This window comes from Rhinatrema bivittatum, chromosome 11, assembly GCF_901001135.1.
Source record: "Rhinatrema bivittatum chromosome 11, aRhiBiv1.1, whole genome shotgun sequence".
Taxonomy (NCBI): Eukaryota; Metazoa; Chordata; class Amphibia; order Gymnophiona; family Rhinatrematidae; genus Rhinatrema; species Rhinatrema bivittatum.
The window spans coordinates 89,728,740-89,799,565 of record NC_042625.1 but is presented as its reverse complement, the minus strand read 5'-3'; the positions used below and the strand labels follow the sequence as shown (position 1 = coordinate 89,799,565).

Here is a 70,826-nt window from a genome sequence, read left to right as displayed (position 1 = left end):
TGTTCTTCCCTATTTTACTCGTTTGGCTCTGTATTCCATTTTTTAAACGATACTTTTCTGGATTTAATGGCCTTTTTCTCACCACCATTTTAACATGCTGGTCTTTCTTCGACCTTTTTTTAATGTATAGAATAAGCTTTATTTGGCTTCCAAAATGGTATTTTTAAACAATCTCCACGGCCAATGCTTTTGCCATGGCTCCTTCTTACTTACCAATGCCCTCATTTTTTATTTATTTATTTATTTATTTAACATCTTTTTTATACCGACATTAAAATACACATCATATCGGTTTACATTGTAACAAAAGATTGAAATTACATGGAACATGGAAATTATCATGGTCTCCTTTTTTAATATTAAATGCAACTGCAGTAGTTATACTTAATATTCTCCTTCTGCTGATTATGTCAATTTGATTGCATTATGATCACTATAGCTAAGTGGCACTGCCACTGTTGTCTCTTGCATCCGATCCTGTCTACTACTAAGGACTAAAGAAGTTCTTCCTCGCCTCGGTTCCAGAACCAGCTGCTCCATGATGAAGTCATTAATGGCTCTAGAAACCTAACCTCCCAAGTATGAGCTTTTGAGACATTTCCTCAGTCAATATTGGGGTAAGTGAATTTATTTTATTCATTTATTACTTGGATTTTTATTCTGCCTTTTTTAATACGAGATTCACTCAAATGAAATCTCCCATTATTATGCTGCCAATTTTACTAGCCTGACTAATCTCTGTTTCATTATCCTGGTCGGGTGGATGGCAGTAAACCCCCACTACTATACTCTTCCCATCACACATGGAATTTCTATCCAAGAGTTTCCAGAGTTCTGCATGCTTGCTGCAAAAGTTTTATCCCACCTGATGCTATGCTATCCTTACCATATAGTGCCACTTGAACACCAATTCAATCTCCTCTATCAGGTAGGTACATTTTGTATCTTAGTACCAGAGTCCCAATGGTTATCCGCTTTCCTCTGATACATGTGAACTCTCTAATGCTATTTTATAGACTTCTGACATTTGCATAAGACAACTAAATCTGTGGTGTTTTTTTATTTCTATTCACAACCTGCTTATCCTCAGCATTTGATTCGGGTAATTTGGAATCATTCATATGGTCTGCTCTTCATTTAAATCCACCTGAGCTACATTAACTTTTACCATACCTCACTTCACATCACCTGCTCCTGAGCGATTGTCGGCTTACCCCTATGATCTAATGTAAAAATGCCTCCTCTCGCTCCTCTTCACTTGTTAGCACTGGCAATAGAGTTCCATCCTAGATAAGGAGGAACTCATCCCATCACAATAGGCCTCCCCCTTGCTCAAAATGTTCCCCACATCCTTACATACCTCACTGAAATTCCAGGGAAGCAGGGCTTCCCATCCTGCCCCGGAAAAGGGAGCCCATGCCATGATCTTACCTGCCCGGTGCCAGCCAAAGTTCATGGTCTTAGTAGCTGGGCGTGATGATACCCACAGGGCAAACAAACCGATCATCATGCTAGCAAAGTCTGTTAGTAAGTGAGCTGCGTCTGTCATGATAGCCAGACTGTGAGCCAGGTAGCCACCTAAGGGATTGGAACAGAAAGAACAGAAGGCCTGTAGTAAACTGTAGATGCGTCTGCAAAAGCGTGCTGGCACATGCAACATGACCAATGCATGTTGGAGGGGACAACCTGGCAAGTTTGAACCTACATATGCTCAAGTGTGTCCATGTGTCCAATGCACCCGGGTTTCTTTCAGGCTGTATCTGGAAGAGAATGAATTCACCCTCTCTTCTCACTAAAGCAGAAAACTCGTGCTCAGAATTCAAGAGGACTTATTACCCATAGGCAGATGATTGTGCTCTCCTGGGTGGCCAATGAGTTTTCAATCCAGGCAGCTTAAGGTGAAGAGAGTTCCCTGCTGCTGGGAGCAGTCGTGCTTGTGCTGCACTGGGGGAGAGCAGTGAGGTCAGCGTGCCCTGCCTCAACATGTGTAAAAGGGAGGGGGCTGGAGGAACATGCTGACATCACACACTGGCCTGGGGCTAACAGCACAGATATGCCCACGAGGAGCAGCCAAGAGCTCTCTTTCCAGGCTGGTCAGTGCAAGATCTGTCCAACTAGGGCCTACCTTGACTTTATCCTCCTACAAATAAAATGTAGCTGATCAAAACAAATGAATCTGTACCAATTAAGTAGGTGGCCTACACTTTTGTAAGTTACGTGGGAGATCAATTGGTGGCAGAATGAGGCGAGCATGCTGAGGGACATTATTAATCCAGGGAATCGAGGTGACACACAATGCAAGTCACTGCCAAAGAGAGAGCGTGCACAGAGCACGTTAACGATCACTGCTTGAGGGCGCTCATTCACGTACAATTTAGCGATAAGAAACTCCCCCGTGCTCATTATACGCCCTGGTACCCTTTACCCTTCCGTTTTCTTACCAATAATTTCACCCGTCATAAAGACCAAGCAGACCACTGATGCCACATACAGCTTGCGCCGGGCCCTGGTTTTGTCCAAATCGTAACCATCTCCCGAGGTCCGGTTGGAGTGACAGTGCTGGTTCCCCTGGCGGCCCAGCTCAATGGAATTCAGATCAGGCATGAAGGTGAACATCTGGCCGTGAAAGTCCTTGCTGGGCATTCCTGAGTAAGAACTACACCGAAACGGGGAAACGTCTTAATTAATCCGCACTCCTCAGAATATAATCTTCTGTTTCCTTGGCTCAATGGCTTTCTCTTTTGGTCTTCCTCCTCAATCTCCTTTCTTTATTGTAATGTTTTATTATACTGATAAACACTTTTTTTTGGGGGGGGGGGGGGTACTGTGCCTTGTCTTGTAGCCTTACTCCTACTTGTATTTTGATTTATAAATCATCTCCTGTACCAAAAAATCAAACCAATCTACAGCATTTCAAAACTCTCTCTTCTTGGGAGCAGTTTTAGTTATTTGTGCTGTAGTCCTGCTTTCCATCAGGCAGTCTGACTGATGCATTGGGGTGGGGGGGGGGGGGGTGCACTAATGGTGATCAGCACAGCAGCACCCTGATTTACTTACATTTGGTAATGTTGGACTTGGGTTCAATTGAAGCTTTCAAAAATTTGTAATCAACATTTCCTAATGAATGAAATAAAAATGTGAAAAAAGTGGGATCCAGGAGGATCTTAACACTTATTTTTTAACCACCAGTTCAAATCATCTAAATGTGTTTTTGCTGGTACTTCTGCCTCATTTATTGCTATACTATGCTCTGTTCTCTGCAGAGAGTTGGTAAATATTTTGTACACATTTTCTTTAAGTAAGCATACAGCCTTTACCTTATTTTAAAACCCAGCTCACTTTTCAGCTGTCCAGGGTTTACACATATGCAGAGGTGACTGCAGCAAGTGCTGATGACAAAGAGCACGGCAGCATCCCCAGGTTATTTAGATAACTAAGTGCGGGCCTGGCTGATTAGGAAGTGTTTAAGAACACCGACGATACCGTCTGCCTCAGCAATGAAATGAAACTCGGAAGCCCATGCGGGTGAGCTTAAGCCTCAAATGACTTCACTAAAAACATTTTGCTGGCGTTCTGCCACACGAGAGCAGAATCCGCGCATTTCATGTAAAAAAGTTAGGTGAAAATGCCACCAAACACGCAAAGCAGGCGACAACGGATTCTGGACTTTGTTTCACGGGCTGCTCACCCCGACCCGCCATGGGGACTTTCTTCTTTTGTGGGGGAGGGGACGGTGGGGAGACGGACAGCACGGGATGGGAAGGAGGGCGACGCCTAGATTTAGGAGGCAGGGGAGAGGAGCGCGGAGAGGGCGGCAGGGGTGGATCTGAGCCCCGCTACTCACCGGCTTCGAGACTCCAGCAGGCGCCGCTTCTCGTCTTCTCCCTCCATCGCTCTCCCGCCCTGGGCCGGGCCAGACATCCTTCGATCGGATCGGTTCCGTCCGAGACCGCCCTGCGCCGCTGCCGCGCTCTGTTGCCCACGGCCGCCTCGTGCTAAGCTCTTTTATCCCCTCCCGGGGCCCGTGTGTAGCGCTGCCCGAGTCGTGTGCAAACGCCCCGAGCAAGTCCAGCAAACCCGGCTGCAAACTGCGCTGCAGACCCCACCTGGGCTCCCCCCTCCCCGCTCCTGCAGCCGGGAACGAAGAGCGACCCGGAGCCCCATCGGCCGCAGCTTTCGGGGGGGCAATAAGAGTGGCTTAGATGTTAAAGGGGCCCTGCTGCACCGACTCCTTCACCCTGAGCCCCCCCCCCCCAGCAGGATCAGCCCCCAAGCCTGCACCTCCTCCTCCTCCTTCCATTGGACTTAAGTTCAAACTCCGGGCCCCGAGCGGTATTTCCGAGCTCCCTGCCAATGGCGCCTTCCCGGGCAGCCCCCTCTGCTCCCTCCCGCCAGCGGTGGTTTTAGGGGAAGACAAACATTGCCGGAGCCCCAACTTTTCTCCAACACATTCTCGGGGGGTGCTTATGAAATGTTTGCAAGGAAGTGGCTGCATGTGCCTGTTACTACTTTGCTATTCGTTTAAGTCCTCCAGTGAGTATTAAAAAGATCCCCAGTACAAGGGAGCTGGGTCCAGGTTTGCCCGCGTGCCTCCGCCATGCTTGTTGGGTGTCCTCTCCGGACAGTGAATGGAATATCTTGTAAAACTCTGCCACTGCTGCTGACATCCACACTGATGTCCCGGCCAGAAAGACCATCGCTAGAACACGTCCTGCCTGCCAGGGTTTAGGTAGATTTGCGCGCGCATGTCAGGTACGCGGGTAAATGTTTATCTTGTGGGGTTTGCTGTTCTTTGTAATTTATACCGTATGCCCATAGTTACTCCCTGCAGCTTAGCGGATGAAGCTGCTTCAATACAATTTTATTGTTACGTTTTATTATTTATTGTAATTTGGATGTAATTTTATTGTAAAATGTTTTGATTAATTGTAACGAAAGGCGATTCATTAAATCAAATCAATCTAAATTGAACCCTAGAGCCAGCACTGCTCTGAAGCTGTGAGGAGGGGGGGGGGGGCACTTCCTTAGATCTGGTTTTTCTCAACATTCAGAAGTGGACTACCAGCCCCTTCTCATTTAAGGGCGGGCAGGTTCTAGCTGACCACTCCCCTCTCTTAAAGGCACAGAGGTTCATGGGCTGTCGCAAGGACAGTGACATTCAGGGCACTGGCACCCATCATTGAGTCGTCCCCCCCCCCCCCAGTCCTATGCAACAGCCCTGACCCTCCCCTCCACTTTTTGACCCTTCTTCCTAGTCCTCTTCCACTCTTAACCCTTCCCAGCTTTTCTCCCTCTTACTCTGCCCTGCATGGCTCCTTTCTTGTTCCTGTATCTCCTCTTCCCCTGTTTCTTGTGGCTACTTCCAGCACTGGAGGCAGCAGCAGGAGTAGGAAGGAAAAATCAGCAAGGGGGGTGGTGGTGGTGGCTTTGGCTCCACCCCTTCCACAGGTATTCATGGTAACAGGAAAGGTGTGGGAGAAGGGGGCGGAGCTGCAGTCCCTGTTTAAGAGTGGGAGTTCTGGAGTCAGAGGCTCTGTGCTGGCTTTCCTGCTGCCACCTGAGGATTCTAGGGTTCGGGTTACTGGGATCCTTTTTTTTTTGAGCCTCCTTGCATTTTGGGGGCTGCTTGAGTGGAATGTATACCCCTACTCCAGTGGCTGGGTCTGTCCCATCCTCCTCTGGCAGCTGGGATCCTCCACATCTTCCCTCTCCTCCTCTCCCTGCTTCAGCAGCAGAGATCTTTCATACCTCCCCTTCCTGCATCCTCTCCCTTCTCCTCCCCCACCTTATTCCAGCAGCTGGGATCATACACAGTCTCATCCTCACCCCTGCAATCAAGATCTTCCACACCTTCAGGAAGCCAGGATCCTACCCACCCTCCCTCCCCTCTGCAGCTGGGATCCTCCACACCCTCATCCTTTCCCTTCTGCAATCAGGATTCTGCACACCCTTCCTCCCCTCTGCAGCTGGGATCCTATACACCCTCATTCTCTTCCCCCTGCAACTACTACTAAAATGATCACTTCTATAGTGCTACTGTGATCACTTCTATAGTGCTATTTGATGTATGCAGCACTGTACACAAACACATGAGAGACAGTACCCCACTGTAAAGCCTGCAATCTGATCAAGACAAATATACAAGGCAAAAGAAGAGACTAAGAATTTTGACTGTTAAGAAAATGGTTAAAATCAATACGACTGTAAGCAGGAGAAGCAGGGGTTAAGATTTAAAAGCCTCAAAAAGGTGGGTTTTAGACTAGATTTGGAGCATGAAGCACCACACTCAGGAAGACCAAACAAGATCTTCCACAGCCTCCTGGTTCTGCAGCAAGAATCAGGCCTGGATTTTGGCTGAGGCAACACAGACAATTACCTAGGGAGCCAAATTCTGAAGATCGCCAAATACCCAGGCCAACGAGGAGTCTGCTCCAGCAATCCCACTTCAAAGGGGCACTGCACTGCCATGCAACTGGGTCCTCCAACCAGTGACCCAGCAGCCTGGATCCTCCGCACGTTCCTTTTCCTCCAGCTGGGGTCCTTTACTCCCTCCTTCTCCTGCCAGTGCTGCTGCCACCAGGATCCATCCTTTCTCTATCCCCATTCCACTTCTTCCCTCAGTAGGGAATCTGTGCAGTCCCACCCCTAATCCTCCGGCAACTGGGATTCTACATCCCTCCTTCCACTCTTCCTGTAGATTTCAAAAACTTCCCATAGACCAGTTTGCAAATTATATAAAGAAGAAAGATGCAGCGACCTCAGGGCCCTTGCGAGAGAATTAGGCTTCCTAGGCGGATCTTCGGTCATGCATCCCTGCCCCCAACCCATCTACTGGCAGCAGCACAGCTCTCCTTCCTATCACTGGCAGTGGCTCCAGCACCGCGATCCCTTCTCTGCCAGTATTGACTCCCCTCTCTATCTTGGGCTGTTGAGATTCTGCCACCCCCAACATTTTGCCACTTTAGGCGGCCGTCTAGTTTTTCTAATAGAAGCGCCAGCCCTGAGAAAGCTTAAAACTTTTTACAAAGTTTAGACAAATGTATAGGCTTTTTGTTGTTGTTGTTGTTGTGTTTATTGTAACAATGAGCAATACAGTACATCGTCAATAAATAATTATCGTGTGGCTTAAAAATCTGAGCAGCAATAATGCACAGTGCCTTAGTCTTCTAGAGCTGCAAAGCATCAGCTGGTGCTATGTGCGTAGCACTACCTCAGTTATAAGCAGCACACCAGCCGGCATCCACTCCACAGCATGACTCCTGCAGGCTGCTAAGGACCTGATCATTACCAGCACCATCAGTTCAGCAGTGGCCGCCAGTTACCAAAAAACACAAAATATTTCTTTACAAAATACACCTTCTCTTACAATTATATACATACAAAAGAAATACCATACAAAAAAGTTGCGTTTTGCACCAGTGTAGAAAAAAAAAATTGTTCATTGTAGTTGCTTCAAGCAAGTTCTCCTTCAAGGTTTGTGGCTCATGTGACTCTCATGTGCTTGCATCTTCAGCCCGGAGCTCCCTGCAGATGCGTGCAGCTGCCACCCTAATCAATCACATTGAATTTGGGCCGGGGAGGGCTTTCTCCTTCTTGGCTCTCCATCCACCGAGTTACAGCTGCCCTGCAATGAAGAAGAGCATGACGTGAGGCATGGGGGCTGGCTCAGGAGAGAGATGGTTTCCTTCTAATAAGTATATACGAAAGGAAAATCTCTGAAAAGAGGAGAGGGGGTTTGTGCCAAGAAACTGTTTTTGTGTGCTGTGTTTAGGGGCGGGGCAATTATTGTTATAGTTTTATGGAGAGAACACATAGCAGCAAATTTGACTTTCAGAAAATTGATACGAGAATGCTTTGCATGGTTTAGGTGTTTGTGAAGTCCTGCTGTAAGTGAATCAGAGCATATCGACCAGATGTGCTAAGGGGGACGTTTTCCCATTTTGTGTCTCTGTAGGATAAATGCTTCGGATGCCTGGGTCATCCTTTGCACTTATGAGCGGTGCCCTCCTAGAATCTGGGGGGGTGAATTAGACTCTTTTTTTTCCTGGGTATACAGGTATAGGAGAATGACAATGGACGAAAATCAGACACTGTCCTGGAGGAGGAGAGGATGAGCCCCGCACTGTATTCTAGCACTTACACCGTTTAATAACGACGCACTGTATGATGTCATTGCACTGGATAACACTTGTACAAGGGCAGGGGGCTTGTTTTTCCTCCAAGAGAAATGTGTCCTATTTAGAGATGTGAATCGTTTTTTGTGTTCATATCGTTCTTCGTTTTTCGGCCACCACTGGAAATGCCATTTTTTGTGGTTCGGGGTTTTTTTTTCGCAAAAAATCATTTTTTGAGTTAGTGCACGCTAACTCCCCATTAGATTTTGTTATTTTTTTGTTACTTTTTGTTAGCGTGCACTAATCCGAAAAATGAATTTTTGTGAAAAAACGGGAAAATCCTGATAATTTTTCGGGCTCCCCGAATGCACATCTCTAGTCTTGTTAGTTTTATGAGACTACAGCATTGAGTTAAAGAGGAAGGAAATGAAGCCACCTAGCTGTAAGGACACAAAAGTGAAATCAGTTTGGCAATCCCTGTCCAGAGAAACCCTGCCATACTATCTCACATGCATCTATCATAGTAAAATGCCTCTTCCAGGATAACTTCTATTTTTACATTTCTGCGCCCTATGAAACTTTCTAATTTCTTAGTTATAGGAGCGTGTGTGACTGTACAGGACACTGTTTTTTCCTTCTGAAGAGTTAGCATGTTCCTTCTGAAGAGTTAGCATGTTCCTTATTTGATCTGCCTTATTTGATCTGCCTTTAACTTGCCTCAGGCTTCTCATGGTCATTTTAGTCAACCTGGACAAGAACTCTGAGAGAAGGGAAGTCTTTGTTTACCCGTGCAAAAGACCTGCAGGGAATCAATCCGAGCTCCAGCCCCCACCCTCCACAGATGCTGAGCCAGCAGAATCCAGTTTCCCAGCTTACGCTCCAAAGCAAGCTCCCTGCATGTTTACTTACCCTCCGACCTCCCTTCTGGAGACTCCTCTTCTCCCGAATCATCATCCTCTTCGTTTCCTCCCTCCTCTTCCTCTTCTTCTTCCTCCTCTCCTTCAGGAAGAGAAAATGCTTCAGAAAACACAGCCTTCCCCATGGCCTCCATAATATACCCCCATGTCCTGCCCATTTCCCTGAGGGGCACACAGTGGGTTAGAGCAGAGAAATAAAGCAATGTGATGGGCTGCATGCAGACCTGTGACTCCGTCCTGCCTGCCGCAACCGGAGCTGGGACAAGGGACAGGTGAGTAAGGTCCGGCCTAGGGTGCAATATGCTTAATGTGCAACCAGTAACAAGTTGGCACAAAGATTCCTTGTCCTGACTCTGCACTCAAACTTGGCAAATACCAGACAAGAAACCTAACTCCTCACCCCCCATACTCATTTTATCTTATACGGTAATAACAAAGTATGAGGGTGTTATACAACAATATAGCTGGCAGGGGATTATTATTCATATTGAAATAAGGGGGAGAAGTGGCAGAAAGAAGCCTTAATTCCCCAAATGTTCAGGCTGCACCCCCTAACTCTAACACAAGGCTCCAAGTCTGTTCTTTTGCACGGAGATGCACTGAAAGAAGACAAACACCAGCACAGACCATATAAAAAAGTGCTCCGGCCTAAATAAGGTTCAGTCCCCTAGCCTACTGACCGTGGTTCCTCCCAGCTGCCTAGGGATTACCTCAGTTACACAATCCTAGTGCTTCAACAAACAAAGAGGCTGGGACTGACTGACCTGGCAAGCCGTAGAAATGTGTAACATTCAATTTCAGGCTTGCCTGACGTTAGCGTTTTACTTAATATCCATACAAATGTTGCTGAGCTCGGGCTTCATAGCGCAGGGCTGACAGTGTCACCGAGGAGGGAATGCACAAACCTGCAAATCCTCACTGCTCCAATTTACAATCCCATCGTTAAGCTTTATGTCAACCTTAGCAACTCAAGACTTGGCGTCTTGGTCAAGGTTTTCCTGCGTGAAGCAATGTTCTTGCTTTGGGGTTAGCCATGGCCATGGTTGGTTCCTAGTTGATAAACTTTTAATTGTGATAAATTGCTGTTGTATAATATTCTGTGTTTTATATTGTTGTGAGTCGCCTTGAGCGTTCACATGGGAAAGCGTCTGTTAAATAAAGTTAATGATGATGATGATGAAATTGAATGATTTCCTCTCTGGATTTAACCACGCGCTTTCTTTCCTAAATTGATTTCTAACCCCCTTCCCTCACTGCGATACAATAAATTCATGCATGAAATAATGAACGTCACGATTCCACTCCAGAGGGGGCTGCTGTTTTCTTTCCTCCCCGTAGAAAGGAGCACGAGTTTATCTCGTTTTTCACCCTCTGATAGGCATTTGGATTTTGCATTCTGTGGTTTTCCTTATTAAAGGCGCAGTTTTACGTTTCACGGCTGCATGGACACACAGGCCATTCATGGTGCTCTTTATACAGTTTGGCATCAGGTTATACGCAGCAGCCCCTAGCTAACTGAACATTGGCATTGGCATTAATGTGGGAGTAAAGACTGGTCTGAACAGTCCCAAAAACACCAGGGTCTCTGTTACCAGAAATAAGGAGGGCGCGACCCATAATTGTTTTATCTGTGGATGCTCTTTGTGAGTCGCTTAGAATGGTGGGATAATAGGGCATATAAATATTTAAATAAACAAGGTCCTAAAAGCAATTAGTCCTAAATATTGGGACTAGGCAATGAGAAATAGCAAGGAAACCTTACCAGATACATTACCAGTCTGAATTATTATTATTTTGTTTTTAACATGGATTAGCTCCCCACCACTGCCATCCAGTTCTATAGTTGGGTACCTGTTCCAAAATCTATGGTTTTCAGAGCTGCAATGATGTAGTCGACATTCAAAGTGAAGTAATCCATGTTCTCAAAGCCTGGCTCAGTCTTCTCCAGCTGGCAGCCTTTTGAGGCATCCAGGATCCTGCAAGATGTGAAAACGCTAAGCATTGACGTCTCTCCACCTCCAAAGCATTGCAATATCATTTCTGTTGGTAGTTAAGGCCGCTTAGCCCAATCTGTCTGCCCAGTTGCCCTGACTCTTGAGGTCCCTCCATTGCCCTTATCACCACTCTGAAGAAGCAGCACTATATAATACGCTGGCAGGTTTAAATATTTTTTAACAAGAATAAGCCAGATCTTAGGTTTCCCCCAAACCCTAGACAGAAAACCTTGAGGGCAGATAAGGGCCTGCCCAGAAGATTCCTTAGCTTCTCCCACCTCCTCCTCTTCCCTTCCCATCGTAAAGTCTAAATCCTAACAGCAGTTCGAAACCTTGGACTGGTGATGCTGCCATCCCAGTGTCAACAGCCTGGGACACAATACTCTTGGGAGCAGAAAAGCCACCAGCTTGGCTCCCTTTGCTCCTGAGCATAGTAAGGGCATCAGTAGGTGAATGTCCTGTGCAGCTGGGCCACAGCCTGTGTCACCAGCAGTGCACCTTGCTCCGAGGAACCTGCAGTTGGGCTCGGAGGGCACAATATACAGTGAATACCTTCTCTTTAACCCTTTCCCCCCTGCCAGACGCAGAAGCTTACTAAGGGTCTAAGTGTCCTCTGCCTCAAAGGTCAATTTCTAAAGAATGTCAGCTTGTGTGGCTGCAACCCAAATCCACGTCAAACAAGCAGGACTGGATTAACACATGAGGAAGCCCTAGACGGTGTCAAGGTTTGAGGCCCCAGAGCATTTCCAAGACACATAAAACTTGAAATGTAGTAATACTTTTGTATTTAGAGGCCCCCTTGCCGTTGCTTGGGTAGTTTGGGCCTAAATCTGGCACTGCACACGTCAAACTGATTCAGTCCCAGATTTACTCCATGGCATGGACACTTTTTACATTTTTGGGGGGAAATCAGAACTACCTCTATCTACAAGCCATGGGGTAAATCCAGGACAGGATCAACCTATCTCTTTTGATGTGGATTTATGTGGCCAGTACAGAGCACTGCATCCTCCCCTACAATATACAGCATACAGTCTGTATCAGTGGTTCTCTACCCAGTCCTCGGGACCCACCTAACCAATCAGGTTTTCCGGATATCCACAATGAATATGCATGAGATGGATGTACCTGCCCTGTGCAAACGTATCTCATGCATATTCACTACGAATATCCTGAAAACTTGACTCACTAGGAGGACTGGGTTGACAATTCCTGGTCTATAGGATACACAGCTTTTTAGATGGGTTTCTGTGGGTCCAGGACAGGACAACTCCATAATCAATAATCACTGTTTGAGAGTCCCACCGTACCTCCTCTCTTCCTGATAGTCATGGTCTTATTGGCCACATTCTCTACAAGGACTAAAGAGTGGGGAGACCGTTTGTAGGAAGCATCCCATATTTATAGGTAGGAAGTGGACTACTTTACCACTGCATTTGTACTCTGCATTTCAGACGAGTTTCCCCCATGAATCAGTACTAACTGGCGAACAGAATCTAATGGATACATCCAAACAATTGGAGGCAGGGAATGAATAGTTTCAACACACACAGACTTACGTTTTAATTAGTTGTTTTGCATTCTATAAATGGAGACGGCCCAAGGAAGAGTTGAAGTACCAAGAGAGAGAGAGAGAAAGAAAGAACTTGAAGTTGAAAACAGAAAGAAGAAAAAGCAATAACGTGATTTTTGTTCGTTTTACACTACTTCAGTTTAACATTCTGATTGTATTTTTGCGTGAAAGAACTCACCACAGTTCTTGGCTACAAGAAGATCTAAACTAGTATGGGGAAAACATGGCTGCCTGGAGGGAGGAGGGCCAAAGGGGACCACAAAGCTTTCACACAAAGAATGGCCTCCCCACAAGAGGTAGAAAATGATGGAATAAGGAAGTCCCATGTGGCATTCGGGCCTGGGCCTCTGGAAAACTTTGGATGACCCCAAGGGAAGATTCAACAAAGATTCATTTCCAGGAAAAACACAGGGAGCTCACTTCTCTATGAGTAACAGAGGTGACTTCAGCACCTGAAAATGAGTGCCAAGGCTTCAGGTGCCGAGGACAGGATTTTTCTCCTAATGGTCCAGGGAAAATGTCACAGCAATTTTTTTATAAAGCAGCAGTCACTCACCAGGAGGAAAGCAGCTGTCCCAGTCTCATCCATGGCCTGAATGGCCTTCTCCACCAGCTTGGAAGATGTTTCTAACTGTTCCTTGTACTGCTGTATCAAGGTCTGGACAAATCTCGTCTTGTCTTCCTGCTCCTTGCTGATTCTCAGGAATAGCTCGTTTTTCTTCTCCACCAGGACTTCAGAGAGTGCTTCAAACATCGTTTGCAACACCTCCTTCTTTTCCCGGCTGTTCTCCTGCAGAGGAAATTGGGAAATCCAGCAGATGGGTTTGAAAATGGTGTTCTGGTTTATTTAGGAAGCTAGAGCCAGTGCCGCCAGTAAAAACTCATCAGTATGGGGAATGGAGCATGGGCCACCAGTGGTGGCTGATCCCTATTTATCTTCCTGCTCATTTGTGTCAGTCGTACTGCCTTTTTGGGGGGGCATCTGATCTTTTTCTGATGAACATATTGTGAGCCCCTACAGAGGAAAACATTTATTTGTAAACCACCCAGACACAAAGCATATTTCATAAACTCAATGAACTAAGAGTGGGTTTTGGGTCCCAGTGACTAAAGGCAGAGGCTCCTGGTGCAGGAGACACTTGGCTCAGCCATTTCAAGGCTCTGTGTTTTATCGCGGTCACTCTTGGCTATTTTTCCCATTCCTCACCTCAATGGCTTTAGAGGACTCCTCCAGCTGGCTAATGATAGTCTGAAGTCTGTCATTCCCGGCCACCAGCATGGAAATGCAACCACTCAGCTCTGTCTGTGAGAGGAGGAGACAAAAGTGGCATTAACCCTTGCACTGCCTGATAAGGGGCAAAAAGAGAAAGAAAGCAATGTCGTCTTCGCAGCATGAAGCTGAGAGGGATGGGGGCAGAAGATGTAAGGAAATTTAAGACAGGTTTACTGCACCATTGTAGCAGGATGAAAATGCACTTTTCACTACGTAAGGAATAGAAAGTGCAACAGAGCAAAGTGAAAAAAACAAATCCCAAATGGCAGAAACAATTGTTAACCTCAGCCAGTGATAGTACTGCTAAACAGACTTCCTGGCCACCGCTACTTCATTTAATTATGATAAAATAGCACAAGAATAATCTGAAAAGCAGCAACTCCCTGGTGCTACCTTCCAAGCTAACCCCAGCACTACCTTCTTTTCAGGCTTCTACTTGGTCTGGAGCACATTAGAGCCTCAGAGGGAGCTACATAACTCGGTGTCTCAGCTTGAAATTCCCTTTAATAAAACTGGAGCCTTTAATGGGCAGCAAGGTCATGGGAACCTTGCAAGAGAAATCAGCAAGTTGCCACTGGCTGTTGGAGCCCTCCCAGGGCTTGATGGAGGCCCCTGGCACTGCCGCAGTGCAGCTCGGCTGATCCTAAATATACATCCATGACCTAAAGTTCTGCTTCTTCGAGGCTGTGGTCACCTCCTTCTATTTATACTGGATGATCTCCTTGCTCTGCAACTTCTTCTGAAAGCCCACAGCTCAGCAGCAAAATGCAGGTCTCCCCATCCTCTCCCCATCAGAGTGCAAGTTCTCTGAGATCCTACTACATCTGTTGCAAGCTCCCCAAACTCGTCCTCAGCATTTTGCTCCCTTTTTACTCCTCAGGTCTATCAATTCCTCCAACAGCCGGTCATGTGCTGCAGCGCTAGCTCTGCTATTGCTCACATCACCCCTCCTACCCCATATCTCTTAACAGCAGAAACCCTCCAAATGTCTAACATCTTGCAATTTTTTGCCTTTCAAGCTTTGACCACCAATTCTGCTCAGGACTAGGACTAGGGAACCAGTGAGCGGGTGGAATAGGAATAACTCGTACCTTCTGCCCCTGATAGACATTCTGAAGTGGGGCAACTTCGCAGTCCTTGTGAGCCCCAAATACTTTGCACATAGAACACGTGGGGGTCGCACAAGTCATACAATAGATGTTAATCTTTTCATCTTCGTGCTCCTTGCACATTGGGTGGTTTCCTTTCTTCAGAGGTCTACTAAACAAAGCAAACCAAGAAGTTCAACGACGCTGAGAGCAGATATACAGCCCAGACTCCACAGAAAGAAAAAGGTTCAATAATACTATAGCCAATGGCTTATCCATCTAGACAAGTTACAAATACTAGATACTCGATTGATTCATTCTAATTGCCTGTCTATAAGATTGTTATTTATTTATTTGTAGTATTATTATGCCTTATTTGTTGTATTATTATGCCTTATTTTTAATTCAATTTTTTCCAAGTTCACTCCCCTGTTCTATGTAAGACTCATATGTTCAGTCATCCTAATGTTATATGTAAACCGAAGTGATTGGTAACATTGTTCCCAGAACCTCGGTATATAAGAAATGTTAAATAAATAAATAAATAAAAAAAGATACAGGTGTGGCTGTGTCAATACAGAATGAAGCATGCGCCAAGTCTCGTCTACAGAAAAGGAAGCAATGTCTACGGAGGGACATGTTACAGAGACTGGCCATTACCTAGACCAGATGTGCCTGCACAGAGAGAAATACAGACTAGGATGCTTTATAAAATAAGTTAGTTCATAGACTAGGCTGTGGCCCTCCCAGAAGAGAATGCAGACCAGGTTGTGCTTATTCAAAAGAAAATATAAATCAGGTTTTATGACAGATTTTTTTTTTTGTGCTCTAATAGAACTTTACATAATGTGCTCTGAATCTTTAGAATATAGAACCAGTTCCATTTTGATATGGCTCCTGAACTTGGGACACATTTTTTTCCTTAAATGAAAATAGCAGGATTTCAAACCTTGAGTAATCCTGTTTATAGATGTCAATGATGTTTTCAACTAGAAGGTTCCTCTGGAGTCCGTATACACCATGACGGTCAAGAATTACTTCGTGACGACACGATGGACAACGGAAGCGCCCACCTGCGATGGAGCTGGTTCTGGTCTGCCAGTATGGGTTACCAGCCTACAAGAACCATCAACAGAATGACACAATCAATGGGCATCCATGACCCATGGCCAATCCATAACCTACTCCCAACAGCACACAATCATATTCATGTCTTTCCTATATTTTGTCTTTCATTACCAACCTCCTCTGGTCCTACTTACTCCTTGGTTTCTGCCAGGAGCATTTCCTGAATATGACACAGCCCCATATACTTCCGACTGCTTTTTTATTTCCTTGCTTGTAACATGGCCTTTCCCTGACATAACCCAAGAATACTTACTGGTTCTAAGACTAGAAGAAGCATCAAAGAAAAGGAAAGGCATCAAGAGCGATACTAGCTAGGAGAGGAGGCTGGTGCCATTGGGATAAAGGGAATAAAGGAAATGAGTGAGGAAGAACAGCAAAGGACAGGGAAGGAGACTGGAAAGGCCCAGCTATAGAGGGCAGCTGCTCTTCTTTTGTCTGATGCCTGGAGATACTGACCTGGAAGACGTCGTTGGCACACTTCCTACACAGGTTGTGTTGACATGGAAGAATCACCACTGGTTTGGTAAACATTTCCAGGCAGATGGGGCAAATCAGTTGTTTCTCCAAATTGTCCATTGGGTTTGTGTCCCCGATAATGCTTGACTGGTAATCCATGGCCCTGTCCAGTGCCACCAAGTTAGATCCTGGGAATGGTTTCTTCTCTGGATATGTTAATGATGTGCCTGGAAGTAAACCTGCCTGGCTCCCTATGGCTCTCGTTTCACTTACAGGAAGGGACTGTTTCTCTGCCCAGCAAACTCCTGCTCTGCCGAGCTCTCAGTTTGGTGTCTGTCTTTATTTCCAGATCCTGTTACTTGTCTATTTATAGCCTGTCTCAGGATCACATGTGCTTGGGATGGAGAGGACCGGGCACACATTCCTTTGCCCAAATCTGATGGACAGGGTTGGATTTCTCCAGTCTCTGAAACACGGCCTCGGTGTCACATGCAGGAGTGAGCAATCGTCCGTCCCAGGGACACCCAGCTCTGTAAACAAGGCAGGAAATGAGAACAGCCTGTCCAGAGCTGGGGAGGGAAACAAGACGACAATTTCTAGGGATCCCTGGTGAGTTTCAGTGCAAGAAACTGGAGAATTAGAAGTAAATAAACATAATGTCCTTTCTTATCACCCCCTAATCCTCTGACCAGACATGAAATCTGCAGTCTGTCTGTATCCCTTTAATATAAGAAATTTAAGCTCACAAATAAGCATCTCTCTTTCACTCCATGGAGGGTTAACATCACCTTCAGCTCACCAACCTTAACCTTATTTACTCCCTAAACAGAAGTGTATATAGGAAGAGGAGGGGGCATCGCGGTAGGATCTCTGGCAACGTGTGATACTTACTAAACTTTGGGGATTTTTAACCGCTCCCCAAGTCAGCTTCCTAGCTATTTTTTAAAAAGAGTATTTTTCCCCTAACTCCCATCCCCCCTCCCCAGATAATAATCTTTCCCTGGAAACCTCCCTTCCCTATGTATATTTACATTTTCGAGTGCAGCCTGTAAAAGGCTCAGAATGAGCAGGCCCAGCCCTCCTTGGTGATCCAGCCAGGAGGTGAGTGAATGAAGTATTTACTTTCAATGTTTTTTAAGGTAATTGAGTTATGAGCACTCACACTGTACAGTAGGCAGCCTGGGGTCAGAGCCTTGAGGATCAATGCCGCTGCTCACCATTTCAGATATGGGATATGTGTGCTTCACTTACTGGTCATATCTAGAGCCTGTGAGAAGATACTGCCTGTCCCAGGGTCGTGGACCTTCAAGCTGGCCATCGCGTGCATCAGCATTGGCTGTTATATAGCACATCTCCCAACCCCAGCAGCCTGGCACTCTGCATCTGGGCACTGTTACACTCTGTACAGGCTGCACCTGCACAACATCCGCTCTGGGGTCTCGAAGCCCCAGCGTGTCTCTCGGTGCCAGCATCCCCGTGTTAACCAATTGTGTTACTGGAAGCTACCTCAGGCCTTCAAATTACCCATCCCTGAGCCTGGAAGTTACAGCGCATGCCGCCTGTGGCCATGCCTGGGCCCAGAACTTACAGCACCTCCAGCTCCTCTTTACATCCCTGGGCACTGAAAGATCAACTTTATCCATTCATTCTAGATGAGGGGGTCCTGAGCACTTTGCTTTCAGAGGATGGAGATTATGAGTAGCAATAGATATGGACAGGAATCTCAGACTCCAGATTATGGTCCTTGAGGTGCACCCCTCACCCCCCCTGACCCTGCTTTCTCTGACCACAGTATCCTGTTTACAGTAAAAACACCGCCTGACATGTCAACTGAGCACTGGGAGCTGGGGAGGGGGCAGGAACCAGGTGGACTCCTCTGTGTTTCAGTGAGAGGAGCAAAACCCCCTCCTGGGACAGCTGGACCATCACATGATGTGTGACATCACGGTGGAGGGTAAAGAAAAACAAGAGGAAAATAAAAGAGATGGAAGAGGGAGAGAGAGAAGAGACTGGGAGCTGCAGGCTAAGGTGGAAAGTTTCCTGTCTTTCTCCCTAGTGCCTCCAGAGCACTATACTTTGCTCTCAGCAGTAGGCGCAATAACCCCCTCTGCTTTGCAGCCCCTTTCTCCTAAGAGTTGGCACTTGATACTCTGCGGTAAGCTGTAACTTTATTGTGCTAAAACTTTGAATGGGTATTTTTTCCATCTAGATACCAGATCGGAAGCTTGTTTCATTAAAAAAAAAAAAAATTAAACATTTGAGAGCTATCACGCTGCTTAGCAATCTTGAAAAAGAGACCCACAATTGACAAAGTATGGTACGTGAGCTAACTACCCTCGCTCTGATGATCTCTTCACTAAGACCCACGGGCAGCTGGACAGTAAGCTGTGTTCCTCTCCTTTCAGTGGTCTCGAGCCCAGGCACCAAGCTTCACAAAACAGAGTTGATGGAGATGCTGAGATGTGAGATGCCCTGGTACCTAATCAGCACCAGTGCCAGTACAGAAGTGTGTCGTGGGGTCATGGGTCACCCAATAATGTCAAGGTCCTTGGGACAGCAGCAGGAGCACTCTGCTGTGCCTCTCGGAGATTTCATGAAATTCATTAGTGTGCTAGGTTTGTTTTGTTCTTATCAATAACTGTAGAAAACTAGTATCTGTTTTTGATACAATGCCAGCCTCCCAAGCAAGATCACAGAGTGTTAGAAGAACACATGCAGCCACCTCTGGGGTGGATGCCTCAGCTTCATGAAGCGGAAGGATAGACGGTAACCTGCCCAAGATCACAGTGACATTCAGTAAGAGTGCACTCAGCCTTTGCACCTGAGCAATCTGTAATCTGTGTTTCCTTTATAACTAAGAAAACAAAAACATATTCAGAGGCTGCCAAACAGAAGATTCCAGGGTAACAACCTCGAGCTGGAAGTTTCCCTTCTTGTGAAAGACAGAGTGAGAGTTAAGTGACCATCAGGTGACACGTCAGCTGCTGAGGCCTGGGAAGGACAAGCAAGGGGTCCTGGGCAGAAACACAGCCGATAGCTGGGGGAGGGAACGGGGAAGAGCTTTTGTCCAACTTTTCTCCCTCCTGAGTCTATTCTTGGCAGTGCCACAAGCTCCCACTGCTCAGGAAGCTAGGGTGAATGGAAGTCTGAAAAAGCAATCCCGGTGCCAGAGGCTTCATTCTTGCAGGTCACAAAACCTGTACAGTTTTTGGGGGATGTAACAATATGGACAATATCACAACAGCAAGAGACAGACTAGGAGAATAAGAAAGAGGCAAAAAAGAGAGAGTGAGAGAGAGGTAGCAAAAGGAGAGCACAAGGGAAATCCTCAGATGTCCTGCTGGATCCCAAAAAAGCAAATATATAACATAGAATCTCCCCGCCTGCTATTCCAGTGAGTGCTTATGCTATCTCGTGCCCGATCTCATCTGTAAGGACTGTATATGTAATGACCCGCTCCCTTACCCTGTGCACTGTACGTACAGAACCAGTGGTCTTACCCTAGCTCACCTGGATATGCTATTCTTGTACTAACTCTTCCTCCACCTGTACAGAGTTACACGACTTCTTACCTTGCCTTACCTATGAATATTGCACCTTAAGTTACCCCTCTCCCTGCTTTTTAACTGTGCACGTGCCATCTCTCTGTGCAGGTCCACACCACTTTTCTCCCTGCTGGAATGACATCTGTGCTCACATTATCTCTCTCCGCCTTTCCGATGCGTGTACAGTATCCTTTGCCCTGACTTCCCCACGAGTGCTTAGAGCAGTAAAGTCCGCAGTCACACTGAATAGGAGCAGAGTGCTATTGCTGATGAATAAGTCGGAATGCCAAAGCAATGTCAGCGAAGCAAGTAAGCATCAAGTATACTTGGGAGAATGAAAAGGGGAGGCAGGTGAGGTGGGCATCGTACTCCTAATCTCTAAATGTGAATAATGCCCTGGTGGGACCCTGCCCAGAGTCTGGGGCACAGCCGTGGGCTCCGTATCGTAACAAGGCTAAAGCAGAGCAGTACAGCAAAAGCACCTAAGAAACATTTACCCTAAGAGAAATGGCCAGAAATGTGATAGTGTTACCATTTATAAATGCCAGAAAAAGTAATAAGTAAGTACATCAATAGGTTGATTATAGGGCCTGGGGTTCAGTTGCTGGAACCTTCTTCCTAGCCTAGGGAATTTTTTGAGAGAGAGACTGGATAATTTAATGCCGCCTTATTCCTGTGTCACGTTGCATTGCCTCGCCTGGGTGCGACTGCATTCCTTCACGCTTGACTTGTGTTTTCTGTCAGCATCTTAACCTGTGCCCTCCCTGCTGCCTCATGCAGGTCAAGACTCCCTGGGCTGAGTCTTTGAAAGGGGGCAGCAGGATCCGGCATTAACAGTGCCATCCCCGGTCAGTGTCGCACACCAGGATCAGCAGCCTAGGGACAAAGGGGAGGTAGGCAAAGGAACAGGGCCCAAGAATAGAGACACGGCACCTGCTGAAGGCACAGGAGCTGATTTTTGCAGATCAGCTCCTGTCCTTGGATTGAGGGGGATCACTCTGCCTTGTACCATGCAAGTTCCTGGATACACAATCACAGTAACTAGGAAAAGGCCAATTTCATCTGCACACATTTCAGATGTCTGCCAGTAGAATATACTGTGGAAGCGTGCACATTTATTATTTTTTTTAACATGCAGGGGGTGCGAAACTAATGCAATGCACTGTGGCCCCTGGATTTACCAGGAGCAGGAACCCTTAATGCCTATTCAGACTTTACAAGTGTTGCAAGGGGCTATGATGAACGTGTGCTTTAAAGATGAGAGGGTGCCTTATGTCATATACTGAAGCCTCATATATTCTACTTCCATTGTACACAAGAACAATTCATTGCAAAGACAACAAAATTCAAGATTCCAGTGCCTTAAATAGCATCCACACCACTCCACTCTGTTTGTGGAGTATTTATATAGCTACTTTCTCCCTTTGTAATCATGAGCAAAGTATTGTGGTTGCCATGTTAGCCCACTTGAATATGTACAAAGAAGGGTCAAGAAACAAGCTGAAGGTGAGACCTGTTTATTGAACTAGCTGACCATAGAAGTACTGAGTTAGTGCAATATAAAGCTCTCACTTACAACGTATTTATTGATCCTTATTTCCCATTGCAATCAGAAATTTCTCACCTCTTTCTCCCTTCATTCAATTTTCACTGGGAGGAAGAGGACTGTGAGCAAGATTTCTTGCAATAAATTCCAGGTATGACAAATGATACTTTTGAAATTAGCAAATGTGCTATTAACAATCATGGGCCTTTTGAGGGCAGCTGCTCTGGGAGCCTGTTCATGGGCTCCTTGTCTCCAGGGCAGAAGTGTTAATAAAAGAAAGCCCTCCCCTTCTCCTCTCCCGCAGGGAGCAGGGAGTTCAGATGGAGGGAAGCTGCTAATCTTGGCTCAGCTGCTCCTTGCACTGGAAAGCTTCTCTGCAAATGCCGGCAAGGCCAACATGGAGAGGCTTTCAACAGGCTCGAGAGCTCAGCAAGATTCCAGAGCAGACTGTGACCTTCACTGCTTCCCACACTGGGGGCCGGCCAGTGGCTCTGTGGACAGAGTTGCCAGCGAGTGAGACTTGGGGCTCCATTCCAGAGCCCGGTCTCTGCTCCTTGGTCCAGCTGGCGGTGGGAGTGGGGGGATGGAGTCTCAGCCAGAGGCCTAACTCAGACTGCACACGTGCTGATTTCTTTTCTTTTTTTTTTTTTTAATTCTATTTTTAAATATTACAGCAAGTCAACTAACTTACTTACAGAAAATGAAAATGCAGTATGTATACAATAATTAAGAACATTAACTAAGTATATATCTAACAGAATTCAAAACATAATGCATTCCCCTTTAAAGAAACTTATGCAAAGAGGGGCAGAAAATAGGAAGAATGTAAAAATGAAACAATAATGCAAGTAATTGGCAATAGCGTAGATTAAAGACCGTCATTTATAATAAGATCCTTCTTTCTAAGGTTTTAATCCCGGGGTAACAATTACCCTCCTAGCATTTAGGAAAGATTTTAACTGCTCGGGGTAATAAAAGATAAAACATTCCTTTGGAGATTTTACAACACATTTGCAAGGATATTTTAATCACGTATGAGAACCCTAAAGCAAGAACTTGTGGCCTCATGGCAAGAAATTCACGTCTCCTGTCTTGAGTAACAGGAGCGAAATCTGGAAATGCACGTATCTGCGATCCCCGAAATCGGAGATCTACATTTCTAAAGTATCTTTTCATAATTTCAGTTATATCTTTTTCAATTATAAAAGATACCATAAGCGTAGCGCACTCACAATATTCACTGGCTGAGTCCTCCAAGAACTTAAGTCAAATTCCCTTTATTCATATCAACTTGTTGCATTTCTCTATTTCTTGTGGACACAGGCAGATAATATAATTTATTTACTGAAGGAATTTCTTCCTCCTGAAATTTCAACACGTCTATGAAATACTTCTTAAGAGTAATATAAGGAAGTTCTTCAACAATTTTTGGGAAATCTAAAAATCTCAGATTCAGATGTCGTGAATAGTTTTCTAGATGTTCCAATCTTCTAGATACCACATTTAAGTCTTTTATCATTTTAACATTGCATTCTCGAGATTTCCCCGTTTCAGCCTCCACTGTTTCCAGTCTTGGCTTAAATTCTTGTAGCTGAGTGTTGAAAATGTCCAATTTATGTTCCACACCTTCCAAGTTATCCTGAAACTCCCCGATCGATTTCACTAATGCTGCCATTATATCCCAAATCGCTTCCAGAGTTATTCTTTCTGGCTTACCGGGCATCTGAAAACGGGGTCTGAATTTTGACTCACCCACTTTCGCCACCGGAGATAGTCCAGCCAGTAAAACCTCCTGTCCTGGGACAGTCGTCGCTCCTTCAAACTCCGCAGTTACCCTCTCCCGGGTCGGAGTAGACGCTGGAGGCACAGGATTCAGATAGTCAACTCCTGAGATTTCCAGGCGTTCTGAGGGTTGTAACGGAGCTTCAGCGTCCTCCGCCCTCTGGCCTCCTCCTGCTAGAGTCGCACTTGCCGCGTCATGGGTCTGCGACTCCGCTGCCTGGGGGCTCTCGGGAAGTGGAGTGATTTCGGGTCTTCGAGGATCCGGGGGAGTAAGTGTGATTTCTCCAGGTAGGGCCAACGCTTCCTTGGTGGACCCCACAGCGGAGCTCTCTCCTCCCGTCTCAGCGGTCTTTCCAGGTACATACGAAGTTATTAAACGCTGGGTAGCCATAACCTCCGAATCCGAAGGAAAGATTCGGAGTTTGCCTTTCCTTTTAGCGGGCACTGTAAAGAAATATTCTGCAAGAATCGGAGCTCAGCGCGTCCGTACCTGGCTACGCCGCCATCTTGCCCCTGATCCTGACACGTGGCTGATTTCTGCAAGAAGCTTCCATCTGCAAGCCCTGGGCCAAGGACTGTTGCTGTGACGCAGGCTGACCCTGGTGCGGTGGGGAGCCCATGGTGATCCACGGGTGGAGGAGGAGAGGGGAAAGTGTAACTCCTGTCCCAGGGCTGATATCTCAGCTGCGTGTGCCGCTGCTGGTCCTCTCGAGTGATGTCAGGGCTAACCTGGAGCCCCTGGGACTGCAAGGCCTGAGGCCATTGTCCTAATTTCCACCCCATCCTACCCCACAGACTGGGCTCGACGGAGGATAAAAAATGGGAATAAACCCTAGGTAGTTGCAAATTAAAATTTCTGGCAACGTATCCCAATAGAGACCTGTTCTGATTGAAGAGGAGGCCCAAAAGAGGAGGAATCTGCTGGGCAAAAATCAAAAGAAAACCTGAATGCATAATTAGTAAAATCACTTGGAACCTTTTTTTTTTTGGTATAAATTTCTTTATTGGCAGGTAACATGCAACACAATAAGACAGCTATGACTGACAAGCCCAAGTTTTCATTATTACAAACAATAATGTAATATCATATATATATATATATATTCATCTACATATACATACACATTTACATATATATATATAGAGAGAGAGAGAGAGAGAGAGATAATACACACACATAAGATCACAAGCAGTAAACATTAATAATCTCCTATTCCTCGGGGCGACATATCAATTACATCCTTTATACTCTTGATTTACTCTGAATCTCACGTGGCAGCCTCCTAAGGAAAGCACCCACACCTTCAGAAATGATTTAGTAGACCTGAGGCCTGAGTAACCAGGATTCATAATCCAAGGGGAGCAGGTCTACCAAGTCTGCATGCCACAAACATCCTATACATTTCTTTGCAATCGCCAGGCCTTTATTGATAAATCTCAATCTCCTGGCTCCCCACAAATTTACGTTAGCTCCAGACCCAACAGACACAATGACGCCCTGCATGGGAGCTGGACCTTCAATCCTCTAAGCACTGCTTCCCAAAACGGATTTGCCGGAGGACATTCCCACACGCTATGGATAAGCGAGGCATTCGGGCCTGAACATTTTAAACAATCTGTATTTAACAGTCAGATAACCAGGTCATTCCTCGGAATATACGTTTTCATTACACAAATATGACAAAGAAGGAAATGGAGATTTAAAGACAAAAAAAAAACCAAACCCCGAATAAATTGAAATACATAACTTTGTGCACACCCTCTGAGCTTTGAACCAATAGGGAGGTGGCTGCGGCAATGCTCGCTGAGCGATGACATCACAGCGCCAGATTGCTGCGTTCAAAACTGTAACAAGCTGAGCCTGAGCCAAACTGAACCGGCTGAGCACCTCTGAAACTGTGGCAGCCTGGGCTTCCCTTTTGCTTTCCTGGAACGGGAAACCAGAGACGGCACATAGAGGACAGAGTAGATGATGCGTTTCTTCACCGCAAGAGCGGTGGATGCGTGGAAGGGCAAAGGCGCCATCAGAATTCAGGAAGGCGAGGGCCGAGCGGAGAAAATCCTGAGTGGAGGGTGAACAAGCGTAAAGCCAGAGATGGGGCAGGGGGTCTCTGGCACTGAGGTCAGTCGGGGGAGGAATGGTCGGATGAGCACTGGAATGAGCGGGCAACAAATATTTAAAATATAAATGAACACAAATTAGAAGGGCCTGGAGGTCTTGGTTTTCTGTCACTTTCTGGGTTTCTATCAGGAGTGGGTACTTAACGATTCAGTGCTAATTATGCATGTTTTGTGCGTATGGAGGGCCATTTTCAAATGACTTGCAGAGAGGTGAAGTCTGCTTCTACATCGAACGCGCAGACTTCGCTGTGCATTTTCAAAGTGAACTTGCGCTCCTGCGCGCGCATTGAAAGTAGTCGGGTAAATGGCCGGGCACGTGCACACATTCGCTCGCGTAAAAGTTACACTTCCTCTTCGTAGGGTGCAAATTACTCGCGTACTTTTCAAAATCAGAAAAGTATGAGGTAATTTTCAAAAGGATTTACAAGCGTAAAGCTGGATTTTACGCCTGTGTAAGCGGGCTTTTGAAAATTGCTACAATATAGGCCATTGAATTGTCCATAGGATATTCACGTGTACATGAACTTTTCTCAAGTAAATCGCTTTTGAAATTTCTACGATAATATCTTACATTTACGCGTTTATCTCCTTTGAAAATTACCTCCTAAGTGCGCAGGCGCTATCTCCACCTGCTCAATTTGTGTAAACGTTTGCGCAGAACCAGGCACTCAGCCCCGGGCTATTTTAGTACGGCCATTTATGTGCAATAAACCAGGTTTTATTTGTGTAAATGGCTTTGAAAGTTACCCCCCTGACCACACACGCACACAAACACTATAGGTGTGCAATTAAGTGCAAAGTCAGTTTGCACAGTCGCATTTCCATCTGCATATTAACCCTGCACCAGGCCGACTTCTGACTCTGGGACTGACAGAGAGTCCCGAGCAGGGGGTAAATGGCACTGCGGCAATTCTCTTCCTGGAGGAGGAAAAGCCCCGCGGAGCAGATTTAGTTACATCCAGCTGCCCATTTCACAAAGTTCCCAGAAAGCCAAGGCCGGACAGGTCTAGGGAAGAAGGGATGGGTTTCATTTGGGGAGCTCTGAAGGTGCTCAGATAACACAACAACAACAGCAGAAACAGCAACAGACTCACATGGTCCAACTCTGCTTCCAAATTCTTCCTGGGACCCGAGTCACAAACAGCGCTCCTTACCCAATTCCAGCGGACTCATCTAGGCTCGCCCTTGTAACCGCTGGCAACAAGAGGGGAGGGGGAGGCCTGGCAAAGAGGCAGGTTAATTATAGCTGCCTGTTCAAGTCATGGGTTACTGATAACAGACAGATGCACAATTCCCACAGACACTGCTCCAACTTTATGTAAGAGTGAACCCAGGTAACAAAATCAGAAGGTCCTAACTGCAGGGCGCACACACGAAAACCCAACTCAAGGGCAATGTGGTCAAGGTGACGTTGGAAGGAGGGAAGCTGAGAGGAAATTTGAGGCAATACTTCTTTAACGAGAGGGCAGTGGGTGCCTGGTACTGCCCATCAGCAGAGGTGGTGACAAACAGGCAGAATTCAAGCAAGCCTGTGACAGAGACAGAGGGTGGAGGTAAGGACACGGAAGGCAGGAGACGAGGCAGGGTCTGTGGTGATGCAATAGGCAGATCAGATGAACCAAAAGGTCACCAGGTGGAAAGTAGCTGGAAACGGACCTGAATTTGAAAGCATTTCCTGAGGACAATAACCAGACTGGGGAGCCTCCACATCGAAGCCACAAGGCCTTGGGCCTGGCTAGCAGAGGCATCCTGAAGATCCCAACGTTGGCCTCTCTTCCTCCTTCCAGGCCTGGATTTATGCGCAGGCCTACTAGGCTGTGCCTGGGGCAACAAATGTTTTGCCTCACCCTGCAGACTACCAATCCTGCCCCGGGCCTCCGAAACCACCACTCCCACCCTTTTCCCTTGGACCATTCCAGCAATGCAATCCTCAGACTGCAGTAAGTGTAGGGGCTAACCCTATGGTCTCAGGCCCCTTCCCCTCTCCAATCTGAGCATCGTGTTACTGCAGGTCGGGTGGAGTTGGGAGGGAGGGGGAGGGCAAAGTGTATGGCAAGGAGAGGGTGGGGCTGAGTGGTTCATGGCAGCACCAACAGTGCCTAGGGATGGCATCTGTTTACATCTGTCACTGCCATCTTCTAGCTTTATTAATAGGAGACTGATGGGGGAGGGGCAGGGTAAAAAGTCTGCACTGGGGGGGAGGGGGGGCACTATACTGGCATGAACCAAGATTGCCGCTTAATTTGGGAGCTCCTCACCTCTCATTTCTACAACCAACACGACACAGCGTTTTTTGCTACTATTTTTCCTAATTTTGGAAGGTGATCTTGTATATAATTCTCTTGCATGGCGTCTAAGAGGAAAATGGCAGATTTGAAACACTTTTCTTACAGCAAACACGCGCCCAAGCTAATCAGCAGTGACACTGATCAGGCCGCAGCTTTGGCTGAGAATCCTGTTGACTGCGATCTAGCGGGTATGCCCTCCTCCATTTCCCCTGACATACAACAGCCGGATTTTCTGTCGAGGCCGGAATTACTGGAGTGGTTCCTGGAACTTCGTGAAGACATGCAACAATATAAAGCAGATTTGTGGGCCTCAATAACAGAGGTCCAAGAAAACAAAGAGGTAGGTGATCTATGATAGCCGTAAGGATAAACACAAACAATAGATGCCTGATCTTTTTCCAAATGTTTATTAAGCAGAGACGTGTTCAAAAATCGCCCGACTCAGGCCGAGTTTCGCGGTTCAAAAACCGCTGCCTCAGGGGCTACAAACAAACCAAACATAAATTAACAATAATATCTAAAAACAACACTCAAATTAGCAACATCTTTAAGATCTTATAAATATTAAAAAGTCATTATCACAAAATAAAAACTTTTTTAATCCTTAATTAAGATCTCAGATATTGATAAAAAATATTGATTATTTAAAATTAAATTAATAAATTCTTAAAATGATGACAAAAATCTAACAGTATATCAAACATACCCACAAGAATACTTTATCAATTCCTGCTTAAGAATTAAATATTTAACAATATATATACTTCTCTATCTATAGCTTTTAACACTAGAGTATAATTGAGATTAAAGAGTTCAGAAGTGCGAGCCCCAGTGTGTACCCCCAAATATTTAAGGCACAATTTGGCCCAGTGAAATGGGAATTGCTGTTTTATGATGGACACATCTGAATCTGCTAAATTAACATTTAATAGTTCAGACTTGTCTAGATTTACTTTAAAGCCCGAAACCTTGCTGAAAATATCCAGTTATGAAAAAATCTCATAATCAAAATGAATATTCTTCTTCGATTATTATATTTATCTATTATCCTCTCTATTTTCATTACCGCTGCACTTCTTCACTCCTGGCAGAAGAAAGCCTTTGACTTCATTTGGAGGTGATGTACTCTGAAGATATCCCATCTGGTTCATTCCCAGCCCAAAGGTAGAGGGGGCCTTGGGGTTCCCAATCTGTCCTGCTACTATGCTGCTTCACAGGTGAGGGTGCTTATAGATTTTTATAAGCTTAAATATGTAAAATAATGAGTGACCATTGAACAAGCAATGTTGGGAGTGATGCCCATTCGAGCCTTCCCTTGGCAACCCTGCTCCTCATGGCTTCCATCGAAGTGCTTATCTCTGAACCACTTTGCAGGCTTGGGCCCAGTGGAAGAATAAATCAGTGGGTCCCTATAGCTATTTTTTTCAGTCCTCGCTTTTTCATAATATTCACTTTCCAATGGGTTACCACTCACCCCTTTTTAATGCTTGGAAGGAAGCTGGGATTATCACCATTGGGCATGTATTTGTACAGGGAAGTTTAGTCACAATGACTGCACTTGGGCAGTTGTACCCTTTGGGCTCTGTAGATTTCTTAACCTATGCTCAGGTTAACCATTTCCTGGGCCTTCAGCAAAGACTTAATACTTTGCGAGGGAGTCAGTCTATGTTTGAAAATGTTTGTGTCCAAGCCGACACCATCCGTGGCCAAGTGTCTAAAATATATATGCTCCTTAATGGCCTGGTGTCAGACCCTTTTTTTACATATAAGAAAGTGGGATATAGATCTTGGGGCATCTCTCTTGATGAATGGGACATTGTCTTTATGCTCGGAAGTGTTCTATCTCTGCTCAATTGCAGGAGAATTGCTTTAAGCTTTTGTACTGTTGGCATATCACGCCAGTAAAGTTGCATAGATTATACCCACAACACCAGGGACGGATGGCCTATCGGGGGATCGGACATCCCCCGGTGGGCCGGTCGCGCTAGTCACGTGGTCTGCCGAGCGCGGCCGTGACAGAGCTGCACTCGGCAGACCACGTGGTAACTCCTGGGCCGGCCTGGGCGGTGAATCCCCGGGCCGGTCTTCATCGGGAATCCGCCGCTGCACAACTCTGACTTATGTTGGCGAGACTTTGGCTCCGTAGGCTTGTTTTTTCATCTTTGGTGGCCACGTGCTAAAATATTTCCTTTCTGGCTGGAGGTTACTGAATGGCTGACACTGATAGTTCCTAGGGCAGAAAATATTTTATTAAATCTGCCTTCCCCTGAGTTAAATAACCATCAACATCGTTTTTGTTTACAAGTTTTTATTGCAGCATGTTGCTGGATTGCTAAGGTGAATCCTCCCTCGTTTTCTCAGGTCCATGACCGATTGCTTCTTTCTTGCCGTTTAGCCTCACTATCGGCAGTTTGGAACAATCGCATGGCATCCTTTAAAGCAGTGTGGGGGCCTTTCATGAATACATTTGCCTGCAATAATGTTCATTTCCTTGGCGATCCTTGAACTGTACGTCTTGTTTACAATCTTTTCTTTTTTTCTATTCTTTTGCTTTTCTTGTCTTTTAACCAAGTTCCAAGTCTTGTTTTGCAGCCGTTGGATCTGGGTAATGGATCCTTTTGATTTGCCTATTACCATGGGGATAACATGATGTAAGCTATGATATATCTGATGGTGAGGGACTCGGGGGGGGGGGGAGGTTTTTGAGTTTTATGGGAGTGCTTTTCATATTTTATTATGTATTTATATCAGACTTATTCTCTGTTGTTGTACGCTCTCATTTATTGAAATCGTCAATAAAAATGTTCAATTAAAAAAAAAAGAAGTCTGCACTGACGTTGTCTTGCAGCAGTGGATAGGGTGAAGCAGGGGCAGGTTCCATTCTATTTTGCAGTCTGGTTTATTTTGTAACGGAGCCAGGGGGTGGCAGGAACATGTGTTGCTGACTGTGAGAGGAGCAGTTGTTATTTAAAGGTGCGGGGTAGCTTTTCAGTTTGATTCCTATATGCTCAGTCAGTGAATGAATTAAGGAACTGCAGTTGGCAAGGGGCGGATCCCTGTATAAGGAACGAGTCTTATGCTCCGGCACCCTCTCTCCGCCCCCACATGCAGTAACTTTCTCACTGGACTGGGACCCAGCCATAAAACAGAAAACACTGCATCCCGGGGGGAGTAAAAAAAAGTGAAAACCCTGCATTTTCCTGGATTTTCTTGGACTTCCCCAAAACTACCATACTGAAAATGATCTGAACCTCTTCAGGTTCTTGCCATTTTCAACAGAATATCATGTACGACTCCTCCCCGCACTCCCTTCCTCCATAAGAAGAAAGAAAAGAAGAAACATAAGAAAATGCCATACTGGGTCAGACCAAGGGTCCATCAAGCCCAGCATCCTGTTTCCAACAGTGGCCAATCCAGGCCATAAGAACCTGGCAAGTACCCAAAAACTAAGTCTATTCCATGTAACCATTGCTAATGGCAGTGGCTATTCTCTAAGTGAACCTAATAGCAGGTAATGGACTTCTCCTCCAAGAACTTATCCAATCCTTTTTTAAACACAGCTATACTACCTGCACGAACCACATTCTCTGGCAACAAATTCCAGAGTTTAATTGTGCGTTGAGTAAAAAAGAACTTTCTCCGATTAGTTTTAAATGTGCCCCATGCTAACTTCATGGAGTGTCCCCTAGTCCTTCTACTATCTGAAAGAGTAAATAACCGATTCACATCTACCCGTTCTAGACCTCTCATGATTTTAAACACCTCTATCATATCCCCCCTCAGTCGTCTCTTCTCCAAGCTGAAAAGTCCTAATCTCTTTAGTCTTTCCTCATAGGGGAGTTGTTCCATTCCCCTTATCATTTTGGTAGCCCTTCTCTGTACCTTCTCCATCGCAATTATATCTTTTTTGAGATGCGGCGACCAGAATTGTACACAGTATTCAAGGTGCGGTCTCACCATGGAGCGATACAGAGGCATTATGACATTTTCCGTTTTATTCATCATTCCTTTTCTAATAATTCCCAACATTCTGTTTGCTTTTTTGACTGCCGCAGCACACTGAACCGACGATTTCAATGTGTTATCCACTATGACACCTAGATCTCTTTCTTGGGTTGTAGCACCTAATATGGAACCCAACATCGTGTAATTATAGCATGGGTTATTTTTCCCTATATGCATCACCTTGCACTTTTCCACATTAAATTTCATCTGCCATTTGGATGCCCAATTTTCCAGTCTCACAAGGTCTTCCTGCAATTTATCACAATCTGCTTGTGATTTAACTACTCTGCACAATTTTGTGTCATCTGCAAATTTGATTATCTCACTCGTCGTATTTCTTTCCAGATCATTTATAAATATATTGAACAGTAAGGGTCCCAATACAGATCCCTGAGGCACTCCACTGTCCACTCCCTTCCACTGAGAAAATTGCCCATTTAATCCTACTCTCTGTTTCCTGTCTTTTAGCCAGTTTGCAATCCACGAAAGGACATCGCCACCTATCCCATGACTTTTTACTTTTCCTAGAAGCCTCTCATGAGGAACTTTGTCAAACGCCTTCTGAAAATCCAAGTATACTATATCTACCGGTTCACCTTTATCCACATGTTTATTAACTCCTTCAAAAAAGTGAAGCAGATTTGTGAGGCAAGACTTGCCCTGGGTAAAGCCATGCTGACTTTGTTCCATTAAACCATGTCTTTCTATATGTTCTGTGATTTTGATGTTTAGAACACTTTCCACTATTTTTCCTGGCACTGAAGTCAGGCTAACCGGTCTGTAGTTTCCCGGATCGCCCCTGGAGCCCTTTTTAAATATTGGGGTTACATTTGCTATCCTCCAGTCTTCAGGTACAATGGATGAATTTAATGATAAGTTACAAATTTTTACTAATAGGTCTGATTGTTGCAATACTAGAGGAAGGTATTCAGCCTCCGCATGAATGAATACATTGAACCAACCCCTATAAACTTTTTCCATGTTGAAATGCACTAAAAAATCCGAAGGCTTGGGAATATTCATTGCTATGATGGCGTGGTCTTAGTGGTTAGAGCAATAGGCTGAGAACTAGGGCTCAAATCCCAGTTCTCTAAGTAACACTCCTTGTGACCTTGGATAAGTCACTAGCTCCTGATGCCTCAGGTACCCAGTTAGGGCCTGATTTTCAAAAGAATTTACATGTTTAAAACTGGGTTTTACAGGTGTATATGCACTTTACACATGTAAGTGTAAATTGCTACAATAAATGCCATTGAATAGTCTATAGAATTTACCCACGTAAGTGCACTTTAAATGCATATATGACTTTTCAAAATTGCTATGATAGTATGTTACATTATCACGTGTAACTCCATTGAAAAGTCACCTGTTAGTAAGATCTTTGGGGCATGGACTTATCATACCTGAATATTTATCACTATTGTACAGTGCTATGTAAGCCTGGTAGTGCTATAGAAATGTTAAGCATTATGACAGAAGGCAGTTAAGGGGGGAAAATAGATAACACTAAATCATTGCTTAAGGCGACCAGACATTGACTTCCTCGGGACATTGGGACCAAAAGAGGAACACATTTTACAGTCTCCCTTATAAGGCTTTGGTAGGGTCTGCCAGAGGGTCTTATAAAGGCATTTTCCATTGAGATTTTAAAGCACAAAGAAGATATAAAACACTAGGAATTGACAATATAAGAAAATGTTGCAAAGAACTTCTATTCTGATGTTTTTCACCCTAAGTATACCTGAGTTCCAGGCTGTGTTGATCGACCACTCAGTTTAGAGTCATGTGGCAAATGTTGACGAGTCTGGAATAAATGTTCCCAGCCATCAGGCGCTGTCTGTCACTTCCACAAGGTCTGCAGCTGCAGCTCCTAGCACAGATGAAGACTGATTAACAGTTGACGGAAAAAGTCCTGTTCAAGATCTAAGATACAGCCTTATGACTCCCTCTTATTAAGAGTTCGCTCCTCTTGTCCATTGCTGTAGGAAATCGAGAAAGGGGGAAAAAAAGCCAAAGAGATGGAAGAAAGTAAAGATAGGGCAGTTTAGTTCAAATAAGCATCGATCACACAGTCCATTAAAAAATAATTTTTATTACAGCAGTTTATACAGAAAACCACAAAGCACTTGACACTGCTCTTCACTACATAAGAGGCTCCGATTATTAAGCACTTTAATGATGCTATACGTGGTTAGGGAAGTTAGTGTAGCTGGGTTTAAAAAACAGTTGGATAAGTACCTGGAGGAGAAGTCCATAAACTGCTATTAATCAAGTTAACTTAAGAAATAGCCATTGCTATTACTGGCATTAGTAGCATGGGATATATTTAATGTTTGCCATGTCACCCCAAGCAATACAGGAACGGGGAGAAGAAAATATCAATATCAATCAGCTCAAAATAGCAGAAAAGATGACTAGGAAGAACAGCCAGTCTTAGAGAGAAAAGCTGGAAAGCTATGACCACAAATGCTCATAGTCTGGGCATTAAAATCCCAGACCTGCAGGCCTTAATGGTGGAAATGGACTTGAACATAATTGCTGTTACAGAGATCTGCTTCAGAGCCTCATGATTTGGATATGGACATCCTGGGCTATAACTTGATAAGGACAGAAAAGGGGGAGGAGTAGCTCTTTATGTCAAAAGCAATATCCAAGCAAGTAAAAAGTCATGGGATAGGTGGCGATGTCCTTTCGTGGATTACAAACTGGCTAAAAGACAGGAAACAGAGAGTAGGATTAAATGGACAATTTTCTCAGTGGAAGGGAGTGGGCAGTGGAGTGCCTCAGGGATCTGTACTGGGACCCTTACTTTTCAATATATTTATAAATGATATGGAAAGAAATATGACGAGTGAGGTAATCAAATTTGCAGATGATACAAAATTGTTCAGAGTAGTTAAATCACAAGCAGATTGTGATAAATTGCAGGAAGACCTTGTGAGACTGGAAAATTGGGCATCTAAATGGCAGATGAAATTTAATGTGGATAAGTGCAAGGTGATGCATATAGGGAAAAATAACCTATGCTATAGTTACACAATGTTAGGTTCCATATTAGGAGCTAGCACCCAAGAAAGAGATCTAGGCATCATAGTGGATAACACATTGAAATCGTCGGTTCAGTGTGCTGCGGCAGTCAAAAAAGCAAACAATGTTGGGAATTATTAGAAAGGGAATGGTGAATAAAACGGAAAATGTCATAATGCCTCTGTATCGCTCCATGGTGAGACCACACCTTGAATACTGTGTACAATTCTGGTTGCGACATCTCAAAAAAGATATAATTGCGATGGAGAAGGTACAGAGAAGGGCACCCAAAATGATAAGGGGAATGGAACAGCTCCCCTATGAGGAAAGACTAAAGAGGTTAGGACTTTTCAGCTTGGAGAAGAGACGGCTGAGGGGGGATATGATAGAGGTGTTTAAAATCATGAGAGGTCTAGAACGGGTAGATGTGAATCGGTTATTTACTCTTTCGGATAATAGAAAGACTAGGGGGCACTCCATGAAGTTAGCATGTGGCACATTTAAAACTAATCGGAGAAAGTTCTTTTTTACTCAACACACAATTAAACTTTGGAATTTGTTGCCAGAGGATGTGGTTAGTGCAGTTAATATAGCTGTGTTTAAAAAAGGATTGGATAAGTTCTTGGAGGAGAAGTCCATTACCTGCTATTAAGTTCGCTTAGAGAATAGCCACTGCCATTAGCAATGGTTACATGGAATAGATTTAGTCTTTGGGTACTTGCCAGGTTCTTATGGCCTGGATTGGCCACTGTTGGAAACAGGATGCTGGGCTTGATGGACCCTTGATCTGACCCAGTATGGCATTTTCTTATGTTCTTATGTTCCTTTAAGTGACCTGATTAGTAGAACTTGTATCCTTCTCCCCCGGACTCCCTCTCTTTTAACCCCAAGCACCGGGTGCTTGTCTTTTGTAACCTACACACCCTTTTCCAGTGCACGCTCCATCTTCCTGCTCCCGAAGGCATCTCTACTGCTACTCGGCCTTGTTACCCCTTTAGTTGATCACCTGGAATTTCATCTGCCCCTACCACTCTCTACGCCCATCCTGAAATTTTCCTTTTACGCTTAGTATAATCATAAATGTCAATGTATAAGAATTCTATTATAAACTGATTGTAATCCACCTCGAGACCAGCTTGGTTCAGGCAGATTATCAAATCTTTATAAATAAATCAATGAGGGTAAACAGAAGTCTGTTTGTGGAAAAAGTAGACTACAGGAGACAAAGGATTGGAAGAGGTAATCATGCCAAAGGAACTTGGTTGATAAAGTTAAATATTTTTAAATTAATCGATATGATATTGTAATTCAAAGCTACTGAACAGAAGAAGCATTATCCTAATTAACCATTAGATGTCACCTTTGTTCCACTATTGCATCACTCCGACATCCACCGAACTCCATTCTCTAAATTCTTCTGTTGCATGATCCTTGTTTTCTGCCAAAGCTTTTGCAATCTGCATCCTTGCGTTCAACAGTTTCCAGCCTGTGAAAGGACATTAGCCTGTCTGATGTGGCAAAAGGCAAAAAAAAAGGCTATGAACCCAGGAACTGAAAAGGAGGGGAGACAAGACTTAGAGAAAGGAAAAAACACTGAAAGGGCACAGCCCTGCAAACAAAAAAAGCCCCCAGTGTTGAACGTTTTGAAAATAGCCAATTTGAGATTTTTGCTACCTAAATAAATCCAAATGTATATTCATTTTTTATAGGAGATTTAATCCTCCCTGTTTAGTCAGGGTCCAAATAGTTTCATGTCCCCAGTGGGGCTGCTTGGTGAGGCTTTAAGCCCTCCCTCACTGCAAATTCTCAGTCTCATCCAAACGGCCAAGCAAGGGTTGCCTCAGCTCATGACTCTGACACTTTATTTGAACTTAGCCATAAGCAGATTGAGAAAAGATGAACGACTATAAAAGCTAGGTGTGCGCAGCCTTCATAGTGCCTGTCTCTTGGACATGTACCAATGTCTTTGAGTTTGGATAGGTGTGCGCAGCCTTCATAGTGCCTGTCTCCTGGACATGTACCAATGTCTTTGAGTTTGGATAGGTGTGCGCAGCCTTTTACATCTAAGCACGGCCTTCATAGTGCCTGTCTCCTGGACATGTACCAATGTCTTTGAGTTTGGATAGGTGTGCGCAGCCTTTTACATCTAAGCACGGCCTTCATAGTGCCTGTCTCCTGGACATGTACCAATGTCTTTGAGTTTGGATAGGTGTGCGCAGCCTTTTACATCTAAGCACGGCCTTCATAGTGCCTGTCTCCTGGACATGTACCAATGTCTTTGAGTTTGGAAAGGTTTGCGCAGCCTTTTACATCTAAACGCAGCCTTCATAGTGCCTGTCTCTTGGACATGTACCAATGTCTTTGAGTTTGGATAGGTGTGCGCAGCCTTTTACATCTAAGCACGGCCTTCATAGTGCCTGTCTCCTGGACATGTACCAATGTCTTTGAGTTTGGATAGGTGTGCGCAGCCTTTTACATCTAAGCGCAGCCTTCATAGTGCCTGTCTCCTGGACATGTACCAATGTCTTTGAGTTTGGATAGGTGTGCGCAGCCTTCATAGTGCCTGTCTCCTGGACATGTACCAATGTCTTTGAGTTTGGATAGGTGTGCGCAGCCTTCATAGTGCCTGTCTCCTGGACATGTACCAATGTCTTTGAGTTTGGATAGGTGTGCGCAGCCTTTTACATCTAAGCACAGCCTTCATAGTGCCTGTCTCCTGGACATGTACCAATGTCTTTGAGTTTGGATAGGTGTGCGCAGCCTTCATAGTGCCTGTCTCCTGGACATGTACCAATGTCTTTGAGTTTGGATAGGTGTGCGCAGCCTTCATAGTGCCTGTCTCCTGGACATGTACCAATGTCTTTGAGTTTGGATAGGTGTGCGCAGCCTTCATAGTGCCTGTCTCCTGGACATGTACCAATGTCTTTGAGTTTGGATAGGTGTGCGCAGCCTTTTACATCTAAGCACAGCCTTCATAGTGCCTGTCTCCTGGACATGTACCAATGTCTTTGAGTTTGGATAGGTGTGCGCAGCCTTTTACATCTAAGCGCGGCCTTCATAGTGCCTGTCTCCTGGACATGTACCAATGTCTTTGAGTTTGGATAGGTGTGCGCAGCCTTTTACATCTAAGCACGGCCTTCATAGTGCCTGTCTCCTGGACATGTACCAATGTCTGAGTTTGGATAGGTGTGCGCAGCCTTTTACATCTAAGCACAGCCTTCATAGTGCCTGTCTCCTGGACATGTACCAATGTCTTTGAGTTTGGATAGGTGTGCGCAGCCTTTTACATCTAAGCGCGGCCTTCATAGTGCCTGTCTCCTGGACATGTACCAATGTCTTTGAGTTTGGATAGGTGTGCGCAGCCTTTTACATCTAAGCACGGCCTTCATAGTGCCTGTCTCCTGGACATGTACCAATGTCTGAGTTTGGATAGGTGTGCGCAGCCTTTTACATCTAAGCACAGCCTTCATAGTGCCTGTCTCCTGGACATGTACCAATGTCTTTGAGTTTGGATAGGTGTGCGCAGCCTTCATAGTGCCTGTCTCCTGGACATGTACCAATGTCTTTGAGTTTGGATAGGTGTGCGCAGCCTATTACATCTAAGCACGGCCTTCATAGTGCCTGTCTCCTGGACATGTACCAATGTCTGAGTTTGGATAGGTGTGCGCAGCCTTTTACATCTAAGCGCAGCCTTCATAGTGCCTGTCTCCTGGACATGTACCAATGTCTTTGAGTTTGGATAGGTGTGCGCAGCCTTTTACATCTAAGCACGGCCTTCATAGTGCCTGTCTCCTGGACATGTTCCAATGTCTGAGTTTGGATAGGTGTGTGCAGCCTTTTACATCTAAGCACAGCCTTCATAGTGCCTGTCTCCTGGACATGTACCAATGTCTTTGAGTTTGGAAGCAGCTTGCTTTGACTTGTGTCTCAACATTCCAGTGCATCACATATCGTGCACATCCCTGCCAGCTGCTATGGACATACCAGACGGTCTAGGGCAAAAGGGTTTGGAGTGAGCACAACAGTATTTACACACATTTCCTTCCCCCTAAGTAAAAGAAGTTGAAATAACATGGATATGCAGGCAAAGCTCATCCTTTCTTGCATGTGATCAATAAAATGCCACCATTGTCTCCTATGCTCTGTGTCCAACATGAAGGTCTATGTATCAGCATACAGTTACTATGGTCTGGAAAAAGCATGTGGAGGGATAGTGAAAACAGGTGTAGGGATTTTAAAACAAAACTGGGTCAGACCAAAGGTCATCAAGCCCAGCGTCCTTTTACCGACAGTGGTCAATCCAGGACACAAGTAACAGGCAGGATCCCAAAGACCTATCAGATGCCAAGGAAAGACATGAAAGTGGGGAAACTGGAGGACTTGCTCATAGCTCAAATGAATACCAGCTAATGAACAATAAATCCCATTCAAAGACATCATAAAGCCTATTTTGTTAAATTGTGCACCTGATTATTGCTGAGAATATGGTCTATCCTCTCTCGCAATATTTACCCACTGTCCCTCATTTGACAAACAATTTTTCCCACTTTTACTTAAAAATCTATTTTCCTCCACAACTGTATTCAGTTTGGGAGTTCCTTCATTTTTTTCTAAATCCCCCTAGGTAACAAGACTGCTATTTGATAGTGTGATACCATTTTTTTATGTTTCATTCATTATGTATGTTTTTAATCTGTAAACCGTCTAGCTCACTGCTTTGTGTATAAGCCGACAGTACACAAAAACATCTAGTCTGCCCATTATTCTTCCCTACTGTAATATCACAGACTCTACTTGATCTCTGGCTTTATCTTAATTTCCTCTCAACTAAGGATCCTCTTCATATCCTAGGCTTTCCTGAATACTATTACTCTAGACCTCTGCTTGCCCTTGACTACATCTGACCTCCGGTATCTGCCCTTGCTTTGGTGACCACTCCTCGGACTGATCTTTGGACATTGACCTTTCGCCTGCCTGACCACGCTTCCAGATTCTGGCTCTGTTCCTCGCCTTGTCATCACCAACTCTGTTCTGGTTCTCCTTGCTCCAACTCGAACCTGACCGCGCTCCTTCTGTGACTGTGGGCACGCCGGACTATCCTTCTCCCAGGAGACCCTGTGAGGCCCACCTAAGTCCAAGCGGCCCGGGTCCCTATGGGCTCCTCCTGGGGTGACCTTGGGCTTCCAGTGGTGAAGCTCTACCTAGCCTATGTCTCCTTCAGTGCTCCGCCCCCTGGGGGCAGTTACCTCCTCTTTCCTTTCAGGAGCCATTCCACCCTTGCCCCAGGCCATGGGTCCACCCCCGAGCGCAACAGAAGGCTGGTCCTTTGCCTTGCTTCTTTGGATGGGGGAAGCCCCTGTTTTCCCTCTCCCCTCATGCAGGATCCCACCTGATTTGGATATTTTTACAACAGACAGTGAGTGAGGGAAATGTCTCTTTTATTTGGAGTTTATTTTGTGCTTATTTTGTTTTGTAGTTGGTTTACTGGTGGCACTTGCCACCACATATTTAGTATGGTTTTCCATGGTATTTAGGACATAAGGTGGAGTGCAGTCCAGTGGGCAGGCTTTCCTTGGTAGTTGAATGGGACAACAGTTAACTGTTTAATTGAGTGAGCCTAGGCCAATCTTTCTTTTATTTGGAAGGTTGGTGTTCCATTGCAGTAGCAATCAGTGGTACAATCCACATCTGAGGATACTGAGCAGGCTTTCCTGGTAGGTAGTCAGGACTAGTGGGATTGATCTATTGTTGTATGAGAAATCTCCTTAGCCACAGGATGGCAGTCCCTGGGAGGTACCTCGTTGTCATTTGTTTAGCCTCTGGATGGCAGTCCCTGGGATTTGTGAGATTGATCTCTTTATTGATAGTAAGAACATCCTGAGTGTGCATGTTTTGCCTGTAAGAGAGGGTATGTTTACAATAACTTTAAATACATTTTTTGGGGGGGAGGGGGTATAATACATTTATGATGAAAGCCTGGATTTTCTTCCCATAAACTCTGGGAAACCATAAATCTTGTTGCACAGAAAGAAGCAATCTCCTGTCTAGTGATAAACTGTTATCTGATTGTTTGCTCTTGTCTGTGGCCAGCACTGGCAAACCTCTTTCCTTCTCTACACTGGCCATGCTTAATAGGAAAACAGTGATGTCTGTAAATATGATAGCTCTGTTCAAAATGCCTATTCCTAATTACAAAATGTCCAAATGCATTCCGTGTTTTCTAGTAACCCCATTTCTCTTCCCAGGCTCCAGGTGTTTGCAGTTTTGTTTGTCTCTCATTTCTCTGCAATAACATTTCTTTCCTCCATCTCATGAAAATATTTCTACTTTGAAGATATTGTTTTTGAATGTAAAATGCATGTAATAATGTGCTAGACTCCTGGAAAGTGATGATTAGTTGCTTCAAAGAATGGAGAGTCGTTACTGCTATGTTATTGAAAACTAATTAGTTCATTGGCCTTCACAGTGCTTAGTAATTTCCTTATCTTATACTTACTTTTGGTAAGAAGTGAGAACTAAAATCGTTTTTTTCTCTTACAAAGTAAACATGTGAAAAATAGAATAGTGTTATGCATTGTTTAAGATAACTTCTTTATACAGAAGGCAAATGTTATGAAAAAAAAATGAAATATTTTGAGACATACCGCCAGGTCCAGTACACATTAGGCGTTTACCTTGTTTTTCATTATTCTGCTTCCAATTAGTTAACGTAATGTGTGCGTGTGTGTGAAACTCAAGTTTTAGGTTGATAAGAATAATTAAATCTATTTAAGTGACACATTTTAGAAACAATCCCCCTTATCTATTTGGATTCTCCATATAAACACCTGCACCCTCCCTCACCTCTGCTTATATGAATACACACAGGGGTTCAAGACTGAAACACTGCCTTTAAAAATTCATAAGAATGAATCCTCTTTCATCTGAAAGTGTTTCCTCTCTTCTCTTATACAAAAAATGTAGTTTGTACAGAAATATATTGAAATCTAGTTAGTTAAGATGGCACCCAAACAACAATGGCCCCCCCACACCCCAGGAATTTGGTTTCTTGTAACTCACAGTGAAAAAATATAAATAAATAAAAGACATACCACTTTGCTTCCAACTTATTTATATTAAGCCTACCTCATAAAAATCTTTCGCATTATATGCAAATGTTATCTATATCAATACATTAGGCAAAATGGCACCTGAAAGTTGGAATGTCTTCCCCTCCCCAGCAAGGAATGTCACTTTCCTTTTCTAAGTCTGTGTCTACATCTGAGAGAGCGTCTTCTTAAAGAAATGTCTTTATTCACAAAGGGGTAGATTTTAAAACATAAGGGCCAGATTTTCAAAGGGGTACGCGCGTACCCCCCGAAAACCTGACCCAAACTCCCCCTGCGTGCGCCGAGCCTATGTTGAGTAGGCTCGGCGGCGCGTGCAAACCCCGGGACGCGCGTAAGTCCCGGGGATTTCCTGGGGGGCGTTCCGGGGGGCATGATGCGGCCGGCGCGTCATCGGGGGCGTTCCGGGGGCGTGGCCGCGGCCTCCGAACCAGCCCCCGGACCTGACCCTGACGCGCCGGCGGCCGGTCCAACGCACGCAAGTTACGCCTGCTTCGAGCAGGCGTAACTTGTACAACAAAGGTAGTGGGGGTTTAGATAGGGCCGGGGGGGGGGTGGGTTAGGTAGGGGAAGGGAGGGGAAGGTGGGGGGAGGCTGAAGGAAAGTTCCCTCCGAGGCCACTCCGATTTCGGAGCGGCCTCGGAGGGAACGGAGGCAGGCTACGCAGCTCGGTGTGCGCAGGTTGCCGATTTTGTACAGCCTTGCACGCGCCGACCCCTGATTTTAATGGCTACGCGCGTATCTATTGAAATCCCGCGTACTCTTGTTCGCGCCTGGTGCGCAAACAAAAGTACACGTGTGCTCAAATTTATAAAAATCTACCCCTGTGCGCGCAGTTCCCAGTGCGCACACATGGACGCGCCAATTTTATAACATGTGTGCGTCCCGGTCAGCCCTGTCCTACCCAGACCCCCCCGCAGCCCATCCTTTTCAAGGATCCCCACACTTTGGTGCATTTCGGCAGAAACACACATGGCCGGCTTGGTGTGCGCAAAGCCCGGCCACACGTGTATACCCTGGTTTTTGTGCGCGCCAGGCTTTGAAATTTTGCAATAAAAGCCCTAAATATCTTTTGCATTATAAGAACAGGAATTCAGCTATGTTTTTTAATTCTATTTTGAACATCTGAGCTTTTCTCTTGGTTATTTAATTGCCTGCTTTACACTTACTGTGCCAATTGGCTAGAAAGGTTCTGAAATTAAGTTACAGCTGTGATCTGGAAAAATACTTATCTAGATCCTTAGCCTACTCTGATCTGTGCCTGAACACAGAAAGGAAATATATATATATATATAGAAGCTAATTTGTCTCCTACTTTATCTAAGCAGTCTCCTTTCTTGCTGTATTATAAAGTTGCAATGACGGATTCCATAAATGTATAGTTTATTTCACAACTTTAATTGTTCATCTTATACATAATTATACTAACATCATTTAAGTTGTTTTTCAACCAAAGAGACAGAGAAACAGAATTATAAGAACATAAGAACATGCCATACTGGGTCAGACCAAGGGTCCATCAAGCTCAGCATCCTGTTTCCAACAGTGGCCAATCCAGGCCATAATTATATTCAACTATGATTCGACTCTGTTCTTGAATTAACTGGAGTTAGTTGCAAACAATTAAATGAAAGCCCTATGGAAAACTTTCATGGGTTTAAGTATGCCAGAGGCGGAAAAAAAAGAAATGAATTCTCTGTACTCTGAATCCAATACATATAATTTACTCTTACTGTAGTTTGGTAACTAGGTTCTAATTATATTTTACATACTAGCACTTAATCAAAAGATGTATAAATATTACATCAATTCGGATCAATATGCTTTTACATACAAAGTACTTTTGAACAGATCTGCATTGCGTTGCCAAGACCACAAACTGACATCGAGTATTAACTGCCCACGCCTGCTGCTGCAAGAGATAAAGAATGAATCCACGCCTCATCCACTAAAGCTTGCACCCCCATTGCTAAGCCAAGAAGCAGATGACTGAATTGACTCCAGATGCACAGAATACTGAATTGTACAAACTGTTTCCACCATGGTGCTACAATAATGATACTACAACCACACCCTTCCATTCAGTTTTACAACTGCAAAGACTTAACCACTGGGTCCATGCCAGGGACATTTACTCTGCTTACCGCAATTACAGATGAAGCCCATAAGTGAGCCATCAACCCTGATTCTTCTTGCTTGCAACCTCAGAGCAATAAACCTGGCCGTCTTCCTTTCAACCTGCAACAGTGAACACAGATGAGGCACGTCAGAACCCCACTGAATGGGCTCCTCAAGGTCCGGTGGTGAAAAGACCTTGAAATCCCTCATCTGCTCAGTTCTACTGGAAGGGTCCAATATATACAGGTAGGCCCAGAAGGCTGCAGTGCAAAGCAGGAGGCCAAAGTGGACTACAGACCAAGTCAAGAGGCCCGGATATGATAACGAAGCAATGCAGAAGGTCCATGTAAGTCACAAGGCAAGGCAGAAGGCCTAGATAGGCTAAAAGGCAAAGTAGAGTATCAAGACAAGGCTAGCCAGTTCAAAGAGCAGAAGTAACTCCATGAAGAGGCAACGAGGCTCTGGACAAGCTGAGTTAAGTAGACCTGGGGCTGAAGCATCAGGTGATCAGAGAACAGGTAACTTGTGCAGCTGGGAGCGGGGCTCGCTGAGGACCCCTGGTGAAGAGGAGTCTGCACAGCAGACAGAACCTTAACACAGATGAGATCTAGACAATATAGGTGGGTGGTGGACAATTTAGAATTGTCCACCACCCACCTATGTAAACAAATTTTCAATTTTCTCATGCATAGTATCTATTAAAGAGGTTGGCTCCTTGCCCCCTCTTCTGTATATAGTATTTATTTTATTTATTTACTTTCCGTTCACCCCTTCTTTATTTCTTATTCCAAGTTAAGGCATCCTTGTTATAATGTAACTGTATGCTCCGTACCTCTTGTTGATTGGTTAATTATATTTTTTTTGCTTAGTTCATTGTAAACCGAGTTGATTTGATTTGTATCAAGAAAGTCGGTATATAAAAGCCTTTAATAATAAATAAATAAATAAATAAATAAATCTCATCAATGATTCTATAGATGCATTATCACCTTTTTTCTACCTCTCCCAATGTCTCTGCTTCTTGTCACTGACTTGTCATATTATTTTGCAAACTTGAGATCATCCGATAGAAGCACACCATGATTATTCTCCAGTTTGGTGCACATCAGTCCTCAGTCTCCTGCCAGGAATTGCCCTTTTGGATTTCTGGACTCAAAATGCTGGATGCTACATTTGTTTATGCATTACTTGCAATACTCTTGAGCACTCTTCAGGCTTTCTTAGATTATTCTTCATTTTTTCAATTCCATGTGGAGTGTTCACCCTGTAGTGGATCTTAGTATCATCTGAACAAAGACAAACTTTTCCTTTTAATGTCTTCGCAATATCACTTATGAAAATATTGAACAATACTGGACTGATCCTTGCGGCACTCCACTGACAACCTCCCTTGCCTGTCACTCCATTAGTTTCTAACCCAGGTCACCATCTAGAATGCTCACCTTATTTATTCTCTCCTATCCTTGATTTCTGCAATAGCTTCTACACTGGTCTTCCTCACTCAACATTACGTCCTTTACAGTTATTATAACTCAGCTGCCTGCCTCATCGCTGCTTTGAAACATTTTGAGCATATAAACCCGGCCCTATTGAACTACACTGGCTTTCTATTCATGAAAGAGTCAAATTAAAATTGAGTATGACCATATTCAAATTAATCAACGATCAATCCTGCCCTTGGACAAATGCAATATTCAAATTTTACCAGCCTACAAGAACCTTGCGTTCGTCTCAGCTAGGACTATTGGATGTTCCTTCTCCACGAGTTGTATGCTTGCACACCACCAGAGAATGCTCCTTTTCGGTGGCCGGCCCAGAACTCCCTACCAATAGAAATTCACCAGTGTGATTCAGTCAAGACTCTTAAGGGACTCCTTAAGACCTTTGTTTTTTAAGCTCAGTTATTTTTATCGTTTACTCTTTTTGCCTATTTTCCCCCTCTCTTACAATTGCATTATATTTTACTCAGCTTTGTCTTATTTTTTGAAATGTTTTAAGCTTTTGTCATATTCTTTTAATATTTATGTTTTAATATGTTCATCGCCTAGACCTTTTTGTGTTAGGAGAATCACCGTGAAAGGTGCTGCTATTGGCCGCGTTACTGATGGCGATAAGGCTCCTTACCTTTTCGCCGTCAGCAATGTCTTCGCGGCGTCCGCCCCGATGCCTCCCCTTCCGGTGCGGATGCCGCCCAGAACCTGCCCCGATCTAGGTATCGCACGCGAAAAGGGACTTTTCGCGTGCGATACCTTTGGAAAATGACCCCCTTACTGACTTATCCACCTTATACTAAGTTTTATCATGACAGGGTGGTTTTGCGCACGCACCATAACTAAGATCATGTGGATTATCATCTTAACCAGTTAATTGTCCTGCTAACCTTTTTTCCCATGCCCCATTTGCACCAAGGCAAATGAGCACTGCATCATTTGGACTTAAGGAATAGCCACTGCTATTAATTGCATCAGTAGCATGGGATCTTCTTGGTGTTTGGGTACTTGCCAGGTTCTTGTGGCCTGGTTTGGCATCTGCTGGAAACAGGATGCTGGGCTTGATGGATCCTTGGTCTGACCCAGCATGGCAATTTCTTAAGATGCACTACATATAATACGCATATACAATTTTTTAAAATAAAAAATATTAACGTAAACACAGTTTGTGGTCCTTTTTAAGTTAAACATTTTTTCTTAAACTTAAAATGGGAGAAAATCTTTCTAGAAAGTAGGCCTATACACAGGAATACTAATCATTTGTGAACAATGTTCCTTAAAAATGTTTCAGTTTTTTTTAAATTCTTCACAATTTAGACAATTATTTTAGTTTCAGTCCCTGCTATGCAAATTCCTGCCATCTCTTTTCATAACCGCTGCTGACATTTTTGTACTGTTGTTTTCAGAAAGGAGGCAATTAAAAAAAATATATGTGTGACTTGCAGCCCACATTTACTTTGTATATATTTTATTCCCTTTGCCCACCTTACTTTCTTTCCAATACTCGTAATACCAGACAGTATAATAAAGCAGCAGGAAAATGGTTTGAATGTATAAACAAGAGGTAATCAGCAGCAGGCAAAAACAGGTAATATCCATGTACAAGGATTTCAAATGAAGAGGTGCAGATGATGTAGGGTACATGAGCCTGACAGATCTGGTTTGCTGGTCATGTGTTCAGGAGGCTCTTGTGACACATGTATTTATTGTGTATTTAACTCAAGCCATTATGTGGCTTTCCAGTCATAACTCTGAAATAAAAAATTAAATTTAGTTTCAGAGAGCAAGGCAGAGGGAATCGGAGGTAGTTATTGGTCATTATGTATAAACCAGTCTTAGCTGCCTTCAAATTATGCACTGGCTTCTTGAGTGTTGTAGTATACGGTGTTTGTATTTTGCTTGATTGCCTTTTAAAAATATTTTTTTTGTTTTTTTTTAAATGATCAAGATATGGAAAAATGGGCAAACCAATAAGGAAGACTGCGCATACAGGGCACAGGCACATCACGGTTGCCAGCTCTAATGACCCTTGAGGAGAATGAATGTCAGAAAATAAGCAAATAGGGCGGCTGCCTAGCGAGTCCACGGACAGAACCAACAATACAACCTATCCATTTCCCATCTCTAACTCTCAGAGACTGAGAGCTCACCCCGCGCTCCCGCCATAAAATAGGGTCATTAAATGGGAAACTACCAACCAGGAGGGGGGAATGTTCGCAGCTCTTCAATGAGCATCGAAAGCTCTCCTTACTGTCATATTATACAGGAGCAATACTATATCGTCAAAAGATTTTCATTACACAAACAGAAAAAAATAATTCACTTACATCCAATAAAATGTGTAGTACGAAAACACAGCTGATCGTATCACCCCGCCCTATTAATTTCATAGACTCGTCCGTCGCGTTTGTCTCCCTTTCTCACAGAACGGCGTGAGGAGGCGGGCTGGATCGTACCAACTATACATATTGTGAGAGGGGAGGACGGAAGTTTAATCAGGCCCCAATTTTGTTGCGCAGCGAGTTCATCAAGCCAACCACGCTTCACGTTTAACATTATTAACTATTTAAGAAAATTTTAGTCTTCTTTAATGAATAGAACGTGCAAAGCTTTTCCTTACGCTTTCTTCCTTCCACCTATCACAGTAACTCCCCCCATTAACTGGATAGATGCGAGTGAGCCATTCCCAGCGCGTGCACCGAATTTAAACCTTTTCTTTTTGCTATGGCTGGGGATTTTGGCACGCGCCCTGGCTGGAAAGCGCTTGGAGTTATGAGGGGGAGGGGAAAGGGCAGAGGAGGGAGATGGAATGACATGTCACCGCAGTTGTAAACAGAGGCACGCACCGCTGCGCACGACCGAACTAACAAGCGCAAGAGAGGGAGGAGAAAAAAGTGGACAATATATAAATAATTAAAAAAAACACCCTTTAATTTCCCGCGCGCATGCCGGAAGTCGTTTCCCGCAGAGGAGCGAGCGAGGGGGAGGGAGGAGGAGTGTCCGCGAGACCGGCGGGGAGAGCGTGAGAGAGGCGCGCGCCGAGGGGAGGGAGGGAGGCAGGGCGCGAGCCGGCGGATAATGGCGGCGAGAAAATCGAAAGAGAGAGAAAAGGAAGGAAGAAGCCCGCGGTGCTGAGGTACCGAGCCGCCCCACCTCAACCCACTCTTCCTACCTAACCTGGCATCGTCCAGCGGAGACAGTGAGCGCCGAGAGAGAGAGAGCGAGAGAAGGGGGCGGGGCGGCCGGGCCTGTGGACCCCGCTGGCCGAAGGAAGCCTAGGCCCCAGGCCTGCCCGCCCGCCTCTCTGTCTGGGGCCTAGCGCGGCCGAGGCCTGTGGCCCTGCTGTCATACGCAGCCGCCAATAAACAACAAACGGCCAGCAGGATGGGGTGGCAGACGGCATTTCCCGGATAGTGTCAACCCTCCCCTATGGCCGGATAAATTCCGGGGCAGGAGGAGGACATTCTCTCGCTCCCCGCCTGCCCCCATCTCTTCTTCGTTATATTGATACATAACGGGGGCTTCTCGGGCAGCTCTACGTGCGGCCACCGCGTTTTGTAACTTCTTCACGTTGTCTGCCTTGTAGCTGCCTGTCCTCCCTTGCGCTGCTCATTGTCCTGCCCCCTCTCCTAGCCCAGGCCCTCCCTGGCTGTCACATTGACTCACCTGCACGCTGTAGATCGCTTCACCTCACTCGAAAATAATCCCGATGAAGTTTTATTTCGGGGGCAGAGGAAAGTAGGCCTTCATGCCAGCGGTGCTACTTTGTTCCAGTCCGGATAGTTCCTTTGTTATTGTGATCGTGTACTGAGTGAATTGTCGCGCTTAAAGTCGGTAGCTGTTGGACCCTACTTCCAATTAATTGAACGACTTAACTGTACCCTTTGACATTCAAGTATTGAAATACACACCGATACTCCTACGACCTAGTTTGCTGTCGTAGTAATGAGATGCAGCATTCGGTTGTTCTTGCGGTGTATTGTTTTGGTAACGGTTTTCTCTTTAAAGCAAATTAATTAGCGATTTGGGGTTTATACAGGCCATAGCTACAAAACTCGTATGCATATTGGAGCAAGTTGGATAAAACTAATAGTGTGTGCACTTACACTGTTCTGCAGTGTTATTTATTTAAAACATTTTTAGACTGCTTATCAAAATTTACATCAGAAAACATTCATAAATAATAAAGTTAAAATCGTATACCTGCTTTCTACCCTGCCCACCCCTCTTCTTGCCCCAGTTATCAACATACTGTCTAGAAACACATTTCTTAAACACTTCTAATTTCTGGGATAGTTTCTCTAATAGTTCCACAGTGCAAAGGTGTGTCAAAGAGACTGAAAATAAATGACCTAATGAGAGATGCTGGGTGTCTGACAACATTCCTGAGTTTGTGTGCTATTTTTTCAGAGACTTGGACATTGAAGATGGTGAGTAGTCAGCCAAAGTACGACCTAATTCGGGAGGTTGGTCGTGGTAGTTACGGCGTGGTATATGAAGCAATCATTAGGAAGACTTCTGCGCGGGTGGCAGTAAAAAAGATCCGGTGCCATGCTCCAGAGAATGTGGAGCTGGCATTACGCGAGTTCTGGGCACTCAGCAGCATTCAGAGTCAGCATCCAAATGTGATCCATCTGGAGGAGTGCATCTTGCAGAAGGATGGCATGGTGCAGAGGATGTCCCACGGTTCCAGTTCCTCCCTTTATCTGCAGGTACACAAATCTGAGCAGAGATGTCGCCCTGAAAGTTCACACTAGTATTTCCTTATATTTTTAAATGCTGTACATTCCTTAAATATACTTGTAGCAAGTAAAAGAAAAGGCCAAACCAGATGTGAGAATTGTTGCATTTCAGGATCAAAGGTTTGCAGCAACACTGGTATGACTGCTTCTCTGCAGAGAGAAGAGACCATAATGCAGACGCTAGTTGTGGTCAAAAGTGGAATTAACAATCACTGTGCTGGCAGGGAGCTGGAGTGCTGTCTATAACATATTATTCAAGGCTAGGTGGTAAAGTATGAATCCCTTTGGAGACATTTCTAAAGTCTCTTGCGGGAGGTCCTTTCACTTCATTGAGAGGCATATTGTGTGTTTCTAGTTGGATCTGCAATCTGAAGAGGTAGTCTTATACAGCCTGAAAATTGGAGGGTAAAGAAGAGTCCCGTTTTGGGATCTGTAGTGGGGAGAACGGAAAGGAAGCTTCCTGTAGGACCTGTCCAAAGAGAAGGTGCCTTGTAATTACTGCAGAATTACATCCTAATTAGTTGTAGCAGGATAGTTGTAGTGGTTCATAATAACATTGTAATGATGATAGAAAAATATTAAATGGTCCATCCGGTCTGCCTAGCAAGTATCTTATCTTATAGTAGTAACTGCCACTTTGTGCCAGTTACCCCCAAGCCTTATGCTAAGGGTAGCAATATTTACAATCAAAACAAAGCAACTGTCAAACCTATATAAAAATACTAGCAGCATTTGTACAGGGTGGGCAGCCTTCTTGATAATTGACATTGCTGCTTGAACATGCTTTGCTTTTGGGCTTGGCTGTGGAAAGATTCCTGTGCTTTTTCCCTAATGTTTATATATCAGTACTCTGGAACATAAGTCAGAGCCCAGTGTGGGCTGTTGTCTAAATCCAAGTCCCCTTTTTGCCCTGTGGTCAAAGCAGAGAGCAATATTACTGTTGTATCAAAAGCATCAAGGCTAATTGATTAAGGGTGGTAATCCCCATGCTTTCTGTTAAGGGTATTAACTGTTGCTCCGTGCAGGTTACTGCCTGCATCCTTTTATTTATTTAAAAAATGTCTTAACCACCTATCACCATTTCTAGGTGGTTTACAATAAGAACGTACATAATCATAAAAAAATACAAACATACATAAAATTACAAAAACATAAAAACAACCAAACATTCCCTTTAAATAGATTAAAGGAGCAAATGCACCCAGTTTAAAATTTATAATATCCTCATTATTATTTGCACTCCTTGCCACACAATTTTCTTCATTTCCAACCTCTAGCCTTTAGGGATCCATGTTATTTATCCCATGCCCTTTTGATTCCTTTACTCTTGTCAGTCTAGAGTTCTTTTTATAATACTTAGTCTGCAGAGAGCAGCTACAGCGTCCCTTGGCAGATAGCCAACCCTTCTTGCTGAAGTAGATTTTTATTTATCTGGAATGGGTAGGATCTGCATTTGGTGATGCTGCATTTTTCAAATGTAAGTACTGTGCATTATTTTAAGTCCTGGATTAGAGCAAGTGAATCCAGTGGGTAAAATGGAATGACAGCTGTGCAAGGTGGGATTCGATAGTTTGAAAATGGAAGAAAACATTCCACCCTATTCTGCACGTGGATCATAGGGAGGTTTATTGATTGTTTTTTAAATGTTAGGGGTTTGCCCAGTTGTATCTGAATGTATGAAAAACACACGCAGTATAGTAAAGATCATACACAGGTACTTTGGTCACCCTTGATAAAATGGTCATTTACAATTTGTATAATATGAAACTGATAATGTTTGTATATAATAAAATAACCAGTGTAGTTCATTATAACAGGATGGCATTTGCTTCTCTATTTAAAGCTGGAGAAGTAAATGGTGGCCTCTGCTACATGACCACAGTAGCCCCTTCCTCCTGAAGGGACTGCACAAGAACCAGCTATAACTGGAGTTGGGTAAAGCTATGTCCAACAGATGAAAAATGCATTTTGGAGGGTACAAGGATATAAGTAATTTAAAATAAATAGGGAAAAGAAAAGGGGGAGGGCAAGGTTGTAGGAGTGTAAAGGGGGGGGGGTGTGGTTTGGGATGCTCCCACTTATTTAAGATGTGACCTTGAGACTGATGGAGGGTGGAGACATTACATTACATCACATCCCAGTAGGCCTGCTTCACTTTTCAAAACAGCATTTCTTTCACTGACATGTACTAAAAGGAAAGAACAGCAGAGGAAATGTTTGTCATCAAGAAGATATTAGCCTGGTTTTACTGTATATTTGCAGTGAAAAGGGTATTACATGTTCAGATTTAGCTATCCTGGCATAGTACATTGTACATGGGGGTAAGATAGTTCAAACAGTCAATTATGTGAGTTTTTGCCTGTTTAGTCTTTATTTAAAACACATCACTTTTGATATTAGCGTTGTCTTCACTGTATAGCTTCTGTTCCTCATAACTAAATTATATTTGTGCTCTGATATGGAAGATATGTGACATCTGTTTTTTTTTGTTTTTTTTTAAGCTTGTAGAGACTTCATTAAAAGGGGAAATTGTTTTCGACCCCCGGAGTGCATATTACTTGTGGTTTGTAATGGATTTCTGTGATGGAGGGGACATGAATGAGTACCTGCTGTCTCGGAAGCCTAGCCGGAAGACCAACACCAGCTTCATGCTGCAACTAGGCAGTGCCCTAGCTTTCCTGCACAAGAATCAGATTATCCATAGAGACCTGAAGCCAGACAACATTCTGATCTCTAAAACGAGAATGGATGCCAGCAATTTGGAACCTACACTGAAAGTGGCTGATTTTGGGTTGAGTAAAGTATGTTCTACCTCTGGGCTGAACCCCGAAGAGCCTGTGAATGTGAACAAATGCTTCTTGTCCACTGCCTGTGGAACAGATTTCTACATGGCCCCAGAGGTGTGGGAAGGCCATTACACTGCCAAAGCAGACATCTTCGCACTAGGGATTATAATTTGGGCCATGTTAGAACGGATCACAATTGTGGACACAGAGACAAAGAAAGAACTATTGGGAAGCTATGTAAAACAAGGGACTGAGATTGTGCCTGTAGGGGAGGCTCTCTTGGAAAACCCTAAAATGGAGCTGCCAATTCCTGTCAAGAAAAAGTCTATGAATGCTCGCATGAAACAGTTGATCAAGGAAATGCTGGCAGCCAACCCTCAAGATAGGCCGGATGCCTTTGAACTCGAGCTACGGCTTGTTCAAATTGCTTTCAAAGATACCAATTGGGACACGTGACGTTTGCAGTATATGCAAACCTCTTGTTGGGTGTGGCATGGGCTTGGATGGTAGTGTAAAGCATTTTTTTTTTTGAGCAGGGCAAAAATTTCTTGGCCAAGCTCAAAACCGCAAGACATAACTTTTCCCCATTATATTTCTGTAACAAGCTAAACTTTTTGATTGTATGGACCTAGTGTTGCAGGTATAACATTAATGCCATGCCCGAGCTGAGAGCATAAAACAGGAAGTGTCCAAGTCCTGATGTCCAGCCATCTAACCCAGTGTTTGAAACATTCCAGTTCCCTGCCAGGAGTATTATAAAACCTGCTGGAGCAAGAGGTTTGCATGCTGGCAGTGCAAATCGGGGAGAGAGGGTGTAAAATTTATAAATATTTATGTATATATGTGTTTCTCTGGGCATGTGACTTTTTCATTCCAGACTTTGAAAATTGCCTCTCTTCTTAAATTATTTACTTCAGGTCAGGGTGCTTGTGGTTGTTGATGAGCAGGGTGAGAAAATGAGACATGGGTTATTGCCCCTCCCCTTTCCTCACCAGAAAACAATTCTAAAATGTGTTGTCATCTTGGGTTTTTTTTCCCCCCTTCCAGTTCATACTTATCTAGGTACATATGCCCCGCACAAAAGAGATTTTATGTGCTTTAAAAATCTTAGTTGGTCAGGTTTTTGGCATTTCTACCACATACAGCTTTCTTCTTACAGGGAAGGAACATGCCTGGATAAGTTATGAATTTAGTTGATTTTTATATGCTATTGCTTCAAAGGCAATGAGAGCATTTTAGAGAAGGCTTGAAGTTAACTAGTCACTTTTTTGCACAGACACACGGAGTATAATGAGGAACTCATCTGATTGAAATCTTCTGAGAGGATGGTTTATTTTTCTAGGTCAGGAGGGCCACTGTAAGGGTGAAATTCATTAGAGTCTGAGACTTGTAGGCAGCATTTTGGTTAAATCTTTAATCATTAAAACTCAGTTTTCAGCTAACTGAATACTTTGGTTAACTTGTCAGACCCTAGATAAATATCAACCCAAGAGTATAGGAACATACTGAAGAACTAACATTGGATGTAAGTTAAACTAGAAAATATCTGTAGGGAATATGACATGTTAGTCTTTGGCGTAGACCAAGGAAATCTTTGGGTTGATGCTTGCTGAGAAACAGTGATTTAGTTAGCCATTCCTTCTCTTCTTCAAGGTATGCTGAGGGGGATGCATCCTGATTTGTGTTTGTGTTTACAAGTGTGACTTCTGTAGGAGGGTGAAGCAGAGAGATAGTGTATGCTTCAGGAAGCTAGCAACTTTCCTGACAGTTAAGCTAAGGAGTTTGTCCCTATTATCTCAGGGACATGGTGGCACTAGAACACATCCTTGCTTTCTATGGGAATGCCCTTCCATTGGCATGTCAATGTTGTTCACTGTCAGTCTCATATTAATGCCTAAGTAAAATATTTCTCTTGAATGTGAGGAGGTTCAGACATACAAAATTTCAGTGTACATGTGAATGTTGTCTCTTTAAATATTCCCCTTGGAAGACTGACCTGGATTTTGGATGGTTCCTTATACTGCTTCCGGTGGAGTCCTTTTTATCAGTGTTTGGTTTGAGTTGGTGGTTATTTTTTTAATCCTTTATTTTTTATCAGATTCAAGGCTGACATTAAAAAGAACCATGTTGGCAAAGATTGCTAAAACCATTAGTTGGTGGTTGTGCATAACGTGGCACTGTTAGTGATGTACAGTGGCACTGCGAAAAGGTGCAGTGAAAGCCCAGTGAAATTGTGGCTTCAGATGTTCTGAGATTTTAACATTTTTTGCACTTGTTTCCACTTTTAGTGGAAGTGAAATGGACTACATTTGGACCATATTCACACTAAATATTTCTCCCATTTCTAGTTTTTCAAAAACCAGTGCTCTTCCCAGTATTAGTAAATGAATGTTTGTAGAATCCTTGCTGTTTATTGCCGCTGTCCATCACTCTTCAATGAAAAGAATGTGAGGTGGAAGGTCACTATTGGTGGAATTTTACTGCGCATCCTGTGTTTCAAGGACATTTTGTTTTCAAGATAGTGATAGCTGCTGCTCCCCACTTTGCCTTCCACCTCCTATAGTGGGGGGAAAACATGAATGTCTCTGATCTCTCGTCTGTCCTTGGGCTACAGGTTCTACTGTATCGCAGCAGGAAGGCAGTTGTGGTTTAGAACAGTGCATCCTAGAATGGGCACATGTGGGTGTTTGTAATAAATAAATACAATAAAAGGTTAAGTAAATACCAATGTCAGAACACAGCATTTGGATTTTATTTTCACAGTCCTTTTATAGGAAGTGATAAAGGAGAGCATCCCCAGTAATGTGAGAGACCCTAGCATCTTTGTGGTTGAATCTCTGAGCATACATTGACAGCACTATTGGAAGCCTTGGAATTCCCGTCACAGCTTTTAAACATTTTTTAGCTTAGCACTGAGTGCTTTTCAACATTAAGCAAAAGAGTGAAATCTTTTAAGGGATGGAGAAATGTAATCAGGTTGGACTGTTGTAGCAGTTCCTGAGTAACTCCACCAGCACAATCCAACGGACAAACGATTCAGCACTGCTTTGAATGGGGAGGGGAAAACGTAGAGCAAAACGATCTTTTTACATTTTTCTTTGAAAAAATATAAACTATATATTTTATGAAGAAAATTTTCGAAAAGGGAAAAAATGATTGTGTAACTTATTAAGTTCATGACTGAAATAAAGTCAGAATTTAAAATGGAGACTCTTGGAAATGTGTATATGAGATTGTGTTGATCTGACAGCTTGGGGCACTGGCACTGGAAAATGCCCTGGCTTATCAGAGGTAAATAAAAATAAAAAATTCAATAAAGGTACAAAAATAACTTTCTATTGTAGTGGCGGCGGTCATGTAGTCATACCTTGTGGTGGGAGAGAAGGCAACAGCAGTTACAGCAATGACCCTGCTTGTGGGTAGGAGCAACAGAGGTGCTTAGGCTTGGAGATTTTCACCTCCAGCCCTTGACCAGTGAGGCAATGTGGTTGCCTGAGCTGATTATTGTGATTAAGGTGGGGGGAGAGTTTAAAAATGGAGAAAGATAGGCAATCTTTAAAAGAATAAAACACTTCAAATTCAGAAAGCTTTTTAGCCTACTTTTCAAAGAGAGGATTCATGAGAGCTCTATGCGTGTCTGTATGTCCGAATCCTACCAAAAAGCTACATTTTCAGTACATGAAAGGAGATCCTGACAGGATTTATTTTTGCTGCTCCATGCATGCGTGTGTCCCAGAAAGTAGCCACCATATTTTTTTGTGTGGAACTTCTTGATCTCTTTATACAAGATGCAGGGTTTTATAAGTAGAGAGGTTTGCATTACAAAGCCATATTTTATCAGTAGGCGAGGGAAGCATAGGTTTTGCTTTTCTGCAGGACACACTCCTGTAAACTTGCCTTGGGCCTTGACACTTTTTGCTTGAGCAGGAAGAGGGGAGGGTGTGACACCTGAACCTAGAGAACAGTTGGCCAGCTGTAGTTACGAATGTAGCGGGATAGTGTGTTTATTTTTCTTTTCCCCCTTAATTTAAATTTTGCTCTTTTGGAGGGTTGAGCCAATATTTTTTTTTATTTTAAACTGCACGGTCATGCTGAACCTTATGTCTGTTTCTTGATGATACCACTGCTTTGTCATGGAAACAAGCAGCCACACCTCCGGGGTTCAGTACTTTGACAGAAGTCTTTACACATCTTCTGTGTTGAGAAACTTAGAGCCTGCTTAGCTTAAACCAAGTTTGACGTTCTCTATAACTTATGGGAGCTTTTTTGGTGATCTGCCAGTGCCCTCCCCAATGCTACTATCTTTTTGGGTATGAGGAATCACAGGTGTATGCTTACTTTTAGTAGCAAATTTAATTCTGCTTAGACAATGGCTTAACAGCATCATGTCCCCAGTGGGGTCAGGTGACAGGGCCTGCCTCTTCCTCACAGACACACATTTTTACAGTTTCTGAATCTTAATGGAAAGCCCAGAAATAAATTGTCCTCGTTTCTTTGCATCTCAGCCAAAATGAGGCCAAGGCATGGTGTGTTTAGTCACTGTTTACATGTACTGACTGTGCCGTGGAATGTGAAGTGTGTGCTACACGCGCTTTCCTATACCAGCTCACTGATTCTGTAGGGTGAGATCCTGCTGGCCTCCTTACTTCTGTTAATTGGTTTACAAAACAAAATGAACCGCTAGAGTACAATAATCTCCTCAGAGACTGATTGATTAAATGACAACTATACATGACCCTTTAACATGTCTCATTTGTATACCTGTTAGTCTATCCTTATTTGATTGTAATTTGCTTTGATGCCACTTTTGGAAAAAAGCAGAATATCAAATGTTTGGAAATAAATAGCCTCACTTCAACCTCTCAATTTTTTATGGCAAAATTAGCTAATTTTGCCTGATTTGCTGCCCCTCCCCCCACCCAACACATGCATAAAACTGCTCATCAACTCTAAAAACACCAGGGTCTGATGTCTGTCAAACGACTTACCTCCACACCATATTTAGTAAGTGGACATCCAGCATTTCTCAAGTTACATGGGCGAAGGTGGGGGTGGACAAGGGCATTAAAACATGTCAGACATAGACATGCTCAGCAATCTAATAGATCCAATAAGCTTCAGTTCTGATGAACCAAGGCTAAAAAGGGACATTTCCTGCCAGACCACCTACATCCTGCAATACAGAGAAGATGATGGAAAATTAAAAGGAATAATAGTCATGTTGGATCTGGTTAAATACAGTAAGCAGCCACATTGGTTAATGCCTGATTTTTTTTTATTACTTTATTTGATTTATATTCTGCCTTTCAGGCATTTCAAAGTGAATTGCATTCACAGTTTTACAAGGTATAGAGTGATTTGTACTTATAAATTACTGGCAAAGGCACGAGGAGTACTCTTTTTGTCTTGGCGCTTTGCTCTAACCACTCAGTGACACCTTGTTTAGGTCTCTTGAGCTTGAGGTAGTTGCCAAATGGCTCCAAATAGCAACATCCACAGCTAGTTGTGGTTTTACCCCAATGAATGTTCAGAACTTGTTCCAATTTCTGTAAGAAAAGTAAGATGACAAATACCAGGGATGGAAGTGTAAAACCAGGATTGACTCAGCATATCCTGCTCAGGAGCTGTCTGGTAACCTTAATTTGAAATGACATGGCAAGCACACCTCTGGGATTTCTGGACCATGAATCTGCTGCAGAGCCGTGGAGGTTGCTGGCTTTCCTAGGAGTTCTAGTATTTTTATGCTGTTTCCTGGGAGAGCCAGACACGCCCCTGTAGCCATCCGATTGGACAAGCACTGAGTTTGCCTCTTATTTGCAGAAGTATATAAGGCATTCTCAGAGGACGTATAGTGCTGGTTTGGCAGCCATCTTGGCATCTGCCCCGCAGACGCGCTACCCATTCCCTGTACATACCCAGATCAGTCTAGAAATTATTTTACTGATGCTGCTATTGAACCATACTTGCTACCTGTAGTTCCTCAGTATTTCTCTGTCTCCAGTAGATGGTAGATGGATGCAAACCTGCAGTTCTGCAACTGAGACAATTTTTTCTTTTTGAGCCTTCCTCCTGGGGGTTTATTTTGAATCTTGGTGGGCTCTTCCCTGACCGGTTGAGGCGGGTGACTCTTGTGTGTGCTTGACCTGTGTGCCTGTGGGGTGTAAATCTGTTGGCCAGATCCCTCTCCTTCACAAGGCCATTTAGGTGGCTGCAGGCTCCAGGTAGGCTTTTGGTTTGAGGCAGCCTATTCTTTTTGTAGGCTTGTGCCTCGGATACTCAATTATCAGTAAAGCTATACAAAAAAAATATTTAAAAAAGGCATTGCACAGAAAAGCATCAGGAAAAAGTGGTCTTGGTGGCACCAGAGTGGCCACGCTGTCTGTGGTTTGCAGATCTGGTCAACTTAGCTGTGGACAGACTGATCTGCTTTGGTCATCTGGAGGATCTTCTGCTTCAGGGACCCATATTTTCTGACCAGGCTGCTTGCTTTTGTCTAGCGGCATGGCTTTTGAGAGGTGGTGATTGCAACGTAGGGGTTATCCAGAGGCAGTTATTACTACATTTTTGAAGGCCAGGAGAAAGTCTACTAATATGTCCTATGTATGGGTAAGGAAGCTTTTTGAGTCCTAGTGCTCCACCAAAGGTGTTTGCCCCTTCAGATCGTCAGTCTCTGACATTTTGTCCTTTCTGCAAGATGATTTTGCCAAAGGCTTGTCTCTTAGCTCACTTAAAGTTCAAGTGGCAGCTCTAGGTTGTCTTCTTGGCAAGATAGATGGGTCTTCTATTTTTCCACATCTGGACATTATTCGTTTCCTTAGGGAAACTTAGAACTTGCGTCCTCCACTTCGGGTTTGTCCATCCTGGAATCTTAATCTTGTCCTCAAGGGGGTTATCTGAGGCTCCTTTTGAACCACTCTGAAGAGCGATGCTGAAGGACTTGACTCTTAAGGTTGTCTTTCTGGTGGCCATATGTTCGGTTAGGAGGATTTTTGAAATGCAGGCGCTGTCGCATCGTGACTCATTCCTTCAGATTTCGAATTTGGGGGTCTCGTTGAGGACAGTATTATTTATTTATTTATTTAGCATTTTTATATACCGACGTTCTCGATACAAATATCAAATCAGGTCGGTTTACATAAAACAAAACAATCGCGGTGAGGACAGTACCTTCTTTTTTGCCAAAAGTGGCTTTGGTGTTTCACGTGAATCAGACAGTGGAGCTCCCAGCCTTTCCCATGGTGGATGTGTCTGCATGCTAGGGAGCTCAAATTGTTAGATGTACAAAGAGCTTTGTTGAGATACCTCAAGGTAACGAATGACTTCAGGAGGTCAGATCCTTTTTGTTCTATGGAGCGGTCTGAAGAGGGGTTTTCAGGCTTCTAAGGCTACTATTGCTCATTGGCTTAAGGAGGCTAATGGTTCCACTTACATTATTCGAGGTCGTCTGGTTCTGGACGGATTGCGTGCTAGTTCTATGTGTTCTCAGGTGGCCTTGTGGGCGGAGGCTCAGTTTCTCCGCAGGAGATTTGCAGAGCAGCAACTTGGAAGTTGCTACATACTTTTGCAAGACACTATCATCTAGATATGGGAAGTACAGCTTCCCCATCTTTTGGTGAAAATGTTCTGCAAGCGGGACTCTCCAGGTCCCACCCTGAATAGGGAACTTTGGTACATCCCAGGAGTCTGGATTGATCTGGGTATGTACAGGGAAAGGAAAATTGTTTCTTTCCTGCTAATTTTCATTCCTGTAGTACCACCGATCAGTCCAGAACCTACCCATTTTATTGAGGGGGAGAGTCGTCCGCTCATTCAGTTTTTTATAGCAGAGAATATTTTCATATTTGATAAGTTTGGACGTTTTTTAAATTTTTTGTGATTGGCTTGGGAATAGATTAATACTGAGGAACTGCAGGTAGCACGTGTGGTTAAGTAGCAGTGTCAGTAAAACTTTCTCGGTCTCCATCTGCTGGAAGGTAGGCAAAACCCAGGAGTCTGGACTGAGCTGTGGTACTACAAGAATGAAAATTAGCAGGTAAGAACCAATTTTCCTTTTTGTTTCCTGATTTCCAAGCCTTGCATTATCTAAGTATGCAAGCCTTGTTCTGGTTATAGTATTGTGTTCGAAGAGTCCTGCAATTGTATTTATGTATAGCACTTCTGCACATTAATCTTCCTGCGTCACAGTTCACTCTCTGGTGTCCTCCTTGTGTCTGGATCTAGTGTTCCTGTTCCATGTGCTTCTCTGGGTGACACTCCAGCTCCTGACCTTGCCACTGTGTGTCCATCCTGCCTGTCCAAGTATGTCTTTCACTCCAGAGGCAGCCCTAATTGCCAAGTCCAGATGCCCATGATAATCACTCTTTGGAGTTAGCAGTGCAACCAGTGGCAGAACATCGAATTTCTGCACTGTCGCTATAGCTGCCATACCATTCACCCCTACATATAGTTTCGGCACCATCGATACAAAAGGCTTCAAAGCACTCAATGCACCACTGCTCCATTGAGAAAGAGAGATCAAGTTATTGCATCATTGATGCACTGAACTCCAGCGCTTCTGATGCAACTCTTCACTAAATCACCACTTCCAAGGGTAAACGGGAGATACGGTTCACTTGCATCTACCAATTTCTAGAGCAACATCCCCATCGGTTACTGGAGCAAGGACACATCAGATTCCATTTGCTCTATGATGCCCTTATTCTTTAACTGGCCAACCAGCCAAATTTTGAAAAGTCAAGAAGATGTGCAAGAAGAGTCCATCCTAGTTTCTGAAGAGAAGGTTCCACCTTCAGTGTGCAACCAGAGGGTACGTCAGTCCAAGGAGCAAGACTGGTAAAGACTTTCTTTAACTCTGGTGGCTAAGGACAAGGAGGGTACTCTTCAACTCCTGTTTTCCAAGATATTAGATTTATTCCCACAAGGAGGAACCACAGAAAGCAGCATCCCCAAGGTCCGGCCTGATTGGTCAAGTGGTCCGGCTTGGACCTGAATGCCCTATACCTGAAATGGTGCATCTGAGGTCCCTGTGGTAAAATAGTCCTTGTCAGACTCCAGATCCCCCCTCCAGGCCAGGGACCCCTGCTGGCAGTAAGTGAAGGTGTGAATAAATTGTGGTAATGGTCAAGCACTTAATATTAATTTATTCACTCCTTCACTTACTGCCAATTGGTCCATTCACTGGCACATGTCATTTCAGAAGGCTGTCCTGAAAGTGGATTGGTCCTTTCACTGACAAGTGTCAGTAAAAAGGACCAACCGGAAACAGCCTTGCTGGGGGTGGGGAGGGATTTCTGGCCAGGCTGTTGTGGGTACACAGCCCTGTCTCCTGTGCATCCGAATCAGAGCGCTAGGGATGCACAAATTATCCATTGCCCATCCCTTTTAGCATGGCAGCTCATTTGCTGCCATGCTCCTGAGCACTCAGGAGAGGTGCGTTGAAAAAACACGTTCAAAGTGCGTTGAAAAAATGTACACCTGGTTTGGACGCACGTTTTTTACGCAATGATATTGCATCAGCCTGTTTGAGTATTGTGTTCAGTTCTGATCACCAAATCTCAAGAAAGATATAGTAGAATTAGAAAAGTTACAGAGAAGGGTACCAAGATGATAAATGGGATGGAACAATTCCCCTATGAAGAAAGTCCTAACCTCTTTAGCCTCTTCAGCTTGGAGAAGAGATGGCTGAGAGGAATTATGATGAAATTCTATAAAATAATGAATGGAATGAGTAAACATTAATTAGTTGTTTACTCCTTCAAAAAGAACAAAGACCAGGGCACATACAATAAAGTTACTAGGTAATACATTTGAAACTAATAAGAGAAAATATTTTTTTACTCAATGCATAATTAAGCTCTGGAATTCATTAACAGAGGATGTGGTAAAAGCTATTAGCCGTGTTTAAAAAATGTTTGGACAAGTGTTGCATCCGTCTGTCGCAGATGGCTGCGACCGCTTTGCCTTACCTCTTTTCTTCCCTTTTCCTCCTCCTTGGGCAAGATGGCTGCCTCCAGTGCCAAGGGCCTCGGCATCTCCAGTCTAGCATGGACGTTCCAGTCTGCCATGCTCTCTCCCGTGGCCTCCTACGGCATGCGCGCGCACCTCTCCTACACTCAAATACACATCATGGCGGGAACCTCGGGGGCGTCCCCACCGCATGATGTCAGTACCTCCGGGTATTTAAAGCCTCCGCTTCTCTACCACCATTGAGTTAGCAAGGACTTCGGTTAAGCTACTCTGACCGCACTAAGCTGCTCGCTTAGACGCCGCTCTACACTCCAAGGGCCTCGCTCCTTCAGAAGCTCAAGACACCCGCTCCTTGGGGGTCTCTCGCTTCCATCTCTCTTCGGGGTCTTACTAATTGAGACAACCGCTCCTCGGGGGTCTCTCTCTCTCTCTTATTCCTACAGGACCTCTGGACTACCAGGTACTCGCTCCTCGAGGGCCTACCTTTCTAGTATCCTGTACCTCGGATCTTCAGTCCCACCATCTCTACCAGGAAGACGCCTACACTCCTGCGAGTACCTTTACGATCCGGTGCTCCAACTCCACCCACCAGTGACTGTTTCTATGGAAATCTTGGGGTAATCTACTACTGATAAATAATTGATCCAAAGTATGCCCTAAATGGTGCGGGGGCTCGTGGACATATTCATCCCGTCTCGGTGCTGTCATTGCTGCTAAAAAGTCTTGGCAAACACAACAGGGAGGGGGAGCTCATCCATATGAAAACTGAAGTCTCTGAGCAGAATAAGATTATTAAACTCAAACTTGATTGCCATCAGGGATTCAATCGCAGGGGAATAGTTGTTATAGAGAGAACACTTGGTGGGCAAGAAAAAAGACAGATGCTAATTGTCTTATTTCCTACGAGCAAAACCTCGGAGCCACTGGAGACTTCAAAATCCATCTTGGTAAAGGATAAATTTTCCTTTGCCACAACAAACAGACCACCCACCTCATTTCCCTGACCTATGTCTCAAAACCCCCCAGAATAATTATGAAAGCATAATTGTGAAATTAAAGGAGTCAAGCAATCAGGATTGGATGACACAAAAAATATTTGATTGCTTGCTTACCAGCAAGTCATGACAAACTGCAATTATTCTTCTTTTTTTTTTTTTTTATAGACCTAGCATTAATTAATAATACTCAGGAAGCCAGACCCCAAAAATGTAGCTGATATTGTAATGGGCCAGAGAGAATTTCTGGCTCGAACAAATTGGAAATATCCTTTTTATCTATTGCCATTATACTGCCCCTACCCTATAATGACTGGAATAGATGACATGACAATGGCAAATAATAGCAAAACAACAATTAAAAAAAAAGTTTTAAAAAATCATAATCCAATGAAGTTTTAGCACCCTCTCTGTCAGTTTGGCCCCAGGCAGATGGAGAAGTCAAAGGTCGGGGCCAGCGGTAGTTTGGAACGGGAGGGAGATCTTACTCACAGAGCCCGGTAACAAACAGGAAACAGGCACTAATCCAGGACACTGAGCAGATGGAACATAACGCAACATCAAATATCAACAATTTACAACCAAAAAATATAGAACAATGCAAGCTTGGAGAAGAGGCGCCTCAGAGGGGAAATGATAGAGGTTTATAATAATATGAGTGGGATAGCACAGGTAAATAGGGGATATTTATTTACTCTTTCAAATAGTACTAAGTCTAGGAGCTATTCCATAAAACTAACAAGTAGCAGATTTAACAAAAAAATCAGAGAAAAATACTTTTTCACTCAATGCACAATCAAGCTGTGGAATTTGCTACCGGAGGATGTGTTCAAGGCATCGAACATTGCTGTGTTTAAAAGGGTTTGGGGTACGTTCCTTGAGAAAAAATTAATAAACCATTATTAGCCAGGTAGGTCTGGAAACCCACCTCTTATTGCGGAAGTGAGCAACAAAAAATGGATTTACTCTTTGGGATCTGTTGGAAGTTGGATACTGGGCTTAATGGACCTTCAGTCTGACTCAGCATGGAATATTCTGTTTTTATTATCAGATAATATCATTGAAAGGACAGCCCCATACCAGCTCATATCAGAGATTCATGTAACAACATAAGACATTGCCATACTGGTTCAGACCAAGGGTCCATCAAGCCCAGCATCCTGTGACCAACAGTGGCCAATCCAAGTCATCAGTAACTGGCAAGCACCCAAACATTAAATAGAGCTCAAGCTACTGTTCCTTATTGATTAATAGCAGTTTATGAACTTCTCTTCTAGGAAATTATCCAAACCTTTCTTAAACCCAGTTACACTAACTGCCATAACCACATCTTCTGGCAATGAATTCCAGAGCTTAACTATGCGCTGAGTGAAAAAGAATTTTCTCCAATTTGTTTTAAATGAGCTACTTGCTAACTTCATAAAATGCCTCCTAGTCTTATTATCTAAAAGAGTAAATAAGCAATTTACATTAATCTGTTCAAGTCCTTTCATGATTTTGTAGGCCTCTATCATATCCCCCCTCAGCCATCTTTTCTCCAAGCTGAATAGCCCTAACCTCTTTAGCCTTTCCTCATAGGGGAGCTGTTCCATCCCCTTTATCATTTTGGTCGCCCTTCTCTGTACCTTCTCCATCACAACTATATCCTTTTTGAAATGCGGCGACCAGAATTGCGGTCTCACCATGGAGCGATACAGAGGCATTATGACATCCTCCGTTTTATTTTCCATTTCCTTCTTCATAAACCTCTGCCTCTGGCTATTTCAGTTTCCAAGTTCACACGACCTTGTTTTATTGTAACTTTGCTTCTTCTTCAATATTAAAGTTATAACTCCCCTGTTCCATGTGAACCGATATGCTATGATCTGTATCATGAATGTCGGTATAGAAAAGAGTTAAATAAATAAATAAATAAATAATTCCTAACATTTTTTTGACTGCCACAGCTCATTGAGCTGATGATTTCAATGTATTATCCACTATGATGCCTAGATGTCTTTCCTAAGGTGTAACTCAGCATTTAGTCTGAGCAGAGAACACTAGAAAGAGTGTATATGCATAAGCATCGTGTCCTATCAGTTTTCTGCAGTCATTGCTTAGGAGATGAACTATTGTTCAGCAACCCTCATCTGAGCTTACATCTATAAATTTGGATGATCCCTTATGAACCCAGTTAAAATCCAAAACAACACTTCTCACTGTGGGCCAGATATACTAAAGGGTTTTCCCAGTTTGTCTATGGGAAACCTCTTTAGGAGATGCTGACAAAGGGCCAGATGTGATATTTGAACTTTTTAGTCAGGTCAGGTTGTGGCAAATCCAAGTGAGATGAAATGCAGGGCCAGATATAGAAAGCAAAGCATTTCCCTGACAAACCAGACTGTTTCCAGTGTTCGCACAATCCCGCTCCTCTGAGTTCATAAACAACACCACAAATGTTATTCAGAGCAATGGAAAAGGTTTTGTTGGAAGTGAGGAACGACTCAGTCACTTATTTACGTCTAGGGGATGAGAATTCACTTTTCTTCCCTGAAATCTATAAATACACTGCTGTGCAAGACTCACAAGCGGAGGAGTGGACGCGGCTTTTGTCTCCTGGGCTAGAGCTGACTGTCACTTCCTGCTCTTTGGATGTGAGGAATCGGAGCTGGAAATGTTCCTCCTCTCCCCCCCATTATTGTTCCAGCACCAAAATTACCTACAAAGAGCACAATTCTAAACACTATTCATCGCCTTCCTGTCATCAGAAATGGTGTCCATAATGTCTTTGCTAATGCAGCGGTGAATGCTTGGTGCTAAAGCAATTAGCATCCCTAATGCCCCAGACTCAGCCTTAGAGCCCTGGTTATGAACCGTGTGGCTTCCAAAGGTGAGGGGTGTTCTGCATCACCTTAGTGTACCTTACGGGGGCTGTTTTTTTCCTTTTTCAGTTATTAGCTTTATAGGTGTTCTTTAAAAGTAAATATTGTAAGAGGTCCTTATGTACCCTTTTCAATTTATGTACATAACTTTCCTGGAACCCGAAAGTTGTGTGGGTATCAGAAAAAATTATGCACACAAATGTAAAACACAGAGGCCAGCCCACTGACTGAGCAGCAGTGCCATGTTGTAAACCTATGTGTGCAACTTTTCTGTTTGATTCCCTGCTCAGGTCTTCTGCTCCTTAGGTCAACTGGGGCCGGGGATGCAGCAGAGTCAGCATTCAAATTCTCTGGGGGCCAGGGAGTCCTAGACATTATGCAATGGTGACCCCTAGTGGCTGGATTTAGGGCTCATATCTGCAGGGCTCTGGAAAGAGTCCTGGGGTGTGGCCCCTAACCAGGAAGTGTGGGAGGGATTTCAAATAGCGGAAATAATCTGCAGGTAGCTGTGAACGAAGGCTCCTGATGCCAGATTCCAGCCCTGTTCCAGCTGGAAGTACAAAGGAGCAGGGGGAAACTACTGGATCAAAAAAAAAAAAGTTTAAACCACAGATGAACAAAAGGAGGAGGAACAGTGTGGGTAGCGGGGTTCCCCATGCCCCACCAGTTGAAGACAAATGGATGGCGCCAGTGATCCAGGAGGAGGAAGCTTTACGGCTAGCAGGGCCTGGGGGGCAGGAGAGAGAGGACTGCATTGGGCTGGGAGTGTGGTGGCTAGGTCAGATTTATCTCAGCACCCCTTGGGGGGGTGTCCCCTCCAAGGATGTGATGACTAGGGGTTGTACCCTAGCAGATGCCTTAAGGGTATATGGAGGTAGGCTGGCAGTGATCCTACCAGTGCTCTGAATGCTGGTGGCGCACCTCTGTGCTTTTAAAGATTTAAGAGGGTGGGTCTTATGGGACATTGCTGCTCAGGTTGGGTGGTGCTTAGAAGAAAGTTGGAAGTGCCCTTAGGCAGCTGCCTACGCTACCTTGTGAGAAATCTGGGCCTGAGCGAGGGAAGGGAGGAGAACTGCAGTAGCTCTGACACTGAGATATGCCAATAAGGGCCATGGGGGGGGGGGGGGGGGGAGTCAGAGAAGGCAAGATAAAGAATTCCTTTGGAAATTTAGTTTACTCCCTATCCTAACGTATATTCTTCCAGTCTTACTGGAATTTGTTTAGATGCTTGAAGTTACAGCCTTGGAGCTCGGTTTACTACCGGTTCTTTTTCCCCCAGTTCTGTAGCTAAGGGGAAAAGCCATTTGTTTTCATTCAGAGCCGTGGAAGGACCTGAGCTGCACTGGTCAATCCTCTTATTTATTTTTATCAATTTAAAATCATTTATTAATAGCCACTCCAAAGATTGTGGTGATTTACAAAATTATACCTCCATGATGCTTAAAACAAACAACATAAAACAATACCGTATCAGGATTCAACACAAGCTTAAATAACAATTGCTCCAACCAAAGGCAAGACATCTCATCTGTGCCCGGTGTGCTGTGGCGATCAAAAAAGCAAACAGAATGTTAGGAATTATTAAGAAGGGAATGGAAAATTAAATGGAGGATGTCATAATGTCTCTGTATCGCTCCATGGTTAGACTCACCTTGAATACTGTGTACAATTCTGGTCACCGTATCTCAAAAAGGAGATAGCTGCACTGGAGAAAGTGCAGAGAAGGGCTACCAAAATGATAAAGGGGCATGGAACGGCTGCCCTATGAGGAAAGGCTAAAGAAGTTAGAGCTGAACAGTTTGAATAAGAGACAACTGAGGGGGGGATATGATAGAAGTCTACAAAATCATGAAAGGACTTGAACAAATTAATGTAAATTGGTTATTTACTCTCTCAGATAATAGAAGGACCAGGGGGCACTCCATGAAGTTAGCAAGTAGCTCATTTAAAACAAATTAAAGAAAATTCTTTTTCACTCTGCGCATAGTTAAGCTTTGGAATTCAGTACCAGAGGATGTGGTTACAGCAGTTAGTATAACTGGGTTTAAAAAAGGTTTGGATAAGTTCCTAGAGGATTAATCCATAAACTGCTATGATGGTAATTAATAAGCATATCTTTGCTGTTGTATCTTAAAGGAAAGGGCAATTTTAAAAAGAAAACAAAAGCTTGCGAGAGCATTTGAATTACTGTTAAATTTTATTGCAATTCACAACTTTATGTTCCACACTTGTGCGTGTTCCCATACAAAAAGGAACTTACGACTTCATGTTTTTGCTAACCTCTCCTTTATTTTCTTCCTTGGAGCAGCAACAACGGAAGACATAGGGCTACAGTGCCCTAGTGAAAGTTGAGCTGCATCAGAGTCTCTTCTTGCATTAATTTGCACGTCTCTGCGGCTGCACACATGGGCGCTGCGTCATCCATTCTCATTTTAGCAGGTCTAGCAATTCTTGTTTATGTCCGTAGTGCCCCATAGTTATCCCATTTCACCCCCTCCCCCGGGACATTACCCTCGTTCAGGGCCCATTTTATACTTAGGACTTTCATTCCCTCCCATAAGCCTTGCCCTGGTTATAACCCTCCTTCTGTCTGATGCTGGGCTGCCTCTGGCAGTAAGGCTGTGTAAAGGAATAGGAATGTCCTGGTCTCATCAGATCACCGAGGCCGCCTGTATTATGGATTCACTGATCATCCGAGAGCCTCCAGCGTTCGGATCCTTTGTAATTAAATGTTACATTTCCAGACTGGATGCTCAGTTACCTTTGCGATGTGTCTATGCTGGGATTAGCATCTTTCTGCTCAGTGCCAAGCAAAGAGTATGGTTTCCCATGACAGTAATAAGCCAGGACCAAAAGTATGAGTGGTATCCTACTGGAGTCTTTTATTATACTTCAGTATTTAATCCACGAGAATATAACCTGTTCAAAATAGCAATTAAATAGCTTTCCATCATTGTTTGTAATCTCTGATGGAGGATACAATGTATTGGGGTCTAGAATAGCCTCTGATGCTTTTTTCTTTTGATAAAGGATTTTGTAAAAGTGGAGCAACATTTAGTTGTTTTGCTGTGCTGTTTTTTTTTTTTTTTTTGTTGTTGATGCTGTTTTTGTTAAGACAAATACTGAAGCGCTCTACAAGTCTCTATTGTATAGCACTCATAGTTTTGGTCCTGATTGTGATTGTGAAGATAAATTAGGGCTCGTCTTGAAGCTCCGTGGTTACATATTAACCCAACCATATGCCAGAGCAGGACCCAGACCTGAGCTGAAATGGAGCATCCTGACACTAAGGGCAACCGGACCAGCCCAGCAGCCATGGAAGTGTAACCAGGTGATAAGAACAGTGAGTTGACAGCCTACTACCAAGGATACACCAGAATGGGCCAAGGAATGAGGTCAACAATGTGCTTCTCCTTTGGAGCAGAACCTGACTTATCAAACAATGGAACTGGGAGCCACAGTGTGATAAATCAGGGCCAGAACATGTAGGAGAGGGGGGCATTAGCCGAGCCTTGATTGTTTCTCTCTGTACACAATGACGCTCTCTATGTCTGAAACTATTCTCTCTTTGTAGGGGGAATTTCATTACTTCTTGCTCTTGTTAGATCCCGGGTCACCAGCGCCAGCACATTAGGCTCCTGCAGCTATCCTGCTCCAATCTCTTGTACAATGTGTGATCCATATCCTTATACAGTAAGGGGGTTGGGGTGTGTTCTTATGTGTGTTTAGACACTCTTTGTACTGAAACGATCACAAATCCAGATGAGGCGAGGAGCAAGCAGTTTTCTGTTGCATTCTGGGTACATAAAGGGCATTTCAGAATAAGGTTGGCTGGATGGACCTCTGGCTGTAACATAAAGGGAAAAGCGGTGAAAGTGACAATGTTCAACTAGGCTGGACTGCAA

General features: G+C 44.1%; 3 protein-coding genes and 2 long non-coding RNA genes across 11 annotated transcripts in view; 2 read left to right on the top strand and 3 right to left on the bottom strand.

The window, feature by feature from the left end:
- The window catches only part of SLC30A2 (solute carrier family 30 member 2), a 7,518-nt gene extending 3,285 nt beyond the window's left edge, over positions 1–4,233 (bottom strand). Inside the window, exons 1-4 of one of the 2 annotated variants that reach the window (XM_029571700.1) lie at positions 3,845–4,233; positions 3,058–3,117; positions 2,442–2,656; positions 1,432–1,578 (exon numbers count right to left, since the gene is read on the bottom strand). In XM_029571700.1, the coding sequence (XP_029427560.1) occupies positions 1,432–1,578; positions 2,442–2,643 (349 nt within the window). In that variant the 5' untranslated portion in view covers positions 2,644–2,656; positions 3,058–3,117; positions 3,845–4,233. The remainder of the gene's footprint in view (positions 1–1,431; positions 1,579–2,441; positions 2,657–3,057; positions 3,118–3,844) is intronic. The other variant, XM_029571699.1, reaches the window with a different exon arrangement.
- A 2,817-nt stretch (positions 4,234–7,050) lies between these two features.
- On the bottom strand, positions 7,051–16,895 carry TRIM63 (tripartite motif containing 63). Its single transcript, XM_029571096.1, has 9 exons — positions 16,544–16,895; positions 15,909–16,075; positions 14,963–15,131; positions 13,806–13,901; positions 13,155–13,388; positions 12,585–12,607; positions 10,883–11,007; positions 9,024–9,113; positions 7,051–7,624 (listed from the first exon to the last, which is right to left on the bottom strand). Exons 1-9 carry the CDS (start codon positions 16,700–16,702, stop codon positions 7,614–7,616), a joined length of 1,074 nt encoding a protein of 357 aa, XP_029426956.1. The 5' UTR covers positions 16,703–16,895; the 3' UTR covers positions 7,051–7,613.
- Positions 16,896–26,849: 9,954 nt separating this feature from the next.
- On the top strand, positions 26,850–30,471 carry LOC115100913. Its single transcript, XR_003859208.1, has 3 exons — positions 26,850–27,090; positions 27,931–28,165; positions 28,917–30,471. It is a non-coding gene; the product is annotated as an uncharacterized LOC115100913 (long non-coding RNA).
- LOC115100914 lies at positions 28,271–48,004 on the bottom strand. 3 transcript variants are annotated; one of them, XR_003859209.1, is made up of 4 exons: positions 47,899–47,960; positions 44,108–44,201; positions 33,572–33,809; positions 28,271–28,307 (listed from the first exon to the last, which is right to left on the bottom strand). It is a non-coding gene; the product is annotated as an uncharacterized LOC115100914 (long non-coding RNA). The 3 variants fall into 3 exon arrangements; XR_003859210.1 differs by lacking the exon at positions 47,899–47,960 and adding an exon at positions 45,071–45,559; XR_003859211.1 differs by lacking the exon at positions 44,108–44,201 and having other exon boundaries at positions 47,899–48,004.
- Positions 48,005–48,346: 342 nt separating this feature from the next.
- On the top strand, positions 48,347–56,307 carry PDIK1L (PDLIM1 interacting kinase 1 like). Of its 4 annotated transcripts, none has more exons than XM_029619987.1 (3): positions 48,347–48,770; positions 49,982–50,283; positions 52,815–56,307. In XM_029619987.1, exons 2-3 carry the CDS (start codon positions 49,999–50,001, stop codon positions 53,553–53,555), a joined length of 1,026 nt encoding a protein of 341 aa, XP_029475847.1. In that variant the 5' UTR covers positions 48,347–48,770; positions 49,982–49,998; the 3' UTR covers positions 53,556–56,307. The 4 variants fall into 4 exon arrangements, with proteins under 4 accessions (XP_029475847.1, XP_029475845.1, XP_029475843.1 ...); XM_029619985.1 differs by having other exon boundaries at positions 48,347–49,894; XM_029619984.1 differs by having other exon boundaries at positions 48,349–48,707.
- The last annotated feature ends 14,519 nt before the right edge of the window (positions 56,308–70,826 follow it).

Excerpts from the sequence above, each read along its gene's own strand:
- TRIM63 (XM_029571096.1), bottom strand. The coding sequence starts at position 16,702 with ATGGATTACCAGTCAAGCATTATCGGGGACACAAACCCAATGGACAAT. Across the intron at positions 16,076-16,543 it reads GTGCCAACGACGTCTTCCAG|GCTGGTAACCCATACTGGCA; the intron begins GTCAGTATCTCC and ends TGGTTCTTGTAG. Across the intron at positions 13,389-13,805 it reads AGTCCTCTAAAGCCATTGAG|GAGAACAGCCGGGAAAAGAA; the intron begins GTGAGGAATGGG and ends TTTCCTCTGCAG.
- PDIK1L (XM_029619983.1), top strand. The coding sequence starts at position 49,927 with ATGAGAGATGCTGGGTGTCTGACAACATTCCTGAGTTTGTGTGCTATT. Across the intron at positions 50,284-52,814 it reads GTTCCTCCCTTTATCTGCAG|CTTGTAGAGACTTCATTAAA; the intron begins GTACACAAATCT and ends TTTTTTTTTAAG.